Below are 70646 nucleotides of genomic sequence, written 5' to 3' on the forward strand. Positions count from 1 at the left end.
AGACCCATTTTTCAGACTAATAGAAATTTTTTCAAATTTTACTTCACCATGGACAGATACATCAAGTTCAACAAATAATTCTTTCTTGCCAGATATACCGTTACTGCAACCCGTATCCAAGTATCATTTATTTTTATTAACTAGATCAACAGCATTACAGGCTAATAATGAAGTCTCAAATTTTTTATTATTATTCTACATCTGATTGTCAACAACATTAGATTGAAAATTTCTATCTTTTTTTTTTTCAAATCTACATTCAATTTGTCTATGACCCAAGTTTTCATAATTATAGCATTGAATACTCTGTCCAAAATTATTCTAATTGAAATTATTTTCTCTGCCAAAATTACCATCTCTGTCTCTATCAAAATCACCTCTAAAATTAAAATTATTACCTCTACCACGTTTAAGATTTAATGTATCTTCTCGACCTCTATTATTGTTCCTATGACCACCTCTGTTATTGTGACCACCTCTATTATTATAACCATCCCTGTTCATCTGCTTGGATTCACTTTGCTCTCTAACATTATTATTGTCTTTCAAATTCAGTTACATATGCAATGCCTTCTCTACTGTATCCATCTCCGGGATATCCTCCAATTTCTTCTTAATTCTTTGTTCATGCAGAATTAATGATCCATCCAAATTTTCAATATTCAAATTCTTCAAATTTTTTATTTCCTAGATTATAGCTACCACATGATCCAATTTCGTGAGTAAGGCATTGAAAACTTTTTCAACAAATGTTCTATTTGGAAAGTTATACTAATTAAGTTTTATCTCGTTTTTAATATCTTACAAACGAAAAAAAATATAATTCAATAGATTCCGACTTCTCTATAGTCACACATTCGAATTTCCTGTTCAACATCATCAAATTATTTTGACGAATCCTGTCAATTCCTATGTATGTTTCTTTCAATATATCCCAAGTCTTCTTTGTGTATTAGCCGTAGCAATTTTTTCAAAAACTAACATGTCAATTGCCTGATGAATCTGTGACAAAGCCAAGTTATCTTTTGCCTTATCATTCTCGCTAGCATTTTGAGCAAGTGTAGATTCAATATATCGTAATTTACATGCCTTAAGATGAGTTATCATCTATTTCTACCAAAAATTGAACTTTGTTGACAAAACAGACAATATTGGGGTTTGGATTTGCCATACTTCAATCTATCATAATTCTGGTACCACTCTGATGGACCCAAATTGATAAAACCACAAAATCCACAAGAATAATTAAAAAAATGATATTGAGGCAAAGGGAATTTTCTATTAATCAAACAAGGCTCTGGCTACCCCATACAAAACACAACGAAGGCTACTACTTCTTCTTAAGGCTAAAAGACGGACGCAAAGGCTATATATCAAAGCCTCTTGGCGGCTAACTTCTATTACTAACTCTACTGATCATAAAAAATTGGGTAAAAAACAAAAAAGTCCCCTGTGGTAAGTTTAATACACAGAAAAGTCCCATATGGTTTCAAAATATAGAACACGACACCTCATGCTTTGAATTAAATTGTAAAGGTAACAGAATCTGTTAAATTTAACGGAAATGACTTATTGGAACTTTAAAAAAAAAATTATACCTAATTTTTATCAAATATACCTATTCTACCCCTTAACCCTCAATTCTCTCTATTTAGAGAATAAAACAAATGATTTTTTTGAGCTGTCTTTTGCTTAATTATATCAGGGCATTTTGGTCATTTTGTCCATTTCCTTTAAGTTTAACAGATTCTGTCACCGTTACAATTTAGTTCAAAACATGAAGGGTCGTGTTATATATTTTGAAACCATGGGAGACTTTTCTGTGTATTAGATTTACCAGAGGGGATTTTTTTGTTTTTTACCCTAAGAAATTCAATCCCATATGACCACCCTACCAACCAACAACACTGCTACCAAGCCACTAACGTCACACGAAAATATAAATAAATAATAAAGACTTGGTTTGTATTTCTATAAAAAGGACAAAATAAAAGTAATTTGAAAACTAATTTTAGAGAACGTTTTTAGTATAATATCAAGTGATATGTATGATTTACACCAAAGAAATTCTCCCATTATATATAGTATAAATAATTAGATGATTATGTGTTTTGATTTGGTTAAAGTCATGTTCGAAGCCAAGCACCACGCAAGAAAACTCGAATGGAATATACCACGCAAGTTCGAGATACATATATCATGGAAATCCTTGTGTACAAACATCTCATCTTGAGAATTTACAATTTGTAGCCATATATGGGCTAATTTCTCAGATTATTTGCATTTAAAAAAAACAACCGTCAAATACACCTTTGTCAGGGTCGTTTCTAATTGTATAGCAGCCGTGCTGATTGGGCACGGTCCCATGACAAAAAGTTTGACCGAATGTTCTCTGCAAAAAATTCAGTGGTGCACGGTAGGTGTCAGACAGGGATGTGCTGATTGGGCACGTCCCGAACTGACAGAAAACTGAGTCGGTCAAATTAGCTGTCAGATCGGGACGTGCTGACTGGGCACGTCCCGGCTGACTGAAACTGACCAAGTCTGGGCATTGTCCCCGGCTAACAGAAAACTGGTTCGTCTGGGCATGAGAAGATTCTTGGATATAAAGCCTCCTCCTAGCATGTCTTACAGAAATGTGCAAAAGCTTCTTGTTCTTATCCTCGAAGAGATTACAACCTGTATATAGTGATTTCATAGCAGATGAAACTCGTTGTCAATTAACTTTATCAAATGGTCCCTGAAATGATGTTTCGGGTCCATTATGGAAAAACTCTAAATGCAAAAGCAACATATCCCACTTAATAGAGAGTTTGGCTAAACTAAAAGACAGTCCTACAAGACAAATGCAAATTCTTAAAACATCACTTTTTTTTACTAACCTTTTATTCATAATCTACTCAAATTTAGGCTAATTAGACTACCAAAGTGATTAACAAATCTACAAACAAAAGATTATTCAGTCTAGTTTTTAAAGTTGTTAAATTAAAATTCTAAACTTAATAAATTTACTAAAACCCCTAATTATACCTGAAAAGTCAGAATTAATTCACAAAAATACGCATTATCATCATAAAGAAAGGCCAGAACTCTAAACATGAGAAATTTATCCATTTTTGGCACATGTTGAGACCCTAGCACAATTATGCAAAAGTTAGGGGACAAATTATAAATATAAATTATGGACTTAGATCAAAATAAGTGAACATAAGAACAATGTGTATAATTTTCAGAAAATTAAACAATGCCTAAAACATATAAAATATGTAAAGCTGCATATTAAAAACAAAACAAAGGAAAAATAAAAATAAAAGTTTGGTTTTTAAATGTTGGGTTAAAAACCAAGAAAAGAATGGAAACATAAAACTAGAGCTAAATGCCCAGACGAACCAGTTTTCTGTCAGCCGGGGACAATGCCCAGACTGGGTCAGTTTCAGTCAGCCGGGACGTGCCCAGTCAGCACGTCCCGGTCTGACAGCTAATTTGACCGACTCAGTTTTCTGTCAGTTCGGGACGTGCCCAGTCAGCACGTCCCTGTCTGACACCTACCGTGCATCACTAAATTTTTTGCAGAGAACATTCGGTCAAACTTTTAGTCATGGGGCTATACAATTAGAAACGACCCTGACAGAGGTGTATTTGGCGATTGTTTTTTTTAAATGCAAATAATCTGAGAAATTAGCCCGATATATGTACATTTTTATTTGCACATACTTGCTCAGTGACAATTGAATTGTACACATGAAGCTTGCAATGTCCATAAAAGCATACATATCCGTGCTTGTACCCCATTTTAATGAAAAAAATTCATGAAATTCAAGTCGCACTACCCTTTTTTCTAAATTTCATCATCGTTAATTTGATCAATCAAATATTTTGATTTCCCATCGACATTTTCCATTAACATTTAATTAAATACTAACATCAATTTACACAAAGAATTGTAATCCATGCTTGATAGTCCCAATAATTTATCCTCTCTAGTCATCAAGTTACAATTCCCGCAATCATAATAATAATCTTGGCTTGCGCGACAGTTGAACCGGTCAATATTTTGGCCAGACCGAATTGGCAGTTGGACTTAAAAATGAAGTAACTCGTTGACTAATTAATAATTCATCAGTTCAATTAGTAAAATTTAAAAATTTGATCGATCCAAACACGATCGATGTCCGATTGGGTTTAATAACTATACTTGCAATGATTAATAATTCAACGATTCAATTAGCAAAATTTAAAAATTTGATAGTTTCAAGCACAGGTTTATTAACTACGCTTGCAATGATTAATAATTCAACGGTTCAATTAGTAAAATTTAAAAACTTGATAGATTCAAACAATAGATGATGTCCGGTTGAATTTAATAACTACGCTTGCAATGATTTAACATGGCAGCAAATGTACTTTGTTTTGAATCAACTCAGCTACTCCATGATTGAAAAGATTTTTTTTTTTTTTTTACTAATTAGACTTGAACTCCAAGAAACATTTGTAGTAATTAAAAAAATGAAGGGTGAGTACCGAAATAAAGAAAACATGACACGAAAAAGTAAAAAGATAACTACCCATTACTCCTACAACACTCTCTATCGCACACAGTAATGGCTTCATCCTCGTCGAGCTCGTCTGCGATTTTCAGCTTCGTCTCCAACCCCACCGCCACTCGTAGTCTCCCTCGGCGTCACTTCACGCGGCAACATTTCGCTTCATCCCCAAATACCAGAAAGAAATTCCCCATTTTTACTCAGAAAACGGCTAGTAGACGAACCAATACAGCAATAACAGCAAAACTCGGACAGAAAAGCGCTCTGGAGTATAGGAAACTCGGAGATTCCGACCTTATTATTAGTGAAATCACGCTTGGCACCGTAATTATAAGCTTTCCACTCTTCTCGTCTGTTATTTGTTAGTTTTACTGTTTTATTGAGTTACCAAGGAAATGCAAGAAAAATCTTGAGTTTCTTGTAGCATATGTGGCGTTCATCTCTTGTTGGTTAGTCGAGAAATTGAATTTAGCTTGCACAATTGTTAAATTGGATGGAACCCAGTACAAAATACAAATAGGATAAGATTACAAGGGGTGGTTTGGTGCAAAATTTGATTCCCAACTCCCAAGTCCTAACTTAGTTAACCGAGATGAAGTGGGAATGGTGTCCATGCTTGATGGTTTACTCTTGATTGTGGAACTAATAGAACTATGATCAGGAATTAGGATTAAATGTGAGAAACAACTTCAAACGGGGGTATACAATGCGTGGTTATTTTGCATCTTGCTCTGCTGGGGCATGCATCTATTACCTTTGTACTCTTAATGTGTTTGGTAATAAATTTTACTCTTTAGTTTCAGAAGCCTCTGATTCCCTCAGTGGTAAAAGTACTAGAATATCCCCTTGGCCCATAAATGCTATACTGAAAGTTTTGAGCTTGAAACCAATGGCCAATTGAACAAACAGTCTCCTTATCAAGGCCTAAGTCCAGATTTTAGCTGTGTACTATGTTACTCTAAAGACTGAATTTTGACACAATCCTCAATCATCTGTATGTGCCTGGATGTCAAATTTGGTTTCTCCTTCACCGTCTCCCTACAGTTACCCCTTCCTTAATATAGGTGGAGACAGTGATAAGTGTTGTTGTGCTACAAGTCATTTTGGGGAGAGGGGTTCTTCCCTGATATACTGCAATGGTTTGCTAAAATTTCTTTCTTCTATATTTGTAATTTGGCAGGCAGTATTCATTCCGTGGTAAGAACACTAAATTACAATAGAATCACTAATAGAAGTAAAAGCTTTTGCTTTTCTGTGTTTAGATGATTTTGATCCTGACATCATTCATCCATGCAATATTTCAGATGACATTTGGACAGCAGAATACAGAGAAAGAGGCACATGATATGCTTAATTATGCGTTCGATAATGGGATAAATGTCTTAGATACTGCAGAGGCTGTAAGCTATTTGATACTTATGTCTTAAAGTATTTTCTTGCTACAAAAAACTGCATCTGGAAGAAATCATTAAGTCTCAGAATATACTTCACAATAAAACATTTTCCTGATCATTATGTTCGATGTCACTCTATGGAGCTTTGCCATTAAGGATCTGTGTCTGTACTTGTGTTGTGTTTCACATGAATTCACTCTCTTTTAGTGCATTGGAACTTTTCAGTTTTTGCCTATCTAGGAGCTCAACTTTGTTAACCAAAACCTTGAGGGTTGGCTTTTCCAAAGAAATTGAACTTGGCTAACCAAGTGGTAGACCTTTTTACCTTTGAGTTTGATTTCTCTTTAAGCAAAGTTTTCTGGATATAAGTGGTGGAGTGATGAGCCAATCTTCCAGTGAAATTTCTTTTGGATGGATCTTATGTTATAAGAAGCTTGTCACTAATAGTGATATTTTGTTCTTTGAAATTGTAAAATTCAATCAATAATTCCCCTTTATGTTCATTTACTCTACCATAGACACCAAGTTCCCATATATATCTTACTTGTGGTGTTATTCTTCCATCAATCTCCTAAGTACCCAATTCCAACAAGGAAGGAGACACAAGGGCTGACAGATCGCTATATTGGTAGCTGGCTGAAGTCTCAACCCCGTGACAAGGTACTATATTCATTTGTCCAGGAAATTTTTTTCTCTGCTTTTTTGATTTCCCAATCAGCAGTCATAATTTTGACTTTGTAGATGTGCCTTTGGTTTTTCAATATCATCACTTGGTAGCCTGTCTATTCGATAATGTGGTCCCTTGTCCAAATGCATGGCTATGCTTGCTTAGATCTTGTTTCGTGCAGGTCAAAATTCCAGCAATATCTTTTTGGTGGATTTGCTTAACATGAATGTTTTTTTGTTTGAATTTTCTCTGAAATTCTGCATTTTTCTGAGAATTTAAATAAAGAAAAATTATTAGTGTGTTCTGGTCCAAGCTAAATCATTATTGTTAACAGTTGCACCGATTGCTAAATCCTTATGATGCTACTCAGTCTGTAATTTGTAAGTGGGCCTTTTTGACAGTGGTTTTAGGCTTGTTTAGGTACCCATTTTTGAATATTCTAAGGAAGGCCTTTTGGTATTCAAAGAGATGTTTTTCCCTTGATCCATTTCCAGTTCATTTGACAAGGTTGCTTTTCTAGCTACAAGAAAATGATGTGACAGGATGGATTTGGATTCTTGCTATTGTTATTAGAGTCGAAATTTTTTGGGGGTAGTCTCTCCAAATTATTGCTTCCTGTTCTTAACCATGAACTTAAATAAACATCTGTTTTTTGCTCTTAATAAACTTCTGTTAAACCAATTATGTTTTCTTTTATCCAGTTTCATGTGATATTTTTGTCAGGACTAAACTGATTATGTTAAAGCTTTCTTTTTTATTTTATCTTTTCTGAAGTTTTTGTTTTCCTGAACCTTGATAACCTGCTGTTTTTTTTCCTACACAGACACTGAATGTTGAGATAGTCAATCACCATGTTTACTGTATTTAAATGCTACTCATCATTTTGAACTGTGGGCTGCCATAACTTGAAGTTACAGTGTCCTAATCAATGACTAGGTTATCGTGGCAACAAAAATATCTGGTTATTCGGAGCAGCGAAGCTTTTTAAGGGAGAATGCAAAAGTTTTGAGGGTTGATGCTGCTAATATAAAAGAAAGTGTAGAAAAAAGTCTTCAACGTCTTGGTACTGACTACATCGATTTACTCCAAATACATTGGTAAGCAATTATACTTACCAGCATTGCACGATCAATTTTTTCGAACTCTAATTTTGTTTGACACTACTCATTGGTTACCTTCTTCAGTGAAAATCTTTATACCTATCTTAACTCTTTAAGTGTGACATATTTCAGTTTATCTTTGGTAATTTTTTGACTTAAAACATACAAATGAACCTTAGAACCATAAAAGTGGCAATCACTGGATAAAGCTAAATCTGTCAATAAATGTGAAATGCTATGTCAACATCCTAACCCCCTAAACCCGCCTCGCCTGGCAGGGGTCCCCTGGCTGGGAGAAAATAAAGTAAAAGAAAAAGAGGGCAAGGTGCGATTATTTACTTTTAACTAATTCCAAGTCAACTCAAGAACCCAATCCACTTTGATTACAATTCAGGTCGTCTCTTCATTGTTTGCATGCAACTGCATTGACAGGCAAGTCAAATTTATTTTTACCATTGCTTGATTGGTAAATGGCTGTACTATTTTATGGTCAGGAGGGATATAGTTGTATCTGAAAGAGAGTTAGAATTTAGAAGAAAGTTTTAGCACATGCAAGGGATTTAACTGCAAAATGGAAGAAAGCAACTAGACGTTATTATAAGGGTTGGACGTAGACGAGGCTATATGGCCCTTAATTTTGTCCACACAAAAGTGCAAATGGCCGCCGGCTTTATAGATATCCTTGGGATTGTTTCCCAAGTGTATGTTGGCTAGAATTTTGAATTTTTCATAATCTGGGTCTGTGACAGAGTATTTATCCACTGGACTAATCAAGCCAAAGCGGTCTTCTTGGTCTGCATATCTCATAAAATATTTAGCAGATGCTTATTTATAGTCAGAAGGCCGTTTCATAAATGTGGCTCCTGAATTGTTATGCTGCTGTTGTATCCTGCATTCATAATACAGCACAAATGCTATGATCTACTGCTATTGGCAGGCCAGCCTATTATGATGGGGTATTTATTAGAATACTGATATTTCTATTGAAAATTGAAGAAGATTAAAGGTTTTACTGAGGTTCCCAAAATACTGAAAATAGAGAAACTGCTTGAAAAAGTGACATTGAGTAGATCTTATAGAACTCAGATATTGATGATGATGGTGGTGGTGGTTGTGGAGAGGGAATTATTGGGAGTGAAAGATGCTGGCGCAGCTTGTATGGTTTGCTTTGTGGTTGCTCTTCTACTTTATTCTTCTCTTATCATACGTCCATGAACAATGTTTCTAGAAGGGAAAGAGAAGAAGGAAAGGGAGGGGAAGGACCGGGAGGAGTTTAAGAAGCAAAAAGGTAGGATAAGGAGGGGGGGAAAAGCCTTGGAGTCTCCCCTTGAAGCAAAAAAGTAAAAAAAAAAAGATAGGACAAGAAGTGGAAGGAAATTAGAAAAAAGACAAAAGGAAGAAGAAGCCGATTTATGAGAAATCCATTTTGAAGTCAGCTTTTGAAAGATGATTTAAAGTTGGATTTTTTAGAAGTCTATTTTGCAATTTTGGGAAGCTGAATAAAACCAACAATAGTTCTTTAATTTCCAATAAAAAATCAATATTCTGGTAAACAACCCCACCTCATTATGACTTCTTTATATCTTCTCTACTTCTCTTCTTTGAAGCAGTGGAGCTCATTTTATAAGTTTAAAGGGATCACCTATTAGTCCTGCATAATGGAATATTGAGTCTACATTTAACCTATTTATTAAACCTGTTCATCTAAAACATCTTCCTGCACCATTCAGGGTTTACCTTCTTGTCAAATACACAAATTTCATGAATTCTTCTCCTATATGTCTGCAACAAAATGGCCCCCTCTCAGATTTGAGATAATAATTATACTTTTGTCTCAGGCCAGACCGTTATGTTCCCCTGTTTGGCGAGTATTTTTATGATCCTTCAAAATGGAGGCCAAGTGTTCCTTTTGTCGAACAACTGACAGCATTCAAAGAACTCATTGTCGAAGGGAAGGTACCAGAAAGCACAAGTTTCGTATTTAGTTTACTTAAACATTGTCTTTGCATCATAAATGAGTTAGCAATACCTGCTTTACACACTTGAATGTTTATCTCTAGAGCCCCAATCTTTGAATAAACTTGTCAAGCATTACTATAACTATGAATGGGATTCTCTGGGCTAATCTACTGGATGTAAAGAAGGAATTTCCAACAGCTTTATTTTTAGCATGCACAACTTCATTTTTGTCCCTTTTTTGCTTTGCTTCTTCTGCTTCAGTTTGTGTCTCTTTGGCAATAACAGAGAAACCTTTTCAGGTACGACATATTGGTGTTTCAAATGAAACTTCATATGGAGTAATGGGATTTGTTCATGCTGCTAAAGACAAAGGATTACCAAAGATAGTTAGTATTCAAAACAGCTACAGTCTGCTTGTAAGATGTAAATTTGAGAGTAAGTTATCTTCTGACTCTGTCTCATTTTCTATCATCGTTAATAACTAAAATACGTTATTTCTGACTGTCATAGCTTGGATCTTCTTTGTTTAAATGCTACTTTTAGAAATACATGTTCCTTCCATCAGAGCCTTGACTAACTAGTTGCTTTTCCTTTCTTCTGTAATCATTCAAAAGTTCTTCAATCCTGCCATAACACAGATTTATAATATTCTCAAACAGCAATAACTTTGAGGAGAATTGTATATTTGCGTGTGATACTTTTAGGTTTTACATTGTATTTGATTCTTCGCAGTTGATCTTGTTGAAGTATGCCATCCAAACAACTGCAACATCAGCTTACTTTCTTATTCTCCACTGGGTGGTGGTGCGCTGACTGGAAAATACTTGGATATCAATTCTGAAGCTGCAAAGAAAGGAAGACTCAACCTCTTCCCAGGGTATATGGAAAGATACAACAAATCCATTGCCAGGGTATGTGTTATTTGAGTTTGATAAAGCACGGAAAATAGCTTTTTACCTGTCTTTGCTTGTAAGGAGAATATCAGATTGAGATGCAAATTTATGCAGAAAATGCACATGGTATAATCATCTTCCTGCCCTCTTACATGCCTCAAAAACTTTTGACTAGCAATTCATAATTTGTAATCATTTCTATTGATTTTTTTTTTGGTCATGGCTTGTAGATGTGAAAAATAAATGTTAGTCACGAAATTATTCGTGCTTTTTCTCAGGCACATGTTGATGACTTTGGGTGAGAATTGAGATATAAAACTTATTCTCAATGTCAAATAAACAAGGCAAAATTTTCTTAATAGTATAATTTGCTGTAACTTCTAGATATGTTCCACTAGTTCAAATTTTTGTGCCGTGTTCTTCACTTACTTTTGCCATGATGAAAGTACGCAACCATTCATCTTTTTGACACTTGAGCAACAAAACTGCTTTTAGTATACTTCTATCCAGAATAGCCTTCAGTTCAGCCACAGCAGTTCTACATTTGTTTCCACAAAAGGCTACTTATTCTTCTGAAGAGATTACAATTCTATTCACAATGACAAATCCATGTATTTTTGATACCATTCTTTCTAGATCATGCACTAATTCTTTCCAAATATTTTATTCCTTTTTTCACGTTAAATGAGCATTTTCCATGTGAGTATCTAGCTCATGTTTGTATGTTGGAATTACAGGAAGCAACAGTACAGTATATGGAAGTGGCCAAGAAACATGGGCTTACGCCTGTAGAGTTATCTCTCGGTTTTGCACGAGACCGACCATTTATGACAAGCTCAATTGTAGGTGCGACTTCAGTGGATCAATTGAAAGAAGATATCGATGCATTTTTGACAGTTGAGCGGCCTTTGCCACCTGAAGTGATGGCTGACATTGAAAGCGTCTTCAATAGATACAAAGATCCTGCAATTCTTTAGATGAGGTGCTTCACATGAAAAGTTTCACTAAATCCTTCTCCTCTAAAACTAAGTTGCTGCTGAGGGGATGCATGACTTGCATATTCTGCCTTTTTTTCCTGAATGGTTCGGGCGGCTTCGAGCAAGCTCCAAACTCTCAAGCCCGACATGATTTTACTTCTTTGTCTTCTCAAGGCGAAGCTATTCTTTGGGGCTTCTTTGGTATTGCTACAGAGAGATACAGTTTGCTTCGTGTATTAATAGGACTTGTATTTTGATCTTTGGTCAATATAAGCGTACGCTATTCTTTTCACCCTGAGCTTTCTCGTTCTTGCATGGCAGTTCATTTTTCTCCTTTGGGTTTTCTCGTTCTTGCATGGCACTAAAGATCACATGCAAACATAAGAAATCACGTTTTGTACTTTTAGCTTTTAAAATTATTAGTGCCATTATTGTATATATTGAGGAAATTTCATTTATTAATAGTTAGTGATTGACTAATCTTTAATGTTGAACATATTTGGTTCCGAGAAAACAACATAATTACTTGTAAAGTGTAAACTATTGGCACCATAATTAGTAGAAGTAGTAGTAGTATAGAAATTATCAGGGTAAAAAACCAAAAAATTCCCTGTGATTTGACAAACATTTAATTTAACTTCTTCTGGTTTGAAAATCTACACTATAACTCCCTATGATTTTGATTAAATTGAAAATTGGACATAAAACATCAAATCTAACGGTTGTGTGTGAAATGTCAATATTGTCCCTACTATACGTGAGATGCTTTTCATTCAATTTTCAATTTAGTCGAAATTATAGGAAGTTATAGTATAATTTTTTAAATCACAGGGAGTTAAATTGAACATTCAACAAACCATAGGGAGTTCATTTACATAAGGGCAATATTGAAATTTCACATCTAACCGTTAGATTAGATGCTTTCCGTCCAATTTCAATTTAGTTGAAACTACAGGGAGTTATAATGTAGGTTTTCAAACTAGAAGGAGTTAAATTGAATATTTAGCAAATCACAAGGAATTTTTGGGTATTTTACCCTAATTATCATCCCAAAATCTATTTAAAAAAATCTACTAGCATGGCTATGAAAATATTTCCACGCGTCATATGAAAAAGGTGTCATTTAAGAGATTTTCGAAGGGCAGTTTTTATAAGGTGGTTAAGAGGACCAAATAAGCGCGCCAAAGTCGCTCCCCAGTCCATTGAGCTGCAAACGTTCTCCTAAACTTGTGTCACTTTCTCTTTCCTTACCTTCTCTCTCTTCAACTCCCTCTTCTTCTTTGCTATGTTTGATCTGTTCTGACAACGTAAATCTCGAAACCCTTTTCGTATTTCGAAGAATCCGACATGAAATCATTCGAATTCTTGAGGATTATGAGCGTGGATCACTAGTTTTCTTGAATATTCAATAAAGGTTAGTTGTTAGTGAAGAAAAGTGTCAAGGTGATATCTCGGATTTGACAAAAGATTAGCTGAATTTCGTAAGGTAAAACATTCTTGTTAAGATATTTGGGAAGTTAATGATAGGCCATAGCAGATTGGATTGGCATCTATGAAGACTATGCGGATGGTTGGGACAAAGAGGGTACAGTGGTGGCTGCCCAAGAATTATTTCAGATGGAATGGCAGATCCTGTTAGTTATGGCAATCCTGATCGTGACATTGAACAGGTATTTCCATTCTTTTTCTTTTCCTTTTGCGTTTCCTTAGTCGAATTTATTTTTCCCAAAGATGAAATTAGACACAAGAAAAGGATAGGTTTATCACTTAACATAGTATCGGTTCAAAATGAGAGAACATCCCTTATTTAATTAGTTTGTATAGTGTGTTTTGTTGGTTCATTTGGACGTTCTGATTGGCCTAAAAATGCCTATCATGCCTAGTGAACTGACTAAATGAGTTTCCTCAAGTAGAGTTGCTAGAATTTGGAACCTTGTGACTGGCTAGCTTGAGGTCTTCTAGGTTTGTCATAGTAGAGAGGATGACAAGTAGACGTGTTTAGCCAGAGCTTAGAAATCAGGAAGTAAACAGACAAGAAAAGTATATAGAAAACATTTTTAAGTTTATTTTTGTAAATTGACCAATAAGTTCTAATTGTACATGTTAGACACCATTAATGGATGAAAACAACACCTTCAGCTGCTGAAATAGCTTCATCTAGACTGTGAACTCAATTTTTGCTTGCATTAGCTGTCATTTGCCACGTTAATTTGCTTGCACTTGTGCCAAGGACAATGTTTTACCTCGGTTAGTCCATAAATGATAGATCTGCATTATTTGGTTATCTTTTTATCTGCTTTGCAGTCGTGAAGCCTTGTGGAAGATGACAGGTAGTAAATTCCTGGTTTAGCCAAGTTAGAAATTTGAGAAGTGTGAGAGTTCCATTAACCATCTTGTAGTAAGCTCCTTCCTCAAGTGCTAAGACTGCCAGTCTTGATTTGAGGATGCACCTGGAGTACATATCCGAGGCAAATGTAGTCTTCCACAACAGTATTCTTCACAGACCGACAAATCTTTCAGAAGTCTTTTTATTTGCAATTTGAGGAAAATGGGAATCTCAAACATGGAGTTGAATTTTATTTGCTTTCCTTTTGAAACTCCCACCAACCAAAGAATTTAAATAATGTCAAAAGTCATGCAGTTTGCTTCAGAAAGTGTTTTGATGTATTGCTAACTATTTCTCTCATATGATGCTTAGCTTTCTGAGAGTTCTTCGTCCCTATTTTCCATGTTCTTTTCCAGTTTCCTGACCTTTCTGTGGTATGTTTTATTGTCCCTTTCTCCTCTTGTTTTCTTCTAAAGGCACTGATTGCTTTGAAGAAAGGTACTCAGTTAATCAAGTACAGCAGGAAAGGAAAACCAAAGTTTTGCCCCTTCAGAGTTTCTCCAGTAAGTGATTAATTCTTCTAGTCTACGTAAAGATATTCTTTTTCTTTGCAGATAGTCATTGCCTCAACATTCCTAACTAAAATTCATTTTCTTTGAGTTGTGGACCCTGTAGACCACAGTATTTGGAATGATAAGCATGTTATAGTGGCATAGTTGCTTCTCTGTCCAATAGGACTTGGAGGAAACACTGATAATGTAGTCTTTGGTACTTTGTACTTGATTTGAACTAACTATAGATCGGATAACCGAGAAGATGCAGATTAATTGCAAGCAAAGATGCTAGCATAGGATATATTTCAATACGACTAAGTTGTAAGAGCATGATATTTGAAATATGAGTCAACCTGTCACTAGTTTATATGATTTGGGTTAAGCATTGCTCATATTTTCAGGATGAAACAACACTAATCTGGTACTCCCATGGGTCAGAAAGGATTCTGAAGCTATCTACTGTTCAACGGATTATTCCTGGGCAGAGAACCGTGAGTTAGCACATCTCTCTGCGATGGATTGATGATTAAATTTTTAGTCAAGTAACCTGCCATTTCTTATGATCACTCTAATAAAGTTTTTCCTTATGTAAATAAGATGAGATGACAATGTATTTTCCTTTCTGTCTACATGTTTCTACAGCCTGTCTTTAGAAGATTTTTGCGACCAGAAAAGGAGTATTTGTCATTTTCGCTTATATACAACAACGGTGAAAGATCTCTCGATCTGGTAAGTTGTACAAGCCATATAACAAGGACGAGACCTGGAGCGGTAGTGAGACCGTTCCACTGAAACCTGCAAGTTGTGGTTTCAGTAATGGAAACTGCCTCTCTGCTCTGGGTTTGCCCTGTTATGTTTCTTGATTAGTTCTTCAAAAAAATATGAACTCTGTTAAGGACACTAGTGGCATTGATCTTTCCTTACCAGATTTGCAAAGATAAAGCTGAAGCAGAGGTGTGGATTGCTGGCTTGAAGGCTTTAACTTCAACTAGCCACGCTCGTGGTAGACGAACCCGGAGTGATATTCCTGATGTAACTTTTTCTAACTTAGATCCTTCCAAGAAATGAATCAACTAGTTTTCTCTAAGTTAAGCTTGTGCAGTCCGGTCCAGATTGACTTGACAATGAATTATGTTTACTATTATCAGCTGTAATTGGGTAATCCTGTCTCATTTTTCTTCAATGGCATAAAATAATTCTTTCTGACAATGCAATGTAGACTTTCCTTCATTTAGCACACGTGACCTGCTGTTAGAATGAATTATCACAAAACCCAATGAAATTAAATAAAAGCTTTCCTTTTCAGCTAAAAGGTTTTATATACTGTATATATCATCTTGGAACTTTTTTTTTTATTAACAAATCCAAATCCACATAATGATTTCTGCCAAACATTGCTCCCTGTTGGAAGTTATAGATCAAATGGCTACATTTATTGGTTGGCAAGACTCGGTAACAAAAGTGTCAAATTCATCTTTTTTGCAATAGTAGCAAACGTAGTTCTCTGCTTAAATGGTTTGTCAAACATGTAATTGAGCCCCCACTTTTGCAGCTACATGAAGCTGGTAGTGATCCCATTCCAAACGGGCGTCCATTTGGCACAACATTAGAGTTCACAACAAGTATTCCTCGAGGCAGAGCTTCTGTTGATCTAGTTTCTCGTGAACCATCCTTGAATTTTCCAGGCTCAGATGTGGGCTCTGAAAGTGCAAATATGCAAGGAAGATCAAGCGGTGGAGATGGTTTCCGTATTAGTGTCTCAAGCACTCCTAGTTGTTCAAGTGGAGGCTCCGGGCAAGATGATATAGAATCACTGGGCGATGTTTATGTCTGGGGTGAGATTTGGTCTGATGGGGTATCAACTGATAGATATGGGAATCCCGTTCCTATTAAAAACGATGTATTGACTCCTAAATCCTTGGAGTCAAGTGTAGTTCTTGATGTTCAGCAGATTGCATGTGGCCATCGGCATGTGGCCCTGGTTACAAGGCAAGGTGAGGTCTTCACTTGGGGAGAGGAATCTGGGGGAAGACTTGGTCACGGAATTGAAAAGGACTTCAGTCGCCCTCGTCTTGTTGAATATTTAGCAGTTACAAATGTAGATTTCGTTGCGTGTGGTGAGCACCATACCTGTGCTGTTTCTACATCTGGTGATTTATACAGCTGGGGAGATGGTACTCATAATGCCGGACTTCTTGGTCATGGGAATGATATTAGCCACTGGATACCCACAAGGATATCTGGTCCACTGGAAGGCCTTCAAGTTTTATCAGTTGCATGTGGCATATGGCACTCAGCATTGGCTACTTCTAATGGTAAACTATTTACATTTGGTGATGGATCATTTGGTGTTCTAGGTCATGGTGATCGCAAAAGTGTCACATGTCCAAAGGAAGTCCAGTTATTGAGTGGACTGAAGACCATCAAAGTTGCATGTGGTGCATGGCACACAGCTGCTATTGTAGAGGTCACTAACCAGTCAGGTACAACTGTTTCCTCTAAGAAGTTGTTTACTTGGGGTGATGGTGACAAATACCGGTTGGGACATGGGAACAAGGAAACTTATCTGCTCCCAACCTGTGTCTCTGCACTTATTGACTACAACTTCCACCAGATAGCATGTGGGAATAATACAACTATTGCCCTTACAACATCAGGTCATGTCTTCACAATGGGAAGTAACGCATGTGGTCAGCTTGGGAATCCACAATCTGATGGAAAATCACCTTGTTTAGTACAAGATAGATTGGTTGGAGAATTTGTCGAAGAAATAGCCAGTGGTGCATTTCATGTTGCTGTCCTGACTTCAAGAAGTGAAGTATTTACCTGGGGAAAAGGAGCAAACGGAAGATTGGGACATGGAGACATAGAAGATCGTGACGTTCCAACATTTGTTGAAGCACTTAAAGACAGGCATGTGAAGAATATAGCATGTGGCTCAAATTATACTGCAAGCATTTGCATCCATAAATGGGTCTCTGGAGCAGATCAATCACTTTGTAGTGGTTGCCGCCAAGCATTTGGCTTTACTCGGAAGAGACATAACTGCTATAACTGTGGCCTTGTACATTGCCATGCTTGCAGTTCGAAAAAGGCAATGAAAGCAGCATTAGCTCCTACTCCAGGAAAACCACACAGAGTCTGTGATGCTTGCTATATGAAACTTAAAAAGGCTGCAGAGGCTAATAACTCCTCCACTTTCGGTAGAAATGCCACTGCTTCTCATCGTCCTGTGGAAAGTAGTGCAAGGCTGGACAGAAGAGAGCCTAGGACTTCAAGGATTCTGCTCTCCCCGACCATGGAACCGGTCAAGTATTTGGAGGTCAGGTCTGGAAAGCTTGGAACACAACCTGATTACTCTATAATCAGAGAATCCCAAGTTCCATCACTCTTACAACTGAAAGATATTGCATTTCCAAGTTCACTAAGTGCCCTTCAATATGCTCTTAAACCTGTTACGACAGCACCTCAGACACCACCACCATCTCAGCCTGCATCCAACTCAAGGCCTGCTTCCCCATATTCAAGGAGACCGAGTCCTCCACGCTCCGTTACCCCAGTATTTTCAAGGGGTGTAATTGATGGTCTAAAGAAGACAAACGAGTTTTTGAACCAAGAAGTATCCAAACTGCAAAAGCAAGTAGGTTTTCTTTAACAAGTTTGTATGCTACATCTTGATCTTTTAGATCGCTGTCAGAAAATTTTATTCTTTCAATGCTCATTAACTTCCTCCTGTAATATCTTCAGATTAAAAGTTTGAAGGAGGAAAGCCAATTACAAGAACAAGAAGTGCAGAAGCTAAAGAACAAAGCCCAAGAAGCAGCTTCATTGGCTGTAGAGAGATCCTCCAAGTGTACCGTGGCAGTGAAAACCATGAAACTGATTGCAAACCAAGTAATTTTGACATTTCATTTCCTGCTTTTCTGTTTGATTAGTGTTACTAATGATTTCGAAGGCATTCGGATTTACATACACCTAAGGGCTGCATATTCTGTTTATTGCAGCCTAGAAGTTGTTCATCCCGTATAATAGCCAGACCTGAATATAAGAGAAGAAATTTGAGAGCAAGTAGAATATTCAGATGTTTACGATTCTTTTGGACTAGAAATTTCAGGTTAGGCGATAGTCGAAGGGTCAAAGCTAAGGTTAACAATTTATTTTTTTATTTATTTTTCTGACTCTTGTCAAATTGAGAGCAACTAGAATATTCAGATGTTTACGATTCTTAAGGACTAGAAATTTCAGGTTAAGTGATAGTTGAACGGTCAAAGCTAAGGTTAGCAATTTATTTATTTTTTATTTATTTTTCTGATTCTTGTCAACTTTTGGTCATAAACATTTCATAATAAAGTAATTTCAACTGAGAAACCATAGGCAAAGACACGACAAAAGCAGGTAAGAATTTATTAAGAGGTTGAAATATGGGAACACTATAGGTAAACAGCAAACGTAATGCAAAGCTTATGGTCTAGGGAAGGCTTGAGGGTAGGCATCCTGCGGGCAGAGTTGTTTTCATGCATCAAAACTATACGATTCTCGAGGTGATAATAAAAAAAACTGTGCTGTTGCTAAACTTACCTTCATTCCATCCCATTTACCATTTTATTAACAAGCTTACCTTCATTTTCATACTCAATATGAACTGTTTTTCTCCTTTTTGGAACTGTTGAAAGTTTCATATATTACCGTTCTTTAAAACGCTTTACGGCTTTGTTTTATGCTATATAACTGAAGAAAGGTTTTAGTATGTTCTGACAAATGATTCACATTGCAATAATCAACAAATAACTTCATATTTGTTGGCGCTGCACAGTTGAAAGAAGTGACTGAGAGGTTACCTTCTGACATCTTGGAGATGGAAACCTTCACATCCATACATTCCCAGGTCGAATCTTTCCTGGAAATGATTGGACCTCATGAACCAGATGAGGAGTCTTCTTTGCAACCACATACAGTGCATGACCAACATAGCCAGCCTGATCAAACCTTATCAGCCAATGAATCTGCTGAGAGGCCAGACAGAAGTATGGAGGATAATGTACATTCTCCAGGACTCCAGGACATGCAGCAAAATGCAGAAGCAACTCCCAGGGAAAGAAGACCATCCATTTCTCATATAAGAGAAGGTTCAGTTCAAGCAAGCGCAGAAGGTGGATTAGGATCACCTAAAGCTGCACGGGAAGTTATTGAGCAATTTGAACCAGGTGTTTATGTAACACTAATCCAACTTAGTAATGGCACCAAGATTTTCAAGCGAGTAAAATTCAGGTAATCTGCACTTTTATCCTTCCCAATTTCAGCTCAATACGCTTGATGGTCCATGAAATTTGTGAGTTAATATATTTACATGCATCTGAGATGAAAATTTGAATAGAGTTTCAGATCAGTTCATCCAACAGTACTTTCATAAGAAAATTATCCTATTACTTATCAGATATACATGGAAACCACAAAATTAGTTTTTTCACTATTTGCAGAATTGTTTATAAACTGAATCTTGATCTTGTATTAGAAAATATTTGCGTATTTGATAGTAGATAACATAAACCTGTTACAAGACCAACTTATGGGCTGGACAAAGATCTAATTCGATCTTATAAAACAGTTAATGGCATCTATTAGTCACATATAATCAGTGCAACTGCAAAGTTACATTGACTAGGCTATGATTTGTTACAAATAACAGCTAGCCTTGTTTATTTCTTTTTTTTTTTCAACGGGTTCATGAAGCAAATTTCACAAATAGTTGCACTAGAAAGTAATGACAGCTTGCCTTGTAATATGTTGTTTACACCTATCCTTTCCGATGTTCTTTTATAGTAAAAGAAGGTTTATGGAGCAGCAGGCAGAAGAATGGTGGAAGACAAATAAAGATAGGCTTCTGAGAAAGTACAGCACGCCCAAGGTAAATAGCACGTCACCTGAATCATCAGGAACTCCAGAAGCATCTGAGGAAAAGAGTGAAGCAGCACAATCTTCATAGGAATAACCTTAGATTAGTTGCCTAGCAATCGATTGCAGGAAGGGGGTAGGTAGGAAGCTTAAATACTTGTTCTGTAGGATAACCAACTTAGCAGAGGCATCACAAGTGCATACTTGCTGTGGCAATGAACTTGACACTTTTTGAATAGAAATTGCATGTTAAGCATCCATTTTGTGCAGGAAGAAGAATACAGTAAAAGATGTCATCGGATTATGGTGCAATGAGATGAAGCTGGTTGACGAAAGGGTGGAAACATGTACCTGTAGCCTTTTTAAACTAATATTGTATGCTTTAGCAGTTAAAGCATGTTAGTGATCTTTGCATTGTATAGTAGATGACAGATTTGCTAGAACCTGCAGTATTTCTACTGTAACTTAGCTTTTCTCATCCTATAGAATTCAGACAAAGGAAGTATTACCATTCCTGTTAGATTAACATTATAGTAGATTCGATCAAATTACTTTGAATCATTTGCTCTATGCAGCTAGACCTGAAAGCTCGCAAGTATTGGAAACTAATTAATAATCGCTTTAAAGTGCTACTTGCCAGGCAAATATAACTGCAAACTAAAGAGTGATGCATGCATTTCTCCTATCTGAAGGCCTTAAAGTTAGTGACAATAAGCTTTTTTTTAATTAATTTTATTTTTTCCAAGGAAGGCTCCAACTCTTACAAGGGGGTGGGGAATTGAGAGGAATTTTAGGGTCGAACCTGATACCTCATGCCCTCAGCGATACATATGGGTTTTTTGCGCAAGGACCGTGCTTTAATTTTTGAGTAGATTAGTTTGTCCCAAATAGTCTCTTACTTTCCAAAACCTCAAGAGTTACACTTGGAATGTTATTTATAACTGAGAATTGGACTTGAATTGGTGATGAAAATCTGTTTTTCTTGTCTGGAGGAGAATTGGATCCTTGCCTTCTCATTCCCCATATACACTGTAATCAAAAGATTGGAGTACTATTGTAACCGTCTCACCTGACGGATCTCAGGACGAGCACTGGAAAATGGAAAATTATCTGCTTAAAATTCACACTGCTTGTTCTCTACCGTCTACCGGTGGTTTTCTATAGAGGCATCTCATGATGTCAGTCAAAGAAGCAGACACAGAAATCTTAAATTCTTACTGCCTTGATAATGCATTATGCGTTGCATACTTCTGCAAACCACATCTTCTCGAACAAATATGATACAAGTGAACGTCCAACAGCTTGTACAAAGAAGAAAAGGGGCTGGGAACCAACCCAATAAAAGGAAATCGAGCGATAATGGTTGGATTACTAGACTCACACTTCCTACAACATGAGCAAAGATAATTTCTTTCCTGCCATGTCTGGTTTAGATTTTAAGCAGCAGAATGAACGGAGAGCTTCTTGTCTTCCACTGTCTGTATACTTGGTGACAAGCCCTTTTAAAATGAATTTACAACATAAATATGAAAGCAGAAGCTAACAACTATATTTCTACCAGGCACTACGCTTAATATAACGTGGATTTTGAGTATCCAAACCAGAGCCAAAGTGAGACAACCTAAATGGAGGGCACCACTCAACAGCCAGCTGAGTTTTGCGACGAGTAAATCAGACTGCACCACAGGAAGGATGACCTCTTGGCAAATATTCCAGATAGGAATTACGGTCTCATATTCTCATTACCAAAAAGAAGCACATCCTAAGAATACAGGATGCCTTGCGTTACGAAAAATTGTCAAGTTAATCATCAACTATTCATCAGAATGCTGAAGTGGGTCCATTGTATCTTAACCAGAAGTTGGCTGATCATTGCTCTAAGCTTTTCAACCACTAGCTGCTTCCAGTAGCTTGACAAATGGCTGAAGTGCTAAACCTCCAAATAATCATCAAAAGTTGTGCCACTAGTGCATTCCATTAGAGCTTTTGCATTGAGTTCTCTACCAAATCTCCAGACATAGTTGAGACCAACAAGAAGCTCTGCAATTGTTGCTTCTGTCTTTTCCTGATTAGCGAAATAAAGGGTTTGTACGAGAACCACATTTGTTCTGGAAACTAAATTCTGGTGCTCAAAGCTTCGCTCAGTCTGCCATCTAATTGTGTTATGAGCAAGTGGAGCTAACCACTCTAAAATTCCGGTCATTGCCTCATTCCATTCTCCTGCAAGAACTGTATCATAAATGGATGAATTCAAGCTTTTGGAATATGGCTTTAGTTTTGACCTAAGGGCTGATCTGATGCTGGCAGGCAACATGTTGTACAGGTCATCTCTTGCATCATGACCAATCAGGTGAGGTGATACAACAAGCTTTTCAATCACAATGATAATATTTGCATAGTGCAATCCCAATGCTGCAGCACCAAGAGTTTCAGGAGGAGCAGTCAACAGCTTGTTTTTGGAACTGAAGATTGACGACTTACCAGGAACCAAGTTGTTCTGAGCATGTTGCGCAATATTTTCATCTGTGATTCCCTCTAGATTTGCATCCAAATGGCAATTTTTCACGGGAGAGGTATTACCTCCCATCATGCAGCCACCTAAGGGTCCCATGGTAATCAACTGATTGGGCTTTGAATTTGGGCTTTTACCCTGAGAATGTGATGATTGATTACGAAATTGAAAGAATTTGAGGACAGATTTGTTTGCTTTCTCAAGTGGGCCAGACTTTGTTGACGACCTCCCAAGAGGAGCTGAATGTGAGCTGATTGCATTATGTTTTGCAGAATCAGGGCTTGACGATGCAAGTGATTTTCCAAGAAGGCCAGATATGCTTACTTTATTTGTTCTCGACACTGGGCCAGGTTTCCTAGTTACCCTGTTCAACGGTCCAGAGGCAAACCTGTAAATGTTATTTTCCGATGGGTGCACTGATGACTGCATAAAAACTACTGAGCGGCTGCGATGAATATGATCAGAATCAAGGTTCTTGGACTGTTTGGCTGCCACATCCACCACATTACTAAGTCCAAACACATGCGCTATCCTGTTACATATTGTAAACACAGATCTTGCCAAAAGTAGAATTGTGTAATCATACGTCCTGTTCCAAACAGACAACTGCTTTAGATGCCTTACCTCCTGCTGCTTCCAAGCAACCCTTTTCTCATACTCAACCAAACTAATGCTATCCGCATCATCATTACTCTTCATTCTCCTCAAAGTCTGTTCAAGATCAGCAAGTGCTTCCATTTCTTGATATAAATTTGCATTAACCATAATGAATCGTTCCATCTTCCTCATTTTCCTATCCATCTTTTTCGAGGTGAGTAACCACCCATAAGAGTCAGAACCACAGTCGACCAGATCACTAAAGGCCTGCTCGAAACTTTTTAACAAAGGATCACTGCATTTCTTGGATAGCCGACCAACTGCTCTTGCCACATGTGCCAAATTCTCCATCATCTCTGTCCATACCAACCTCGCAATGTAATCGTCATCATCCGATACAAGCTTCCTGATACCCGTCGAATTCATAATTTCTTCCCTCAACTTAGCAACCTGCTTATCACTAAGAGACTGCCACAGATGAACAAGTTTAGACATCAAACTTGCAACTTCAAATGCCAACACTCCTATTATAGCCTTTTCTTGACCAACCCCGTGCTTTTTTGATGGTTTCCACAGACTCCGAAACCATGATTCAGAAACCATCTTCACTTCTACCAACAATCCACACAGACAGTCTCCAAGTCAAACAATCTCCTATCAAATTACCATCCTGAATTCAGACAAACTACAGATCAAATTATGAATAAAACACAACAAATTATCCGATGAAACAGCTGGCTTCCACAAATCATAAGTTGCAGCAACTTAGAGAAGACCAGCAACAGCAAGACTCGAGAAATTTTTTCATCAAATCAGTCTTTTTCCTTTCTCGGCCTTTATTAACTTCAGCTGGGGGAGGGGGAAGCCAATTCTGATACAGTATACTTTTCAGCAAAGGTATCTTCAAATCTAATCATGCATGACTTTTTTTTTTTTTCAATTCACTTCATAGCAGCCAAAGAAACAATTCTTCAAAAAAGACATCAAATTTAGCATAAAATTCTTCTAACCGGGGAAGATCCTAAAAGGGTCCAAAACCCACAAACCCAAAAAAAAAAAAAATTTCTCAGAAGCACAGAGAACTGAAATTCCAGCAAACTAAAATTAGTAGTTAAAAAAAAAAAAGAAATAAAATTAGTAATAAAACAAAACACCAACCAATAAAAGACTAAACACAACCCATGTTTTCAATAACCAGGAAAAAGTACATAACTTCCTTTTACTGGCATATTATCAAACAGATTAACAGCTAAAGAAAACAAAACTAAACAAAAAAGCAGCAAAATGAGCAGTGAAGCTGCTTAAAACTTACAAATTCGTTGGAAATGCTAAACCATAAAGGAATCAGAGTCAATAAACAGCACGAATCACGAGGAATGAATGGGAGTTTTTTCTATCTGGGCGTGAAGAAAGGGGAGGAAAAGAGATTTGGAAAGTTCAGGGGTGGGCAGGAGCACAGAGGCCACATGCAGCGGGGAAGGAAGACCTGAAGAAAGGAGCCGGGATTTTAGAAATTCGTCAAAGAAACGAGTGAAAAAATTAATTAAATTATAAGTAACAAAGGAGATACGTCGCAATCATTTTTGACGACCACGCGGAGAAAATTCATTTTACAAAATTGACCTTATCGTCAATGCATAATGGTAGTAGCAGTTGTGTCCTGACTCCTGACCCTTTCGGACTCCAACGTTGCGCTGGAAGCCAAGATTAGAAACTCTCCTCAATGTCGGCGGCTCATGTGCAGGTTCATTTCAAATTTTGTTGTAATTTGACTTCACTCCTTTCATTTGATTTGTTGATAGCTTTGTTTGATTTGTTCATAGGTTTTGATAAATCAGCTTCGCGTCGAGGTTGTTGAATTGGTTGTCTATTTTGTTGAGTTACATATCTAAGGAATTTTTTTTTGTCGAAATTGTTGAATTGATTATCGATCTTGTTGAATTATTTATCTGAGAATAATTTTTTTTTTAATAAAACGAGTCAAATCGATACGAGTATTTAGTCAAATTAATTGACGCTTACTACATTTTAGCTAAGCGAGTGAACATTAAATATTTACTAGATATTAACTCGTTAAAATTGATTCGACAAACATGGTACATCATGCATTGTTATAAAAATTTCAAATTATCGGGTTCTACTAGATTATTATTCATCAAAATTGAAGTGAATTTTTGTAACTTGTTCAGAAAATCAAATGAAGTGTGATCAATTTTCCTAATTGACTCGGTTTGATTTAGATTATGCTGCTAAGAGGTGACCTATACCATATATATGAATGCTTATTGCAATTTTACTCGTAAAGCAATGTTGATTTTAGTATACAAGTAAAACTTTTACTAAAATGCTACTTACTATGTTTGATAGAAGAATCAATTTAGTTCTTTCTATTTACTTGTACGGGGAAAAAATCCACTTGTATCTTAAGAAAGATTGTTGTTGTCCATTCCTAGAATTGAATAATAGAGTGGAGTAAAGCGTCTATTTACAATTGAATTATGAGCGCAAACACATCAAAACTTCTAATTCTTATATACAACGAATGAATAATTGATAATTATTGGCTCTGTTTGGATTGTAAATTATTTGAGATATTTTTACTGTAGCACTTTTTGTGATGTGATGTATGTGAGATAAAAAGGTAATTGGGAAGATAAAAAAGTGTATTGAAAATTGTAATGATGATGTAAACAAATAAATTTTGGCAAATAAGTCTCTATCCAAACAAACCCATGTTTTTTCAGTGGAGGTATCAATAGTTATTTAAATGTTAGAAGCAACATGATCAACTCCAACTCTTAAGTATCAGTGTATCACCAAACAAAGAACCAACAAAAAAGAGAGAGAGAGAGAGAGAAATGGATTTCTTTTTTTTTTTTTTTTTGTCGATACGATAGCTTCCTACACTATGGAAAGGAGAAGGGCCTGAAGAGGTCCTGATATAATCCGGAGGAGATTGAACTACACGAATCAGACGGGTGCACTACGCACCGATCTGAATTTTTTAACCAATATCACATTTAATTATGATAAATTGATGGGAAATAAGGATTCTCCCCACCAAGCCTTAATGCATTGGCGGTGGGCTTGTGGGCTAGTGGTTGAGAAATGGATTTCCATGACGAGTAAATGTGTTGATTGCACTTTCCGAAATGAGAAAAAAAAGAAAGTTGGTGAATCCTTGCCATTAAACGTTTGGCTTAGTGTTTGTGTTGGTAATGCTGTGGCACTAAGAATGGACATTTTTGTAAACTTGAACCAGAGTAAGACGTGCAAGTAATGATTAATTCACAGTTGTCACATTTGGTCAAAGTATTCCCATTACCTTTCTGACTGTAAGAAAATTGCCTTCCTTTTTGATTGGTCCCATTTCTAAGCTTGAAAACGTTTTATTGGTTTTTTTTTTTTCAAACTTGGGATAAAAATAAAAGCTCATAATGAGTAAAAGATAAACCAAAATGGTTGACAGTAGGATCATCAGTTAACATCTGTTTTAGGTAAACCAATTTTAAACCTTTTCAAGGTAGTTTAACTGGCAAGTTTGTCAACAAGTGTGAATCGCATTGAAGGGATAGAAGATGCAATGGCATGGCTTGTTAAGTTGTGCTTAGTCATTGCAATGATAATTACTGAATTTAGGCTCCGTTGGATAACCCAATTCAATATTTAAATTTAATGGATTCAGATATTCACATATTCATACGGGTTTGATAACTAAAAATTGAACGTTTGAATTAATTAAGGGGCACTGAATTTTTTAGACAAAACTTGTTTTCCAAAAGTAAATGATGAGTTATTCACTTATCACTTAATATGATATACACGCAAATGTATCATGTTTAGTACATAATAGTTTAATAAATTCAATTTTCAAATTTTAGATTTTAGTTTTCAAATTTTAATTTTATCGGATGCACCATTAATCTATAGTTATGAAGTGCTGGACATATTCGGATGAAACTATACGTGATTTCACAATCAAGAATCACAAATTCTAGATCTTTATTAGACGGCAAATGATACTAGCACTCTCAAAAAAATTCAAGCACTTTATCTCGTCTTTTGTTTTAAAAGGAAGGGTAGAGTACCCCCCAAAAAAAAAAATTTTTTTTTTTTCTGGAAGTATCAGTATTGAGAAAATCATCTTCCTTCTCACTCGGGTAATTGTGAAAATCCATCATGTCTGTACAAATCTACCTACTAAAATGGAGACCCTTTTCTCTTTGCATATCAGTCTCTGATATTTGATTCCGAATATTAGCACAAGTTTAAAGGCACCAATTATAATCATCATAACGATGCCTATCACAACGGCAGTGAAAAATTTTGTCATAATTCATAAAATAATAACTGCTTTGATTGTTCTCCTGAATCATGTTGCTCATTGCTTAGGTAATTTTGCTAAGGATGTTTCTGAGACATGGCCTTGTTTGGAATGCTATTTTTAGGAGTTTTTGTTCAAAAACGTACAATAATAATTTGATTTATGTGAGGTAAAGAGTTAATTAGGAAATGTGTTCGCGAAAAGCGTAAAAACACTTCAACAAAAAAAAAAAAAAAAATTTCTACAGAGAGATTGCAATCCAAACTGGGAATGGGATCATGTTAATTTGTATTGTATTTATTTTGTTTTAGGTAATGTTATTTACACTTCTATTGTATTATTTGCACTTTCACTGTTCCATTTTAATTTTGATGAGACCGTATTATCTCTATTCTAATTTCGTCTCATACCCTAATTGGATGACCAAACCTAGTATCGTTAATTTATGGGCAAGAAAAAGAAATTATATGATCTCAACGAAATGAAAATGGAATAGTAGAAATACAAATAATATAATAGAAGTGTAAATAATATCACCCTTTTGCCTTAAGCAAAGGTATTGCAAATTTGACGTAACGCAATGTAAGTACTTTTCTGTCAAAAATACAAAAAAAAAAAAAAAAGAATTTGTGTTGGAAATATCATAGGGTAATTTAATTGTTTAATGTTAGGCTCGAGCACATTAGTCCTTGCTACTTGCTACCACAGTTTACATTTAGTGAAATCAATTTCAAACTTTTTGGCTGGAGAAAAATGGTTTGAGGTATAATAAAAAATATATTCCCTTTCCGAAAGCAGTATCTTTTTTTTTTTTTTTTTTTTTTTGTGTTCATTAACAATCATTTACTTAAGAACATATGAACCATCCCACAATAATCATGCATTAAATTAGCTCAGATTTCACTCTTTAAGTAATTCTGAGTATTTATCTATGATTGGCGGCTCGAAGTTAAGATACCAATGAACGTGTTCGAATATAGTATTATTTGAAATATTATTTAAAATAATTACTGTAACAAATTTTTTAATATGATGTATGTAAAATAAAACAAGAATTCGAGAATATAAAAAAGTAGTTAGCAATAGTTTATTGCCAATGTAAGTAAACTCATATTTGAATCCAAACCAATAGTTGTTTTTTTTTTTTTTAATTTTTGCACACTTTTTCCCTTTTTTTTTTACCCTAAAATAGGTGTTTTCACGAACAAGAGAATGTTTATCAACTTCCACATAGAGGTTGGACTGCCAATTATTTTTATTTGTATGATAGATGGACTAGTCCCTTCGACCCAAATGGATCCGCAATCAAAATGTTTGGGCCTGTTCTGTACATTGCTTTGGGCCTTTTGCATTGAAATGGAAGTTTTCCAAGTCTTGCCGCGTCCACGTCACCTTCAGTTAGATAGGCGTTACGCGCTAATCCATTATTCCTTCTTTATTAAGCAACCACTTCAATTTCCATCTATTTATGCATTTGGCCCCACATCTGCGGAAAGTCTGTGACCTTTTCCCTCACTTCACCTTCCGCTGTCTCCTTCCCTCTCAATTTTTTCATTCATCCATTTATTTTCTCAAAAGATCCCCAGATTTCCTCTGGAAATTTGTGGGATTCTAATTTTCACTCATTTTCTAATCTTTCCTTAAATTCTAAAAAGAAAAAAGAAAAGAAAAGAAAGCTCAAAAGCAAGAAAAAGGAAAAAAAATATAATCTAATGGGGCAACAACAGTCAAAAGATGAATTACTGTATCAGCAAGTGAGTTATGGAAATACTGAAGGGATTAAAGCTCTTCGCAGGGATGGCGCTGGCCTTGAGGTAATCCTTAAAAGATGAAAATTTGTACTTAATTTTATCATCGACTTATATATATTTATGCAATTTGAATTGACATTTTTGTGTATTTGATCAAAGTTTTGATTTTTAGAAGTTCATATTGATAAAGGGTCTATGTGTCTAAAGGACTTAATTGCATGAGGGTTTTAGATTTTAGGCAAGTTTAATGCTATTGTATTCAGTTTCTGGGGGAAAAAGAAGAAGAAGAAGAATGATTCTGTTATGCGTTAATATGATTATTCAGAAAATTAAAATAGTAATGTTCAAAATGGGAGAAAAGGGTCTCCGGTGTGCTACATTTTAGTGCAGCAAGCCTATCAGTACGAAGACTTTAAGGTTTGACCCTATCCATGATGCTCTGACAATTTCGGGCACTTCTGTTGAAAATTAGGAGACATTGGGATAGATAGATGGTGGATGAGTATGGCTGCCTAATTTGACGTGGTGCGGCCACTAGGAATATTTTCTACTGGCAGGTTGTGTTTTACCGTATATTAGTGAATGTGTGATTGCCTCATGTACTAAAGTGGAATGTCTTTGTTTTTAAATGGATTTGAGTTTTATGAATGAATTTTTTGTGCTCTTATATGATAATGAGTTGGCTATACATGTGGATCTTTATGGTGTGGAATGGTAGGATGTATGAATATGAATTGGTTTTTGTGGCAGTGGCTTGATAAGGAAGGGAAGACTCCGTTAATTGCAGCTTGCATGAACCCGGAGCTTTATAATGTTGCAAAGACCTTGGTTGAGTTGGGTGCCAACGTCAATGCTTATCGCCCTGGTAATGCAAGTTATATATGTAGCTAATGCCATGTGATTTACTGTTGTCAAGTTGCTTTTATTCTTTCTAGCATGTGGAAAATTTTCTCATACCTAGATTAAGTACATATTGGAGTTCCAGCATGTATTTTTGTAAAATGATTGACTTGAAGAAAGCTTTCTTACTCAATGAGTTTGTTTAGGCCGTCATGCAGGAACTCCTTTACATCATGCTGCAAAAAGAGGACTTGAACAAGCTGTCAAATTACTTCTATCTGATGGAGGTGTGTTTTGTTAGCTGTTTTATTCATTTGGCAGTGGCATTCAAGATTTACGGTTCTGGAAGTGTTTGTCATACTTTATCTTCATTTAACTTGACTGATGAATTAATTATTGCATGTGTTTCAGCAAATGCACTAGTGATGAATGATGACTGTCAAACCCCACTTGATGTTGCTAGAAGCAAAGGGTTCAGCAATGTTGTCCGTGCAATAGAGGTATTTTAGCACATGCACAAGCATTTTCCTTTGTGTACATCTCATGAATATTACGATGTTGATTGTTGTTTTCTGATGCTGCTCAGAGCCATATCTGCTTGTTCTCTGGTTCCATGCGCGAGCTTTATGGTCCAGGATTTCTTGAACTACTTGCACCACAGTTACTGTCCAGAAAAGTGTGAGTTCAGTGTTCAGTTTGAGTAAATTATCTTGATTTTATAAGTATAATATTATCATTTTACATGAAAGAGGTACTTAGAGATCGGTTATTCAATGATTTTTCCATTTGATTTGCTGTGTACTGTGGAGTTTTTTATCGATGGTTTATCAGTTTACTTGAAATAGTTTATTAGTTTTAATTTTTGTATCTGGTGGGATGGGGGAGGCAATTACAGTTCACTACCTCATGGCGTAGATACAAACCTCTGGCTTCATACCTTTTGCAGACTTGCTCTTGCTCTGGTCTCATTGATGTTTAGGTTTAGGGTCAAGCACAGTTGTCAGATTGAAGTGTGGCACCTTTGATCTGAATTTACTACAGAATAATCACATTACACTCTGTGATTTCTCAAGATAAAGATGTGTTGTAGATGCGATCAAGAAGATCAAATGAGAGTGTTTATTGTATTATCGAGATCATCTGAGTTCTGTAAACTTGGTCTGTTGTTGTGGTGTGCGCTTTGGGTGTACCTTCATGAACTCCTTGGTTGAGTATGTGAAGTAGAAGTCTTCTAGAGATGGCTCGTGCTAGGAATGGTGGCATTGGGTGTTAACTATTGCATTTGGGTGTGCTTGTTCCTGCTTGTTGCATGTGGCAGTGAGAGTCTGACACAAGTGAGGGCCTAGTTGGTTTTAGATGCTTATTAAGTGGTGGTTCTGAGGTGTTAGTCTGTCAGAACTTATTGATCTTTGATAAGGTTGAAGTGGCAGTTAACTAGTGTTACTCTTGTAAAGAAATGGATGCAATGGCAAAGATGGTTGAGACTGTGGATTCACAGGTTAGGTGCTCTTGGGAGGTTGGTAAAGGTTGTACTTTGGCCCATGTTCCTTGGGTAATTAGTGTTTATCTGGTTGTTCTTTTCTTCTCTTTTGAGAATCAAGATCAATTTGTAATATTGATTTTTGAATAAAGCAGGGCATGTTGAGTCATCGACAGGATTAGTGAATATAATTGCCCTTTTTGCTCGGATTTAATGCGATTTGTGGATGAACAAGATATAGGGCGCCTTCTCCCTGACGTTAACTTTTCTAAAGATGCCTGAAGAAAAGATACTTTTCAAAAGAAAAAAAAATAGCCAACATTTGTAGCATATTTAATTTCAAAGGTTTAAAAGCCATAAAGCCGTTTAGGAAAGCTCCTTGCAGACTGCTGATAAGTATTAGCTTTTCACAGCTTGAAATTAAGCTAAAAGGAGAAATGAAAAGAACTTAAAACGACACTTATATTAATTTGTTTGCTTTTGGGGAATTGGAGTACGCGTGTTCTTCATTTGATGCAAGTGCCTCATCATGAGTGACATGCTTTGTTTTTTTTATCTGGATAATTCTCTCTATTCTTGCTATATCTTTGAATGCTATGCCTTTCTTGACTTTTACTCGGTCATCTTAGTTATTACCTATTGCTGGATTTAAGAATTTTCTGAGTCTTGCTGGCTTAATTAAGTTATTGTCTTATTTTGTTGATTTTATAGCTGGGTGGTTGTTCTACCATGTGGTTCCCGGAGTCTTAAGAAGCCTTTCAAGTTGGAGCTTGCCATATATTCAAATGCACAGGTACCCTCCAATCTAATCAGTCAACCTACTGTAGGCCTCTTATTCATTTATGTTTCATCATATTATCTAACTTTTCTCTTAGTTATTCCAGCTCCTGTGTATTCTTAAACTTTTTATAAGATGGTGGAAAGCAGTGTTTGCTAAATTCTACAATTCAAACATAGTTGAGAAAAAAGAGAACAGTTATTGATCCTCCAACTACATGTGATTGCACATTTCTCAACTTTATACTTTGTTGGTATCGTACAGATATATCTTCAGTTCTGATTTTGTTGCAAGTGCTCTTCTGCGGCTGTGCTGATTAAACTTTTGAGCTATTAATATGGGGAAAACTGAATTGTGTGAAATCTTCTGCTTGGTTGTAAGGGGCAACTCTAAATATGTTATTTGACCCCACTGGAATGATTTCCCTAAGAATCTGTACTGCCAACAATATGATTGAGGGGAAACACCTATGGCAGTTTTCCACTCATGTGAAAAGCTTTCTGATTATGGAAGTTTTATCAGTTGTGGTTAACCCAATGAGTGTCGGATTTGCTTGTTTTACTTCTGAATGATCAGATTGCGATATTTTGCATTAGCTTTGGGTTTTATGTGGTTTCTGGCTTAGTCAAATTTTTTCATCCTCCTTGATTTGTTTCTATCACCTGAAACCATTTTAGAAGTTTATTAGTTTCTTCTTTCCAATTTTCATGAAGCAAATACAATGATAAAGAGAACTTTCTTGTATTTTGTGTCATATTTGATATGATGAACTTTGGTATATGTTTCCCTGGAGAAGTTTGTCCTGATATATGAAGCATCCATTTCTTTTGCCAAGCAGACCACATTATTTCATGATATTTGTACAATGAGCTACAATTGCTATGTTTTAGAGGGACAATCACTACCTTGTTCTATGTGTTTCTGTAATTTTTGTGGGGATTAGCTCATTTTTGTTAAAAGGGATTCAACAAATTCTTATATAACAGTTATGCTGAATCTCTTTTCTTTTTGTCTGGTCAATTCATTCAATTTCCTTAATCCACAACCACATTAGAATTTAGGCCTTCACATCTTCATTCATTGCATTCTATCTACTCGAACGGTTATTGGTTTAGTTTTTTTGAATTATTGCTCCTCCCAAGAGGTGCATTGGCTGTTGCATTTTGGGTATGATCTCTTACTGATAGAAATTCTCTTTCCACGAGAAAAAACATGCATTAAATTCCTGCAATTAATATGTATCAGAATTTTGGTGTCCTAATCAACAGTAGTTCAAGGATTTCATTATGGAAACTTGCAAAAGGGAGTGAAAATCAAACCCCTTCCAGAGGCTGAGGCACTGAATTTGCTCATTTATGTTGCTTAAGACAGATATTCTGAACTGTGTTTCAAATCCTTAAGTATTATATTGTCATTGTGTTTCACTGACAATGCACTCTGATGCATGCATGATCAGGATGCTCAACCTCGGACAATTGTTGCTTTGTGGAAAGCCAATATGGAGGAACCTAACTTTAGCCAGTCTGATCCAACGGTCATCATAACTGACAATGGCACTAGTAAATTCTCAATCACTTGAGCTAGATGTATTTTCTAATTTCGTAGCAAGTCCATAGATAGATAATTTTGGTTTATCTTCTGCCTAGTCCCAAGACGCTGGAGGAGGCGGCGAGGTATTACATACTCCCAAGTGGCTAGGAGTAAGTACATCTAATTTTAGACTGGCATGAAAAGAATGGGCATTTAGGATTTTTAGGAGATTTTGAAGATTGTAAACAGAAGAGTTGGACCATATCTCTGAGAGCTTATTTCTTTTTTTCCCCCCTTATCTAGGAATCAAATGATATTAGAGGAATTATGTCTGAGATTGCTTTTTGCATAGCATTTTATTTTGTGGTATGACAAGAGCAAGCAGACTGGTCTATTCTAGCTGTAGGCAGCAGTTGTAACTGAATGCTTGGAATCAATTCTGACTTTTTAGCTTCCATAAAGTCTACTTCTGATCATGTTTTAAATTAGGCTCCAAATGATTGTGTACCCAGTGTTCCTGTATACCTCGAGTGACGGCTATCATAGTGGGCTTTGGTAGCCAGATGATAATTTTGAGCTAGTGGAAAATGGCTTATACTGGAATCTGACAAGTACTTTCCACCAAAGAAATGAAATTAACTAATATGTCTTCTACTGGAAAATGCTTCTATTTGGTTGAGCGAACGAAGTGCCAAAAGAATGGAACCTTAGTTTGTCAAGATGTTATGCTTACACTTCTAGGATGCTGAGCTTTCAGGTTTGCAAAACACTGAAAAATGCCAAAACAATTGAACCATAGTTTGTCTTTATGTTAATATGCCTACCCTTGAGTGTGATACTTAATCATACCTTTTGTATGATTGAAGGCATGGTGTTGTATACTTTGCTATAAGATTTGAGTGAAATTTTGCCATGAAAAGTACAGTAAATCTTTTTAGATCCTACAAGACTGAGTAACGATATTCTAGTTTCTTAAAGGCAACTGCTTGGGGGGTCTGGAGGAGAGTTGTGGTGCATATTTGGTTTTTGATAATTTTTCACAGTTATTGAATAATGAACCAACTAACAAATCTAATGATTACATCTTCTGTCCAATTACAGGGACACGCGTCAAACTTGCAGCTGCTAATGAAAGAGACAGGCAACAGTTGCAGTGGTTTTGCAACGCATGCAAAGGAATTCCGCAGGTCAGACAACTTCAATTGCTCATTCACTTAAACTAGAAAATTAATCTCCGTTCCTTATGAAAATGTCATGCTTTCCATTTTGGTCTGTCCCAAAATGTTTGTCATTGCCAAAAATGGTTGTGAACTTTATCAATAATTTCCAATGCTTACCCTGTCTCACCAAACTAAAAAGTACGTATTATTGGGCCCAAAAGGTCTTCCATCAAGCAACTTTGTTGTTTAGTTGATTGATATGCACACAGCAACCATTTTGAAATGTTGCCTTGCGTGTCTTCATGCTCTAATTCTAATTGGAGTAAGCCATATGCCAACCAATAAAAATGTGGACCCAGCTGTCATGTTTTGTCCATCCATTCTCCACCTTTTATATTCAAACAAAAGGCAAAATGGAAAGCAAAGATGAATTCTTCAAAAGTTGGGAACTTTTCATAATAAGTTAAGAGTCCCGAAAAGCGTCAAGCTTTTTGGGACGAAGGGAGTATCTTCTTTGCATTGTAGTTGTCCCTAAACCAGGATGTACTATGAACCAATCAACCTTTTAGGACTCAAAGTCATGGGTTTGGGTGTTGTTGCCTCTTGCTCCTCATCCCTCCTCCTCTGTCCCTTTGTTGCTCGTGAATTTTAATGCATATATGATATATATGCACAAAGGAAGCAGAGGTTCCTTTCAAATATATGTTTGACACTCCTTGAGAAGAGTATATTTGGCTAGTTAACTTTTTTTTTTGGTTAGAAAATATCGTACTAATTAGTGGATTGGAAATTGAAATTTCAGGTTGTTCATCCAGCATTTCCTTTCAATACTCAAGTTAATGTTGCTCCAGCAACTGCCCCTCCGGAAGATGTGGAATTAGCTATGGCAATTGATGCCTCCCTACAGTCTGCTATGCGTCCACATCTGGGTCCTCACCTGGTATCTGGAGCAGATGCATCCACAAGTAGGACTAATTCTGAATGCATCACGGCTAATTGCGGAAGCTCCATTTCTGGGACAGCTCCACTGCAGAAGGGAGAAAAGCTTGGATATAAAGACCAGGAAACCGGTGCAAGTGGAGTTGTGATTCATCACAGCCAGATACAGAGTGACTCCTTAGGTGTCCGATCAACAGTACAGAACTCTGTGCAAGCCTCCATTCCATCAGCTCCACCTGTTGCAGATTCAGCTGTAGATGATGGCCCAATTCACTACCCATCAATTGACGCTAGTCCTCTTGATTTCTCTTCACCTCCTGTGGAGAGGTTTGATGCTAAACCAGAGGAAAGAAAAGATACAGGTGCTTCTTCCTCTTGTGTGATATGCTTGGATGCGCCTATTGAAGGAGCATGTATACCTTGTGGTCATATGGCTGGCTGCATGTCTTGTCTAAGTGAAATTAAAGCAAAAAAATGGGGTTGCCCTGTTTGTCGTGCGAAGATAGATCAAGTTGTACGCCTATATGCTGTTTAACTGTTCAAGTGGGATATGTTCATGCTGTAAATGGTGAGTTCTATCTCAGAGCATAACTTCTGATTTAATTTTCGTTCATCCAAGTATCAGTTATATGTTTGTTCATTGCTTTCATGCTGTCTAGAGGATTAACGGGCTCTCTTGAAAGCCTTTTCTTATTTGTCAATAAATTTGTCAGTATCGCAATTTTCTTTGGTGGCTTCCTTGTATTGGATGCAACTGTTTATGAAGTTACAAAGAATTTCCAGACCCTTTTTAAGTACTAAGATAAGATATGGAGTAGACAATATCAAAATGTGTAATGGAACTACACTAGTATGGCCAGAAACTGATAATTTGGTGCTACCAACTGAATTACTGTAGTCTTTGGAATTTGCTACCAGCCCCTTAAGCTTGCAAGAAATAGATTTACTTAAATTGACTAGTAAATGCACCATCAGTGAGGTTATTCTAATTCTTTTCATGGTACTGCAGATGGAAAGTATGAGATTGTATGAGAGAGACTGTCAACTACTTTGATGGATCCTTGCCGTTAAATTCCTGCTTCCTGTTACAGGAGAAGCAAAATAAGAGACAAGTTATGGTATTAGAACTTCCAACGTTCTGATACATTTTTATGTAATATATTGGACTTAAAGCAGATTTTGCGTTTTGTATCTTACATTGGTTGATGTGGCAAAAGTCGGTGTAAATGTGTCTGTGTAGGAAGAGTTAATATGAAATACAAATGTACTGTTGATGTCCTTTTCTCTAATGTAAAGGTTCAGAACCAAAGTTGTTATATGTTACCCGAAGCTAAGTTTTTATATGTGTTTGAAGGCTGATGTGGCTTCCCAACTTGGCTTTGGCCCATCATCTCAGAAAAGTATGTATTATATTGTAAACATGATTGGTTAGCATGGAACTTGGAAAAATTAGAGCCAAGCTTTTGGTTCTTGTTGTATCTTTTGACTTACTTTAGTTTGTTGCGTTGGACAAACTTGAGTGACAAATGGATTCTTTGGTGCAGGTGCTCTACAAAGAGAGATCTTTGGCATTGTAATTTTGCATCTATTTTCTTTCTGTGCTGCTTTCTTTCTGGCACAGGTCTTTCTGAACTTATAAACTGACTTAGGTTCTCAACTCTCTGTTAAGCATAATGCATATTGCATAATGGCCCTCCGTATCACACCCTTCCTAGCAGTTGGCACAACGTTTCAGTAAATCAACCTTCTGTTCAAGGCTGTCTCATCTCTTTGAAATCGAACGAAAAAGAAAGCATGTTGAAGAATTGGCAATGAAAGAAACAGAAGAATGGTAACTTGTGGTTAACTTAATGGCATGGCATGTTACACAAGAAGTACTTGTAATGGCTGCGCAACTGCCCTAATGAACTGGAGATCTAAAGTATTTTTCCATTTGTAAAGTTGAAAGTCCTTTAAACTTTGTAACCAGAAAATTAGACAGCAGTAGGAATTCCTACGTCCTCTCTCTTCTTCTGGTTTTCGAAAAATCAGATTGACTTCTAGCTCTCTTGCCTCTTGCTGTTGGCGCCCGTACATTATGCTGTCTAATCTCCCAAAACTTTGCTGAAGCTGAGAAATAAAAAGTAACAACTATTACTATGAGCATGCTAGTGCTTAAGTAAAGCTCAGAGAGCAAGTGAGGATATATCCCTAGGGTACAAGACAAAGATGAAAAAATAGTCCTACCATATGAAGTCCAGGCAAATGCTGATATAGATCTAGTCATTTTAAGGCCCAGCATTACAAGCTTAATATACTTTTCTGCATACAAACAACTTTAAGGGACATAAAATAGTACTAGTTTACATGAGTTTGGTTGGTACCTCAATTTGCTCACTTCCATGATTTCCAGGTTACCTACATTAGTCAAAACAGTATTAGATTTAGTTGGAATTAGGGACCCCGCATAGTTTATTGACCTACTTAGGTAGAGACTATCAATATGACCAAAAAGAATAAACTTAGGATGAAACCCTGGTCTCCAATATGGGTCGAGGAAGTAGGACAAACCAAACTGAATGAAGGACCGTAGTGTCCGCAGCTAGTACATTTCTTGTCAGTGGCACGTAAATTTTCATCCGAGCTACAACTATATAAATAAATGTGCAAGCTGTTTTCACATGTTGTAGGTTAAAGAATTCATGTTTGGATTGCAATTTTCTGGAGTTTTTGTAAAAAATGTATTGTAGTGATTTGATATATGTGAGATAAAAAGGTGATTGAAAAATGTGTTTACAAAAAATATAGAGATTTTTTGGTAAAAAATCCCTTTTCAAACAAGGCATTTGTTTTTAATCCTTCCCCCGCTCCCCTCCCCTAATCCCTCCGATCCTCCAAACCTGACAGTCAGTTTCGAACCCTAATATACTAGGCGGAGCAAGAAGTTCCTAGCCAATAGCTCCAACGGCTTTTGGTTAGGTTAAAGAATTAGTTTGTACTCCTATTATGTAAATTTCCTAGTTCTCCACAAGAAAAGAAAAAGTGAGCATTAACATCTACATCAACAAATCTCTCCTTCCAAAATCTTTTCTTTTTTGTTGGATTTGTTCTTTCATTTATTTCATATCCTTCTCCACTGTCTGTTGAAGCCTTATTTTCCTTGTCTTTTCTTTCTTTTTTTAAAGTTCAGGGAGGAGGTGGTTGGTATTACCAATTTTAGAGGCTGTTGGCCCTTTGCCAACATCTTACAAGGTTGATGCCATACCGGGGCATTTGGTTTATTACTCGACTTTCTTGTAGGTTTGAGCTTATTTGCCCAATGCTAATAACTATTGTATTGCAATAGTTCCAAACACCAATGAAGATGTTCAAAGAACATACAATATTAAACACTAAATTAATCTTGTCATAGGCAGCATAATGTCAATGAGAAGTACGGTTGTTAATCCATGTCACTTTTCTTTTTTTTCGAAAATTCCCAACCCATATTTCATTTTCTCTTCTTTTTTTGGAAATTAACTTCTTTTGATGGACTGATTTGCTGAGGTCAAGATTCCATCAACTTGGTAATAAAATCTCGAGAATTTTTTCATCTTTTGATTCTAGGATACTCTTACTCTGAATTGGAATCGTTGATCATTCCACCAAGTGCCACGCGTTAGATTTGCACCTTGATTTCCTCCTACATAAGTAAACGGAAGATTAGCAGCATAAGCTCTTACTTTAGGTGATTAATATGACTTTAAAGTTCATTACAACTTTAATTAAAGTAATGATCTTTTGCTTGCTATCCATTATATTCGATTTGCTTGTGCAATGGAATAATTATTGCCTTTTAATTACACTTGGTACAAACACGTTCGGATTTTTCACGCGCTGGATTGGAATGACCAAAATCAATTGATTAACATGTCATATTTTCTTGAATATGATAGTTTAGGCTTTTTCTTTTTTAGGATACAATTACAAAATATAATGAATGACAAGTATAATTCAATTCCTATTACCTCATACAACGTAAATAACCTTTATGGTTCTCTCGAATCCATGAATCCAAGAAAGCTTCGTTCGATTTGAGAAATTTGACGAAAGATTTGAAATCCATTCAAATCGTTCTGGTTGATAAGATTGTTTGAGAAGTATTAGAATTCATAATTCAACAATTATCAGAATCCATTTTTAATACTACACAACAATTCTTGATTTACAAATTTAAATACCTCCTAAATAATCTAAACAATTAGAGGGATTTGAGAGAATTTTAAATCGTTCGTCAAATCACTCAATTTAAACGCAGAAAAGTTATTAGTGATTAGAAAATTTTGAAGTAAGATATCAAATGTTGCTGAAAAACCTGTCTCTTGCCTTGTACGCTTTATTGGATGCATGCCATGGAGAAGGCACACATAAAAGTATATGCCTGTAAATGAATAACCCTCATGGTAAAAGCAAAACAAAAAATGTTTTCGTACCTTAAAGTCTTTATCTAGCATTTGCTTTTGCTTTACATTTTTCAAGAGATGCATGCATTGAGGATAGCGTAAATGAATTTGCACATGGAAAATCCCAAATTTTAGAAACATCCGTCCAACTCTACATCCAAAAGATTTGACAAACAATGACAAGTACCAAGGCAAGACAGCCCCTTGACCTAAATTACCATTTGGTCCTTGTAGAATGTTTTTTCTTTTACCAGGGTTTTTCTTCTTTTTTTTTTTTTTTTTTGAGCTAGCTCACATGTTAATCTCATGTTAACATTACCTATCCGACGTGTTTTTGCTCTTTTTTCTTTTTTCAATGATGCGCTTTTCTATGGATTAGCTTTGTTAAAATCATTAGGGGTAAAAAATTTAGGAAGAAGTGAAACACAACACTGTAGTTTTGGGGACTAAAAGATGGAAAATGGAAGTTTAAGGAACGGTTTCGTTACATTTTTCGTGAACACGTTTTTTAATTATTTTTTTATTTCAAATATATCAAATCGTTACAGTACATTTTTTTTTTTTACAAAAACTCATAAAAATAGCAATTCCAACGGGAGGTTAATTGATGGTTTTTACCTCTTTATTCTCAATTTTACACAGTTACCATATCAATAACTTAATGGAAATGTTATAAAGTCATTAATTTATTATAGGATAGGTTTGTACATGACTGTCATAGGAACATATGCAACCTGCTTTTTGATGCGATTATTTTTTCCTTAGATAGGGAAGACAATATGCCATGATACCCTCTCCTCCTAGGAAGGCAATAATATATCGTTCCACAAAGTAGCGTGCTAGAGCTCAACAACTAGGCTTGAATCTATTAGCAAATTATTTTCTCCCAAAAAGAAAAGCATGTCTCACTCATAATTAGAAACTTCAACTTTTGTAATTACACATACGAGTCGTACAAGGCAAAAAAAGGTGATTGTATTGGTCAAGATTTCTCTAGCAGGTTAGCTTTTTCTTTTGTTCAAATACTAGTATGCTAAACTTTCTTGGAGTTACGTAATTGGTATCATGATGAAGTTCATATAAAAGCTTTACCTATAACTGTTGTGTTTACTTACAGCATGTAGAAGAATCCCCTGAGCAATTATGTATGGCTATTAACAATTTCTAGTTCATTAATTCCATTTTTAGATTTAATGAACTTCCTCGTTGCTAATGGCAAATTTGTTGCAGTTATTTACTGCAAAATTAGGCAGCATGGTAAGTTCAAAACCTGCAGTTGCATGCATGAACTACCTCGGAGGCCAAACCGCCAAGTACTTCACAGAGACTGTGAATACTAGACTGGAAAAAAAAAATATTTATCTTCTCGAGCCAATAACAAATGTACTATCAAACCTTTTTAAGTACTTTCAATTCCCAACAAATCCCACCGTAAAATTGACCACTGAAATTTCACTGTTGGATTACTCCAAACTTCCATTTGTAATTTATTTGTTTTTTCGGCAATCTTAATCAAAATTATACGTTCCTATTTGTAGTATATATATTACCATATCTATTACATAAAAGTATTTGATGTGCAAAGAATATATATATATGTGTGTATATATATGTATGTATATGTATGTATGAACTTTACTGCAAGCACTAACAACTTTGAGTTAAATCCGAAAGTCATTTTCGTGAGCGAAGACTATCTAGCTCAGCCACTCACCTGTGAAAGCAACAAGACGAGAATGATATAGATAGAGAACTTATCAACAAGGCATTCTATTTCAGCTTTCATATCAGAAGACAAGATTGGTTAATTAGGACCATTTTCAAGTAAAATACGCCATTGCCAGTAAGCAGCCCATGTGTAATGTGTAAACAAGACGAAAGAGAATTTGATGGTCAATTTCAACTTCTATATGCAGTAAAAAGAACTTCCAGATGCGGTAGTAATTTGAGTACATATTTTGATAAAGAAGCCAAAAGTAGCTAGGATTCAATTTTGATCGTCAACACTCACCAATCAAGATGTTAGGACATGTTTTGGCTCAAAAAAAAAAAAAAAAAGGGGTTCACAAACAAGTAAAAATATTAAAAACACATTTAATCTACCTAAAAGCTTAAGACCCTGTTTGGATTGGTATTTTATGAGAAATTTCATGTTTGCTATGACTATTCCTTTTATATATTTTTCAATCATTTTTATTTTATTTTATATATATCACATCTTCAAAAAAAAGTACTATTGTTTTTTTTCTCCCCAAAATCTCGTCAAAAAATGCAATCCGAGCAACCTCTTCGTTTTTTCGATGATGATGACATAAAAAAATTCACTAACAACTAAGAAGCTAATTATAGTGCAAATGTACTTGGATTAACAAAATTATTACTTGGTTTAAAGATAGCACTTATACAATTTTGTCTTTTTTTTTTTAACAGAGGAGGATGGGATTTAAAAAGGAGGAAGGAAGGATTTTAATTGAGAATTTCTAATTCCTAGAGCCTCAATCTTATAGAGACTAGTACTTATACTTCAATTTTTCTAAAATTTAATTAAAGAACCTCCAACCTTGAATATCTTTTTGTTCATGAATATTCTAGGGCCGTGATAACATTGGTCCTCTTTGGATAGAAGATTATTTAGAATAAATTACGGTAATTCTTTTTGCAATGTGATGTGTAAGAAATAAAGAGATGATTGAAAAGATTAAAAAAAATATTAAAAAAGTATTTATGATACAAACAAATAATATTTTTTGATAAATAATTCCTATCCAAACACACCTGATCCTCAAGAACATGGTCCTCCGCATTCCATGGAAAAAGATAGATAGATGGTGATGATCTACATTGAAATGCATTTATCAGCACATATTATAGTTCTTTGACATTTTTGCTGTTTTGATGTATGTACATGGAAGTAACTAACCATTCCTCAAAAAAAACAAAAACAAAAACAAAATAGGAACTAACCACTCGAAGGACATGTTCGTTATTTATGCATGGACTGAGCAACTCTTTGGACGAGCAGTTTAAATTGTTGTAGTACAACCCTTTTATAGGCTTTCCAATGTAGAATTTGACTGACTGTTTTTGAATTGCAGCAGAAACCAACCAAAGTTCATGCGAAGGGCATAAAATTTTCCCTCTGTACAAGACCAATCCCAGTACAACTTTTCCAGTAGTAAAATTTTCCTGAAAATTCATAAAAGAAAGTGTAACATACTTGCAAGAAAAAGTTTGCTTGCAATTATGGACCATTTGAAAACTAGTGTGGTTACATGGCTATAAAATTAGTGACTACACTAGAAACCTCAAACAGAAGTTCAAGGATAGGATAGGATATCTTCCGATTGTGTTTTCTAAAGATTGAAGGTTCCTTCTTTAGTATGAAATTTCATTTAAATCAAGAAAGTTTTAAAGGCCCATTTGGACTACTATTTTTAGGTGCAGTAACGATTTAATGTATGTAAGATAAAAAAGTGAATGATAAATGTTTTTGTGAAAAATGTAAAAAATTTTCGACAGAAAATCACAATCCAAACAGATAAGGTACTCTAGCTAGTTCGATAAACAAGATTTTCTCAATTCAATAAACACGATTGCACTCTATTTTGAAGGAGTTTTTAGTAGCCCAAATTTTTACTAATTAGTAAGCGTTCTTTGCAGCTTCTTAATCTTTTCTTCTTCTTTTTGATTTTTTTCTTTTGTTTTTGACAAAATATTGAAAATGAAAAAAAGGATAGAAAAGAGAAACCATGAAGGGCAAAATTTAAACCCTTGTCTAATACTAGAACAAACGCCACTTAACTGCTTACTCTTTAAGATTGTATAAACCAGAAAAGCAAATCAGAGCAGTAGTGTAAATGTTAAATAATTGAGGACATTTTGGTCATTTTAGTAAAGGAATTGTCAATCAATGCAAAAGGTTGATTGGCGAAGAAACAAAATCATGTTATTCCCTCAAATTTTTAACTCTATATCTTTTTCCTGTCTCAATCTATCACTTCCACCTTACTGTCAACCTCTTTCTATTTCCACAAAAGCCCTAACCTGGTCCCTTCAGACTTACCATTTACCATTATTCACTACACTTTCTTTCTTCTCTCTCAGTACTGTCTCTCTTTCTCTCTCTGTCTGAGCACATCCACAGACACAGATGAAGAGAACTACAGTTGCTCCCCCTTTTCTAGGAAAAATATCAGCCAATCTCTTCCAACGTTTTCAGAAAACAAAGCCATAAAAGCCAACCAAGCATCATAAAAACCTTTCAAGTTTTCTAGGATTGATCAAACAAAGCTTCAAAAGAAGCAAATCTAAAAAGAAAGATTTGCCCCTCCCTACTAAGTAAGTGTCTTTCTTCCCTTCTCTCTCTCTCCATCGCTCAAATTTCATCATCCCACTATCATCAAATCACCTTCTTCGACTTCTGTACTCCCTTCTGTCCAAGCCCTTCATGGCTAACATGGAAATCAAGTAGAATTCATTCATGATCAGAAAACCCTTTACTCATCTCAGCTCAGATTAACTTTTTTTTTTCACTCAAATCTGAACTATACCTTTCCTTGATACCCTAAAACATGGATTCAACTCAAGAAGTGGATTCAATACATGGAGCTGCAGACAGCACAAGCCTGACTAGTATGACAATAAGCAGCCCCTCCGCCAATAACACCAGCACTATGATGATGATAGCTTCACCAACACCAGCATCATCTTCAGCTGCATCTCCAACAACTCTAAGCCGATACGAGAACCAAAAGCGTCGAGATTGGAACACTTTTGGCCAGTATCTCAAGAATCACAGGCCTCCCCTCTCCCTCTCTCGCTGCAGTGGCGCTCATGTTCTTGAGTTCCTCAGATACCTGGACCAATTTGGGAAAACCAAAGTTCACACTCAACTTTGCCCGTTTTTCGGGCATCCAAACCCCCCATCTCCATGCCCTTGTCCTCTAAGGCAAGCTTGGGGAAGCCTTGATGCTCTCATTGGACGTCTGCGAGCTGCTTATGAGGAGAATGGAGGCAAGCCTGAGACGAACCCTTTTGGGGCTCGAGCTGTTAGGCTATATTTACGTGAAGTTCGTGATTCGCAGGCGAAAGCGAGGGGGATCAGCTACGAGAAGAAGAAGAGAAAGCGTCCGCAGCAGCAACAGCAGCAAGCATTGCCACCACCAAGCTCAAGCTGATAGAGAATGGCTTGCCAGCTAGCTAGCTGGCTTGCAGTCTTTGCAAGATGTTCAAAACATGCACGAGATTTTGATGATCAAAAATCTCAACTTCAAGTAATTCTTAGTACTATTATTATTGTCAAGTTCCTAAGTACTTCTGCTACTTAAATGCTCCCTCTTTCCGTATCTGAGTCCCCCAGCCCCACCAACTGGTTTCAATCTGCAGAAACAATGCTTTAGTATTGGCAAAAGTTGGAGTCTGTGCTGCTGGATACTGCTTATTTATGATTCAGACTACTGCACAGTGATACTTTTAGTGGTAACTGAAATGGTCTATTATGGTTAAGATCGTTATCATGCATCGATCAATGGAGTGGATCAGTTAAAGCAGCTGTGAGTAGAACTGATAGAATATATGCTAGCTACTTGCAGTTTCTTGTATTGTTAGATCTACTACAAGAGTTTGATTGTGCAAAAAATATGGTGGTTGGTATTTGTCTGAAGAACCATTTATTGCAAGTGCTGTATTTGCATATCCGGTTCAATGTCTTTTTTACAGATATGTTATGCTTTTGTTTCTTTGGCGTATGGGAATTGGCAAATCAACCAGATACTATAGGGAAAGGATGTAGGACTTTGCAAAGATCACATGTCAGCTTTGTCTAGCACTAGTCTGTCTTTGGTAGCACAAATAGGAGTGGGCTTTTTTATCTCATTTTTCCTCTTTTGCATACTTGTGCTTTGCTTTGCTGTGTAGACTCTCTGGAAATTAAACAGAAAACTCAGATGTGGTCTGATTTTCAATATTTTTGAGCAATGCAAATACTCAACTACTGAAAATTTTTCGGCCCATATTATAACAATTTGCCTGAGGTTGACAAAATATATTATATTGTTGCTTGTTGTATAGCACTAGAAATTGCAAATTGAACATTTGGTTTTATTAGGGATAATGAGATGCTAGGAGCATTTTCCTCTTTGACCATTTTGATCTATGCACACAATTTTTCCTTCGACATCCTCAAGGACTAAGGAAACTTGGTGTGTGGCCTAATTAAATAGGTGGAAATCCATCACACATCTCACTGTTTGTGTCATGTCAGTCTGAAATGTTCCCCAAATGGGAGATAACATTAAATTAGTCAAGTACATCACATGAACTCTTGTAACAGTGAATTTTAGTTGGGTTTTTTTTATAGATAGTGGGTTCTTGTATTCAACTTCAGCCAATTTTAGAAATAAGACAAAATGTAAATCTAGGCCACAGTGATCATGCTGTGCTGACATGCAAGAAATCAAATGTTGCCAATAGCTCAAAACTAGTGAAATTCTCCTTTGGAAGGCATTATAGTAGGCATGGTCAGAGAGTTTCCTTGATTGGTTTGATGCATTGCTACCTGCATAATTCCTTTTGGATCACCTTTTGTTTCTTTTTCCCTGTTTCATTCTGGTGAATTCCTCCACACACAATATGAAATATGCATCTCAAATTTGTTTTCCATTAGTTGTTATTAATCATTGTTTGTGGTTGTGGCTTGGATTGAAATATAAGTCATAGATCCTATTGCTCTACAATATTTTATAGGTGCTACTAGATGCCAAAGGAAAAATCGATTGCCACTAACAAAAATTTTTAGATTGATATTGTAGGGTAACATGAAAATCTTTTTTTATAAATGAAGGGACCCATAAACTGGAAGCAAGAAGATAGAAGGTCTGACTAAATGACATTTTTCTGTTGACACCATGAATTTTTAAACCAATTATTAGCAGTGGGCTTACTGTACCTGTCAATAAGATTTCCCTTTCGACTAAAAATATAATATTTCATTCGAGTTGGTTATCATGGTGCATCATGCAATTTACATTTGTCGGCTATTGTTGCATCTGAAGCTTGAATCTCTTGATCCCTAGCTACTAGGCATCCCTACAACTTTTAAACGTCGCTAGAAAAAGTTTAATATTCTTAAGCTCACCCAAAGGCACCAAGGTTCTAGGCTTTTAGTTGTATATAGCAAGGAACATGGCGTTTCTTGGTTCTGTAGTGGTCAATTAACCTTGTAGAAGAGTTTTGATGAGCTAGCATGAATACATTGGGGAAATCATATGTTTTGGTTCTGAAGATTATAGCAAGAATGCGCAAGAGGTCTTGCACCCTAATAACCATATGCCTGCTCTAAATATGAGGAGGAGGTCAACGTTCCAAAGATGAATAATACATCTTTAGACCGTAATTAATTAGATCTTTATTAACTTAATGCACAGTCACGTTACAATTCAGATACGATCTGCATGAAAAGTAATAAAATACCATATGGAGAATGTATCTCTTCCCTTTCCTCCCCCTAATCCAATTTCGGTGCAGGTTTAGAACATATAGTTGAGCGAGCGCTCTAAACATATGTTCTTGGATCGCTTTTAGATAACTTTATGTTTTCCAATTGTGGTTTTCATACGTGGGAGTGGAATATTTATATTTTAGAGAATCCTTTTTGTTTCTTCTCTGGCGGCTGTTGAGACAGGCATGCAAGTTGATTAGAATCGCAGATTACGGCCTTTTATATTGGTTCATAGGCGTCTAATTACTGCTATGTATTCATTTTTAGATGTTATGCATGTGCTTGCTGTAGGATTTTTTTGTAGATAGAAGACTCTAAAGAAGCGATGCTCGAGGTGCTATTGTATAATCTAATGAATAGTTTACTGGTTCAGACAATGATTGTTTGAGAAGATCTACCATATCATTAGGAGTTAATCAAGATTATCCTTCTGGAATATGGCATTGATTATTGGATAACTACAAATGTAATCCTCCAATTAGCTTGGTGAAGTCTGGCTAATCATTTGTTTGTGGCTGAAGAAGGGGGGAAAAATCAAGGTGGACTGTTTCTTTTTCTTATCAGTAGATTGAACGCAATATTAGGCTGGGACTAGCCATTCCTATCCCGCTCTTTCTTACATTTGGATATTTGTGCTTGTCCATTTGTCCATTTATTCCTTCTTTGGCTATGTCTGCTATGTTGCTAGGTACCATACTGGTATCTGAATTTCTTTATACATACCTGCATGTGCCAAAAAATATATGCCCTAATTCCCATTTCATTGACCATTTCTGCTCCCTATCTAGGTTCATTTTGTCTTCAGTACTAAATATTACACGACCTAAGACCTACTTGGGAACATTGGATACATTTATTGCATTATGTTATTTAGACGTGAATATGAATGGTGGGTGGTGTTCTCCACTCTCTCATCACTATGGCTTTAATTGCATTGAGCAGAAATTTTTTAAAGGAAAATTTGTCAAATTGGTCCCTAATATTTTCAAAAAAAAAACTTTTTTAGTCATTAATATTTAAAATCAGCCAGAATAGTCCCTAATATATAAATAATGCTCGTATTTGCTTATTTCTCTGACTAAAGATATCACATCTCTCTCACATGGGCATAATTTTAAGGAAAAAATTGAAAAACATTCGTTAATCCATGGTTTTACAAGTAAAAACAATAATATGTTCTTAGAGGCAAAGGCAATGATTCCACCAAACCCATTGGGTTCATATTACTTTTCTCCCTTTCCCTCTACACCATTTTGCAAACCTGCAGGAAACCATCAACAAAAAATAAGCAAACCCTCTTGATTTGCATGTCCCCATATCAAACCCCCAAGGCCCTTCTTCAATTTCACCATATTTCTAAAAATAACTCAACAAACTACCAAAACTCGTCTCAGTTGATTGGCACATTCTCCACCAATTTTATTGCTGACAAATCTATCAATTTTATTATTGGGATTTTCTAGGACAAGCAAGAAAGACTCGACATTCTTAAAAGTTAAAAACCCATAGCCCTTATTATTTCTAGTGGCCCTATCAAAGGTGACTTACCTTCTTCAACTTCTCTGTAATTTGAGAAGAAGTTGTGGAGATTTTCAGAGGTAGTTTTTGGGCCAAGACTTTCGAGAAAGATCATGCGGTAGGATGGATTGTCATCAACGATGGAAAGAACGGTACGGAGAATGACTTAAGTTTTATGGTTTTCAACATTCAATGAAACTTCAAGTTTTCTGGTTCTCTTGAGATCATCAGGCATTGGGTTAGTGGTGATGGTGGAATGCATCTGATGGAGTAGGCTCAGGGAAAATGACTCAAGATTGACTCTAGGAGAAGTGAGTGGAATTATGGAAGAGTAGCCATTAGAGAGCTTGAGTTTTGAAGAGAAAATTTTCTTTCTTTCAGAGTTCAGAGCCATGAATTAACGAATATTTTTCGATTTTGTCCTTAAAATTATGCCCATGTGAGAGAGGTGTGCTATTTTAAGTCAGAGAAATGAGTGAATACGAGCATTAGAATCAAATTGGTTCATAATTTATATGTTATGGACTATTCTGACTGATTTTAAATATTATGGACTAAAAATTTTTTTTAAACTGTTAAGGATAATTTGGCAAATTTCCCTTTTTTAAACTTAACATGGACTCTTTAGGGTTTTCCCTTTGCCAACCCAAGAAAAGGTTACCATTTCAGAAATTTTTTGCCATGGAGGCATGAAGAGAAATTTTTTTTTTTTTTTTAAAAAAAACCCCCTTTTTTAGTCTTGGTCGATTAGGAAGGAGTAATAATAAATAGCTTTGCACATTTAAGCCCCTGTGCTTGAGCTCTGCATTGCATTATATGGTAGCTAATTAGTGATTTGGTTGAAATTGGCAGCCATTATACTAAATAGCTTTGTACAAGAGACGGTAAATTTTTTTTCTACAAAAACTTCCAGCAACTCTACAAAAATGCAATCTAAACGAGTTGTCAATCAATGGGCAATTTACCCACCTCCTTTTTGTCCTAACCAAAAAAAAAAAAAAAAAAAAAAAAAAAAAAAAAAAAAGAGCAAGGGAGAATAGCAGTAAAATTCTTGTACAAAAGTCTTACCGTAATATTTGACTAATGGAGTCCTCGAGTTTTGTCCTCTATGTTCCACCAGACATAGTATACAAACGGGAAAAAATGGCAGTTGGATTTCATATCCCTCTTATTGTCCTTGCTACCTGGCTTCTCGACTAGACCTCATCAGTTGATTTGACAGGGCCCATGTATTAATAAATAAATTTGCAACTCAGTGGTTGAGTGGCTTTTGTTCAATTAAATTTTTTTGGGAGATAGAAATTTATGTCTGTCATTATTGAATTCCATGTCGGAGGGTAGTCTGCAGAAATACATTGGCCCTCTGCCTGTCTGCCTTTTCTAAAAAGAGAATCTGCAAATTTTTGTTATTTTCTGGTGTATGGGTTGTCCTTTTAAGATTTAATTGATTCGGCTTTGTCTCGATATCAATTTTTTAAAATAATATTTCACTTGTATCATAATCACATTTTTCAATTCATCTTTTTATATTTCCAATCAACTTTTTATATTACATACATTACATCATAAAAAAATATTATAATGATTATTTCAAATAATACTTTATTCAAACAAATTTCAAAACAAGGAAGAAAATACTAGTGTAGAAAAAAAATTCTACTTATAGGAAAGGAGTGAGACTTAAGAAGCAGGAAGGAGAAGGAGGATTTGAAAACAAAATACTAGTGCCGTGATATATAAGAGGAAAATAGAAAGTGCGTTTGAATAGGAGATTATTTAAAATAATTTTTGTGATGTAATGTATGTAAAATAAGAAAGTTGTTGAAAATATAAAAACTTGATTGGGAATTATTATTGCAATGCAAGTAAAATTTTGAGAAAAAAGGTTACCACGCAAACGCATAATCATTGCAGTCAAAATTAGATATTTTACCTAGAAAATTAAAGACTCTATATTTCCTCCTTAATGTTCTCGCCACATTAGTAATATCCGTAAAAATACGAGCCATTTTTTTATATCTCACTCAGGCCATAATGTGGTGATTCCTTTTCTAAACCCAATTTTCTGATTTTGAGGGTAAATATGAGCCAAATCTAGGTAGAGATCAAGTTCTTCAAGTTAATTTTTTAACGACCTTGTGTTGGAGTACTTCATTTCATTGGTAACATGCTTTGAGAAATTGGATAGTCTACGGTCAACAATTATAGAGTAATGGAAAGGTACAGCGAAACTATATAAGCACGGTTAAGGAGACTAATAAGTAACTAAAAGCATTCTTCCCGCAGGCGGAACTCGATTTCTTGATATTTATTTTAAAAAATCAGCACATTGGAATTGTCTTTTAGTACTTTAACATATCGTATTCATATCATTTTATTAAGTTTCTAAAACAAAGAGAGAAATGCATATGCTTTTAATACACTGTTCTCAGGAAAACAATAATGGAAAACAATAATGGCTTTGTTTGGATATCAAAATTTTTTTAAATAATAAACACATTTTTTAACTCATCTTTTTATATTTCTAATCACTGTTTTATCTCACATACATCACATTACAAGAAGTTATTTCAAATAATACTCTGTTCAAATAATATGGCTTTGTTTGGATGTAATTTATGCAATATTATAACAAATCATATCATAAATAATATCCTCCAAAGAGCTTCTCCAATCAGATGAAGGTGGTGTTAGTGTTACTTTCAAAGCTAGAAATGATGTTGGCTTCAAAGGTTTTTGTTTTGTTGTGCTAGTTTTCTTGGGCAAAAAGAGTATTTTATTGATTTTTCATGAAGTGGTGAAATGAGAATTCTTTAATGTTGTTTACATTTCTATTATTATAAAGGAAAATGATTAAATTACAGCCCATAGCTTCCTTCAAGTTACTGACAACTCTTGACCATTGATTGCATTTAGTCGGACAGGGGCATAAAATAAAAGGCTACTAGTTTGTCCAGTTAAAATGTGGAACAAACAGTCTTACATTTGTGCCCTTCCTCAACTTCGAAATTCTCAACATGCCTCTTTTCCAAACCTCTCAATTAGCCACTTCTATGTTGCATGAGCCGGCCAAATTTCATGAACTTTTTTGTTTTCCTTTAAGGTCCAAATTCCATGACAATAGAACATGGGGGATTTGATCTTGGAGGAGAGTAGGAAAAGATTGGTACGAGAAAACTGAAAAGTGGCAGACGCAAGAAAAATGGTATCACTTGGGGTTGCGGGAAGGAGAGAACTTGTGAAGTTAAAAGAATTGATCCTGTTTCATATCTCATGAGAAGGTACTGATTGTTGCTTTCTACCAACTCCTATCCCAAAAGAAAATTTTGGACATATACAATCAGAACATAAGGTAATTAGGACCAGGCAGGAGGCACTTCAACTTATAATTTCAATTCTCGAAAGATGTCATGATATTTTACCCATCTTTTTGTGTAAGAAGCTGACTGAGGAAAGACATCAAGGGTGGGTGAATAACAAAAAAGTTTTGCCTCCCTCCACCTAATAGGATATTTAAAGATCAAATGATAGAACACCCCAGATTCCTGGACTTAAAAAGTCATTCTTTTGGATATCATCATGAAGCATTATGGCTTGTCTACTACAAAAATGGTCCTAGGGGCTAAAACACTTCCTACAGATGATTTATGCGTAAAGTTTCATGCTAATAACACCAGCTCTTTCCTTTGAGAAGACTGGCTTGTTTCTCTACTTAATAAAGAAGATGATATGATGAAATGACTTGTTTCTTCTTGACGAAATAGTTTCCTTTTGGTATATTTTTGGTTCTTTTTAGCACATCTTGCATGCAATGGCGACAAGATAATGATGCTTGATTTCAAACATAAACTCATTTCCAAACACACTCATGACAAGTTTTATATCATCAAACATAAATCATAATGACCACTCATGACAGGATAACGATGGTTGATTTCAAGGCATGTTTGCCGTGATGGTTGATTTCAAGGAATCTCTGGTACAATGAGCATATGAATTTGAACAACTCATGTGTTGTACTTCGTATATTTTTCCTGCTACATTTTGATAGGCATCACTTTGTAACACAATTTATCGTGCAAATCTAGGTGCACTTTCTCTAACACTAAGCTACAAGTTGCATTTTTCTGATGGCCAAAAAAACAAAAAAATCATACTTTACTCCCAATTCTGCTGTTTCCAAAGGCGTTCATTTGGAACCTCATGGATAATAGTCATAGCAGCATCCTTGATCAACTCCCTTCAATAATAGAGTGACTCCATTTTTCACAGGCTCGTATTCATCTGGTTATTGACAATGGCCTCAATCAACATTATTTAACTAAAAAATTGTTTCAACCTATATAAGCATAATTGACTTCTTAGGAAGAGATTAACTCAAAGCAGATCACTTGCTGATTACTACAGGTAAAATCACCCATGTTAGACAAAAAAGAAAAAAGAAAAAAATCATCCACGTACAGACAGTGCGTTGAGTGCGTAAAGCACAAAAGTGAAGCAGAGACAGCAGTAGTAGTAGTACTTCAAATGGAAGGCAAAATAGGTGAACGTGTAAACTAAGGCAACTAGTCAGTTCAATTGCTTTATGAATTATTTTTAGAAAGACGAGATTAGCTTTGAGTATGAAAAGGTATTTGGTTCATGTCCAACAGAATACCAATATATCAGTTGTAATTTGCTTTTCTTAAGATTCTTCTAATTATGTTATAAAAATATCTCGAAGATTCGCTTTTTTTCCATAAATTGTACGAGGGTCTTCTGGTGAACAGACTTTGTACTGATACAAAACTGCTATGTCAAAGACACACATTTTGACATAGTGAGAGTTTTCTCCTAAATTCAAAACTATGAATTTTGTTTGTTTTGTAATAAAGTTTCTCCTAAGTTTTCTTAATGATAGTTCTCTATTCCTCCTAAAAATTCCTAGTGTGAATTTTCTGTTCTTTTAGAGATTCCTATGGAGATTTTATATTTGTTTTCTTATTTTATTGTTAGATCTAAATTTCTTTCAGATCTGGTTGTCAGCTCTGAAATTTTTTTAGATCTTGAATCCATTTTAACAGATCTCATCATCGTTATTGGAGTTTAAAACCGTTAATTAGCAGATATGACGACTACAATATATACAGAAGGGAGTTGTAGTGATTCATCCATTAGAAGACAATTATAAAATTTCTTGTGCTTTTCAGATCTATTGATAATTTTTCAAATCTATTGTGTTTGTTAAATTGTAGATTTATAATTTTGATAGCATGTTTAACCTACCATCAAGGTAGTACTGTAAATTAAATCATGCAGGACGATTTCCAACAATCTGTTAATGAAATTTGCTTTTATGAAAAAAAAATTGTCAAGAGCATTGCTCCGGTAATGCATTTCTCTTTGAACCCAAAAACTCTACGTCCTTAGACCTCAATTTTAGCTATTAGATTAATGCATCATCTGCAGCAAACTAATTATTAAGTTTCCAAATAAATAAATAAAAGATTAATTTTTTATGCACTGATAATATATTGATTTTTTTTTACACTAGCAATTTGTATGTATGCTATGTGTATGATTTGAATTTAAATTTGAATTCATGTTATATGGCATAATTTAAATCTGTTAATGTTAAAAAAAAAATATACACTGACAGTGTAAAAAAAAATAATACATAAATAAAACAACATTATTGTTATTCCATACTTGATCATATCAAATATTTAGTCTTCTTAAGATAATAATGGCTAAACGGAACCTGATGAGTTCAGGAACCAATTGAACCAGATGAATTCAGGAATAAGTAAACCTACTCGAGGAGCAAATCAAAACGACCTGAACTAGTAAAAGCCCTGAAATACTACTAACTAATTGTATAAAAATTCATTAACTTATTGAGATCCTTTATGTTACCAAAGTATGATAAAACTAGTTGATGTCCTCTCAATTTCAATATAAGATTTTGAATTTGTTAGAATTAGAAATAGTCACCAGGCCAAGGAATTTCCAACTCATATGTAAAAACGCCAAGAACAATTCATGGAAAAGTACTTTAGGCTGCAAAATATCATAGGAATAAGTTTCATTTGGATTGCGAGTTTTCTTGAAAAATTCTTGAAATATTCTCTTGACAAATTTATTAATTACCTTTCTAACTCACATGCGATGCATCGTTATAGTAATTTTTTTTTTTATATAAATTGCTAAACATTTTAATCCAAACAGATACTTGTCTGGATCTATTTTTAGGAGTTTTTATAGAAAAATATACTATAACAATTTGACGTATGTAAAATAAAAAAAGTAATTAAAAATATGTTCACGAAAAATGTAACAATTTTTTTTTACAAAACTACAATCCAGACCCTTATATGAATTAGCTATTTTTTAAAAATTTTATTATAACAGAGTTTTTAGAATATATTTTTAGAAAATATTTTAAAATATTTAAGAGTAGTAGAATTTTTAAAAAATATTTTGGGATATTTTTTAAATATTAAAAAATTTTAAATTACCTTTTAAAATATTTTTTAAAAATTTTTATAATATTTAAAAAATTAATTTTAAAAAAACAGAAGGATCCAAATAGAGTTGGTTGGAGGTTACTTGATGTTGTATTTCGGTGCAGTAGTACTAATAATAATCTAATAGTATACACACAAGCAAGTAGTAGTGTTAATGGTTACAAACAGTAGAATCAGTCATTGTCATCAACTTTTTCTCAGCCATAAGCACAAAAAGAATCTGAAATCCAAAAATTTTTTTGTCAAAAAAGAAAAGGGTACGAGAATCCTTCTGCAATCACTCAACCAGTCAATAAAATTAAATATGCTTGCTGTACTAGTCCAGTTAGAGTCGAACAATTGGGAGTTGCTGACCCTCTCGATTTGACATAAAGTCACTTTTGGGCCCACTCCCCCTGCCCACACGCACGTGGTTGTCTGTCTCTCTTGTCGGCCCATTTGGATTTCGCAATATCCCCCACCCGCCCCCCATCCTCTCCCAAAAACCCCTCTTTTCGTCTTTTTCCCCGTCATGGTAGTTTCCCTTTTGGCCATTCAGTGGCTCTCTATTAACCGGGTAAGTACTCACATTAACTAATGATTAATTTTTTACCACACCTGTAAAATATTTTTGTGCTCACTTCATCCAAACTTGGAATTTTCTTTTTGTATATATATGCCATACTATGATGCCTTGCTCTTAAAAGTTTGAGGTGCATAATTTATTCAAATACTAACAGGACTGAATGCGGTGTGGGCTTAATGCTAGTCCCTCCATTCCAATTTATTTATTGTGTTTCAAGAATTCAAATTTTTAATAAAATAACATGTGTTTGGGTAGAAGTTACTTGCCTAAAAATTATTTACTTGAATCACAAACACATTTTTAATACATTTTTTCATCTTTTCAACCACTTTTTTTGTCTCACATACAACCATATTGCAAAAAAAAAATGTTATAATAATTATTCCAAATAATATTTCAAATAATATTTTGGTTGTCATGTTTATACTTCTCTTTTTAATTTTATCTTCAAAGATTCAAATTATGAATTTGGCTTGGCATGCATATAGTTATTTGCAACAACGTGCGTATAATTAAACGAATGAACAATATTGGAAAAAAAAGACTAGAATGAGTTTGAATTTTCTTAACACGGCAAATATCTTAAAATAAAAAGTACGGTACTTTCACTGAGATGATGAGAATATCACATGAAATCTCAACCAAATTGTTTATGTTTTTACCATTATATGTGGCTAGGATCGCAAATGAGCCAAATTAAATTGAAATTTGACCTAGTCGAATTGAGTGTCAACTTAATTTTATCAAGTTTGAACTCGACGAACTTTCAATATAAAATTCAAACTTGAGTTCAACCTCAAATTCAAGCCTAGTCGAGTTCGAACTCAAATTTAAAAAGTAAAAAATAATTATTTTACTTTTAGAAAAATAAATAATATATTTAATTTTTCTTAATAAATAATAAAAAAATTAGAAACATATATATAATTTTACTATTAAAATAATACATATACATGTGTGTATATATATATTAAATCGATTCACAACGAGTTAAGTTCCTTTATGCTTGATTTGAGTTCAAGAGCTCGACTTAATCGAGTTTTGTTAAGTTAATTTGAGTCGAGTTTTGATCGAATAGACTCGCGAGCACTCGCGAACAGTTTGATTCGTTTGTAATTGTATGTGTGCCTGAACAAAGGAATTTTTGGGGTGCATTTTTTAATGGGGATGGGGGTAATGGTAGCAATTATTTGAATAGATAGATTTCTGCTAGAATAATGTGGGATAAAAATCGGAAAACGCCGGTCTGTCCGGTCTAAAGGGTGAGCTAAATGCCATGCGGTCAGATCTTGACTAAGAGTTTGTGTTGTCAGCCTTCAGCCCTTGATGTGGACCACACAAAAGGCCCTGTCTTGTCTGTGTCAATCATCAATCATCTCCCTCCGTTTTTCTTTTTCTTTTTTTTTCCCACTTTTACTGCCTCCCTACACAAACTGCTGCTGCTGTTATTCTCTTGCCAGCAGAATCCTATATTGTGCTTCTCATTCCCAAGCCTTCAGGCCTTCAAGCATTCCCCCCCACACAATCTCTCGTTTTTCACCAGGGCTGAAATTCATCTGAGCAAATTGAATTCTTTTGGCACATTGGTCCAATTGATGTTGAAATTAATAAAATGTATGACCTTGAAGTTGCTATGGACTTGGAACTGTTTCCAAACCGTGATATTGGATTGTCACATAAATTTTTTTTTCTTGTTAAATGAGATGTTTTGAATTCAGAACTTCCTAATTATAATTTCTTTCACTTTATCATCCAATTCAGCCCTCTCATGAATTATTGCATAATTTGAGTATCGTTAGATTGAATTAACTTCCTATGAAACATTTCTAGTAAAAATATCTCAAATGAATTATGTTACAGCAATGCATCATGGAAAAATAAATTCATGGATCATTGTCAACTTATCTTATTGGATAGACAATCGCACTCCTCTAATGAAACTTTTAGGCATGATTTAAGGGGTAGTACGAAATTACTAATTCAAAATTTATGAGCCAAATTACCCCTTTGCAATTTCTTTGACAACGCAAATCATCTTCCTGATTGAATTGAAAACACAAACAAAAAAGGGGTCTTCTTAGATTTCAATTTTGTCAAAAATCCACATCATTGACCCACATCTAAATCATCCGTGTTTTCTGCCCAAATTTGTCGGCCAGTGTAGTCTTTGGGTAGCTCAGAGGCCCAAAGGGCCAGAAGCTTGGGACGTCGAATCTAGCCAAATTCTAGAGGTAGTGATCCACGACGGCTAGATTACCTTGTTACAGTCCAAGTCAGCGAAAAATATTGGCATTTCTTTGATCCACTATCCTTTTCAGGCTCATCTATAAGCCCAATTACCAAACCAGCTTCTTGAAACTACAGTTTATCTATCACATCGAGTTAGCCCAAGTTTTTTATATTGGGCATAAAAGCCGGAAGTCCACAGAAGCTTGCCGTCAAGAAGTCACCGACAACTCTTAAAGTACCCCCACCCAATTATTAGCTAATACCGCGTGATTCCTTGGCTTTTTTTTTTTTTAAATCTTATATATACTGATAGTGTGTATACTATTGAATTGTTTGCATAACACATATATAAAATTTGGATTTTAAATTCAAAATTTAAATTATGTGTCATATATTCAATTGTAAAAATATATATACTGACATATTAAAATTATGTGTCATACATCAAATTGTGAAAATGTATAAATTGTTCATATATCAAAAATTAATCCCTTCTTTTTTCATTGCAATTTATCTATTTCACATTTAACACTGCCAAAATGTGGTATAAGGCATGGGGAGGGGAGAGATATAGTATAGTTTTATAAGTGAAAATTTTTCATAAAAAAAAGGTTAAATTTATTGAGTTTGATTGACAAAAACTAGTACCCTTTTTTCCCAATAAATGAAGGATAACCTTTCTATACACTCAGTATATAATTTTTTTTATACAAGCAAATTTAGATCATGCTACGTAAGATTTGAAATTCAAATGACACACATGTGTCATACATCCAAAGCTGATAATAGAAAAACATTACTACGTTGTCAATGCATAAAATGTTAATTCATAGATAAGGGGCAAAAAATCTCAATTAAAAACTTTGAAATAGTTGAATTATACCAAATCCTATTGCCATTGTTAAATGTGAACGAGCTGGCATGCAAAAAACACTCTGTTTGGATTGTAAATTATTTGAGATATTTTTACTGTAGCATTTTTTGTGATGTAATGTATGCGAGATAAAAAGGTAATTGAAAAAATAAAAAGACGTGTTAAAATTTGAAATAATGATATAAGCAAATAAAATTTGACAAATAATTCTCTATCCAAACAAATCTTTGAAATTTGTAATTACATTATGGTAATTGTCATTCTCATGGATGAATGTGCAACGGTTAAGCAAACGACACCCTCACATTACATGACAACGACTCCTTCCAAGTTTATAAATGAACTCTTGATTTGATAGACATTTGGACTTTGGCGATAGAGGTTGACGTCCAATGGGGATATAGAGTTATGGTTGAAAATGGCAGTAATTACCATCTCTTGTAACCCTTTAATGATAGAGGGACTCTAGGGATGGTCATTACTTTGTTGATTCAAAAAATAAATAATAGCATCTAATTATGACCAAATTTGACTTAACAACTTACATATCCTAATCCTTGTTACTCATTATCGAAAAACAACCCAAATAATCTCCTATCCCAACTGAGTGTGTTTGGATGGCCAAATAATAGCAAAAAATTATTTGCTTGTATTACAAACACAATTTTCAACACATCTTTTTATCTTTTTAATCAACTTTTTTATTCCACATGTATCACATTACAAAAAGTATTATAGTAATTATTTCAAATAATATCTTAAATAATACTTTTCTAAGGTACTGCTGGGATTGAGGAAATGGGAGGAAAAGGAAAGGAAGAAATTTGAGGAATTTGATTTTTGAAGAGAAAAAATGAAAGGATAGGGAGGGAAAGGAAAGAAGAGGGTGTTGTTGTTTTATTGAGTTATGAATTCCACCCAAAAGTGAGCAAAAAATGGAGGAAAATGAAATTAAATTTATCAAAATACTTTAATTTAAAAACAAAATTTTCCTATTTAAATTTACACTTTATCTTTTCCTTCCTTTCTTCTCCTTCATGAATCCAAATAAATATTCATTATTTCTTTTCTTTTTTCTTCCATACTTAATCCAAATAAGATGAATGAAAATCACTTTCATCTATTCGAATTTTCTTCAATTCTTTTACATTGGTGTTCTCTACTTTCCTTACCCTTGTTACACAATTTGTAAACTTCACTATTTTTTACCCAAAGAAATAATGGAAACTAATTAATGATCCCAACTATTGATCTTGGCTTCATTTAGTACACTAAAGTTTTATCCCGAAGGAATCCAAGAAAAAAAAAAAGGGAAATAAAAGAGAGGACAACAAAAAATGTACTACACAAATATTAGCAAAAGTTAATGAAAAGCCCCAAGGATACACGATACCTAGACTGTTTTTTACTTTTCACCATGTGGTCCACGCCATCTCCAAAAATGGCCAAAAACACAGAAACAAGTGAAAATGTGAGTTTAATCTCAGAACCTGAGATCTAGCCCCTTTTCTTTTCAGCTATCCTCCCCTCCCGGGCTGCTGGGGCCCCCAGCTTATTTTATTCTCTTTTTTCTTCTTCTGAATCATCGGGTACCTACGCAATCAATCCCATTACACGTACCCTCAAAACACTCACTCAGAGGCAAAACCATATCTGGGCTTTTTATTTATTCATCCCAATTGTGTTGATTTCTGATACCTTTACTTCTTGAAGATATCCAATCTCAGATCTAATACTTCAACTAAAGTAAGCATCTTTTGCTTTCTATACGTCTCTCTTTTACAGTTCAATCTTTTTTTTTGGATCTGATTGAAAAATCTATGACCCTTTGATGACTTGATACAGAAAGTTGTTGATTTTGAATTCAATATATTGCTTTTTTGTTGGTTTTGCACTGCATTATTGGCGTTTAAGGTTTAGACGAAAAGTTGTTTAGATCTTTGTAGAATTGATTAGTTTAAGGATTTATGAAGCTGACCTTTTCTGTTTTTCTTGTTTTTGTTATTCGTTTTCGTAAAGGTTGGATTTTTATGTTGATTTTGGCAAAGGGTTGTTGAATTTACGGAGATTTCTAATCTGGATCATGACTTGGGGGTGCATAAATTTTTATGTTATTTGATTTTTAGTAATTTCTGATTTCTTAAATGTTTCGATTATTTAAATGCTCGGCATTCAGTGAATGTTCGATAGACCTAGTTAGTTGGTCGCTGACTTTTGATTTGGTTAGGCTCATGCATCCTGTGCGAATTGGATTTGATTGTGTAATAACATCTTTACATCCTCTTTTCATCATAAATTGTTAATATTTAATGTAACACTATCTTCAAGATTTGGGGTAACTCTAGTGGTTTTTCTAGTTTAGAATAAAATGAAACAGCTAATTCAGTGCCAATTTAAGTATCTTTCCCTGAATTACATTTACCAGATTAGATTCCTGTTATAAATTGTCTGTGATCCTGAAAAGGGAACTGAGATGCTGATGTTTGTTGAATAATCTTGGAAAGTATTTATAACTTTTTGAGTTTTAAATAGTAAACTTCTTAACAGATTCTCATATGTAGGCTGGCATATGTGCAGAGATTTCTCTATTCCAACAGAAATGTTTTGCATTTTTGATGTATTTAGTTCATAGATTAATACAATTATGTTAACTTTGACTTGAACTTTGTCATAAAGGTTTTCAAGCATTAAGGTTCTCTTATGCTCTGGAGACTGTTTTCTTCTCTATTCATTCTCTTCTACAGCTTATACAAAGTAATGTTATCTAGCTATGGTCTCCCCTGCTTGCTGAGTTGGTCTGACCAGTTTACTTTTGTCTTGAACAGGTTTTTCCGAAGTATAGTTTTCTTTCTGAGTTACTTTGTTTAGCTTCCTTTGTCAGTCAAAATTGTGGAACTGCATCATCAATGGCCCGGTTATGAGATCGTGTTCATGATTTAAGAAGATCTGTCGTGGAAGGGCAAACTGAAAGTTATCTTGGGAGGGTACTCAAGCTACATAAATGATGAGGGGTAGAGCAGATGGAGCACCGAGGAAGCGCTTATTAACTTCCGTCAGTATTGTGGCAGTTCTTTTGGTTTTCCTGTATGTATATTTTGGCTCTAAGAGTGGCGGTGAGTCTGCCCTGGAGTATGGAAGCAGGTCCTTGAGGAAACTTGGTTCTTCTTATTTGGGAGGAGATGAAGATGGTGATCTTGGAACCAAGCAGGATGATTCTGCCAAGTTTTCTCTGGAAGATGGAGAGGATGGATTTGTTGCAAAGAGTTTCCCGGTAGGTATTTACAATGCTGAGCAAATGAATGACTAACTCCCTTTTTCATCTTTAGGTGCCGTCTTAGAAGTGTTTGACTTATTAGTTATTTTATTGTCTGTCTGCATGATATTATTGAAATCTTTCAATTTTTACACTTGCCTTTGAAGGTTTGTGATGACCGTCATTCAGAATTAATCCCCTGCCTGGACAGACATCTCATATACCAGATGAGATTAAAATTGGATTTATCCTTAATGGAGCATTATGAAAGACACTGCCCTTTGCCTGAAAGGCGGTATAATTGTTTGATTCCTCCTCCTTCAGGTTACAGGGTGAGAAATATGCCTAATATTTAATCTTCAATTTGTATATATGGCTATGATATAATAGTTTGCTGCATGTTCATATGACAGGTTCCTATTAAGTGGCCAAAAAGTAGAGATGAAGTTTGGAAAGCAAACATACCACACACACATCTTGCACATGAAAAATCTGACCAGAACTGGATGGTTGAGAAAGGTGAAAAAATTGTGTTTCCAGGAGGAGGCACACATTTTCACACCGGAGCAGACAAGTACATAGCATCAATTGCAAATGTAGGTTTCTTTGGATTTTAAAAATTTTATTTCTTTAACTAGTTTATACAATCCATGTCTGGGATTTATATAAGATCCTTTCTACTATGCAGTTTTGAAGGAAATTTATTGATGTTTTTTTTCATACACATTGACTGGCAGATGCTGAACTTTTCCAACAATAACTTGAATAATGAAGGAAATATACGCACAGTTCTTGACGTTGGCTGTGGTGTTGCGAGTTTCGGAGGCTATCTTCTTTCATCCAATATAATTGCCATGTCATTAGCACCTAATGATGTACATCAAAATCAGATACAGTTTGCCTTAGAAAGAGGAATTCCTGCTTATCTTGGTGTTCTTGGGACGAAGAGGCTTCCTTATCCAAGCAGATCATTTGAATTTGCTCACTGTTCTCGTTGTAGGATTGATTGGCTGCAGAGGGATGGAATCCTTCTTCTTGAGTTGGACAGGCTACTCAAACCTGGAGGCTATTTTGCTTATTCATCTCCTGAAGCATATGCACAAGACGATGAGGATTTGAGAATCTGGAGAGAGATGAGTGCACTTGTGGAACGTATGTGTTGGAGAATAGCTGAAAAAAGGAATCAAACTGTCATTTGGGTCAAGCCTTTGACAAATGACTGTTATATGGAACGACCACCTGGTACTCAACCCCCTCTTTGCCAGTCTGATGATGATCCTGATGCAGTGTGGGGAGTCAAAATGGAAGCTTGCATTTCACGTTACTCAGACCGTAAGTTTCTGATTTGCACCAAACTTATTTTATTTTATTTTTTCTTTACCTTTTTGTAGCCCTAAATGTGAAACATACTCAATAAAGTTAGGAGATGATAATTACTCTGCACTTAGAAACAGTGCTTGAAGATCAGGGCTGGTGAATACGATCCAATATCCTGAATTTTAGAAAGCTTGAGTGCTTAAAGCCTTAAATGGGGCAGATTTTACCTGAATAATAACTTGCTATTAGCTAAAGAAGCAGCAGGTTGTTTATTTGCTCTTCACTTAAGATTTTTTTTATTTGTAGTCACTTGCTGTATTCAGAAGTGATAACTACCTCCTTAGTTTGTGTTTTAAGTGCTTTTCACATTGGGTTACAGCCTGTGAATGGATAAAAAGTTCTTGGCTTTAGGGCACAAATTGAATGGTTTGGCACTTGTACTAACAATTGTAGTTTGAAGTTAAAAGAGTTTTGGTGCTTCAGGGTTATGCCGAGGACAATCACAATAGTAATGGAAAAAACAGGTTTTATGATCTAAATGGTAATTTACTCTGTTCTTTTTCTTTCAGATGATCATAGGTCTAGGGGTAGTGGTTTGGCCCCTTGGCCTGCTCGACTGACTGCTCCACCTCCACGCCTTGCTGATTTTGGTTACTCAAGTGAAATGTGGGAAAAAGACATGGTAATTTTGAGGCCTAATATCTCTCTCTCTCTCTCTCTCTATGTGCTCTTTAGTTGTATATCTCAAAGGCCTTTGTACTTCTGTGGTATATGCACAGCAACTTTGGCAGCGGAGGGTTGAGAATTACTGGAATCTTTTAAGTCCAAAGATTTCATCAGACACTCTGAGAAATGTGATGGACATGAAAGCGAATATGGGCTCATTTGGAGCTGCTTTGAAGGACAAAAACGTTTGGGTGATGAATGTTGTGCCTGAAGATGGTCCTAACACGCTTAAGCTTGTGTACGATAGAGGGCTTATTGGCACAATCCATAACTGGTATGCTACTGAATTGTTTTGTAGTTTTCATAAATTTTAAGTTTGGTTACTAAATTTTCATCTTCTGGTACAAGTGAATAATTCAAGGGTTGGAAGAGTTAATTTAGTGGCTGAAGAAAATTTAGATTATTGGAACATATTATAACATTTATCTTGGTATGTTGAGGGTCTATTCTTCTTTTCTTGAGCTTCTTAAATTTGATTATGGAAAAATAATTGCTGCTCAAAAAATTTGAAAACATGTTTTGGTTGTTTAGGGTTTTTGAAAGCCAAAAACTGTTTTCAGAGTCACCTCCAGGCTGCTGCCAGCAGTCAGTTTATTCAAGCATAATTAAAGCTTAAAAAGAAGGTCAACTGCAAGTGAGACTACCTAGAAAAGAGATTTTAGCTAAAGAATGTATGTACTCAGCTGATTTTAAGCAACTTAGGACAGGCACCAATGGCCGAGAGTTTTCCTAGCTTTCTTAGAAAAGTGACAAACATTGCAGATGCTCTATAACCCTTTATTCAGCATGCCTCACTTCAAATTTGTTGGAAACAGGTGTGAAGCCTTCTCAACATACCCTAGGACTTATGATTTGCTCCATGCTTGGTCTGTGTTCTCTGATATTGAGAAGAAGGGTTGTAGCGGTGAGGATCTGCTGCTTGAAATGGATCGGATACTAAGGCCTACTGGATTTGTAATCATCAGGGACAAACAACCGGTTATTGAGTTTGTAAAGAAGTACTTGGGTGCGATGCACTGGGAAGCAGTTGGAACAGCTGATTCCACTTCTGATCCAGACCAGGAAGGAGATGAACTCGTGTTTGTCATCCAAAAGAAGCTGTGGTTGACTAGTGAAAGTTTGAGGGATACAGAATAGGCAAACAGTGTGGTACGCGCTCCCATCTCTTTGGATTCAAGAAGGACGTCCTGAGAGCATGGAAATCGGTTTTTTACTCTGTAGCATTATGTGATGATGATTTTTCTAAATTTTCTCTTCAGCTTTGATTTTGATTTAGTTGACAAGGCATAGACTTCTGCACCTATAGGCAATTCTTCATTGTTTTGATATCAATAGATTTGAGTTATTTTGAAGCCACTTTGCCAATGACCAATAATCTCAACTGCTATACATGCTAAAAGTGGCTTCAATTTAGTTGATTAAGGGTATTTGCTCACTGATTCATTACAACTATGCTATTTAGCTGTTTCAAGTGGATCCAGCACTAATACAGCAATCAATATTTATCCCAAGTGTTTATATTTCCAAGGTGCACATGCTTTGAACTCGCAGCTTCTTCTTAGAACAGGTAGCTTTGATATATGAATTTAGTAGTAAGCTGTAGCTAGAAATATTTGAGTTTTCTTGAATATTAAAATGTTCTTAACCATTTGATTCATATGTTAGTTTTTCTAGCTTCGTGATGATATGTCAGGCCTCAATTTTGCCATCATTTACAAGTCTACTACTTATTAGTTTGTGTGTGTTTTTTCAACCAATTTGAGGTTTATAGATAATCTTAAAATGGTTCTGAGCCTTTTTGAAAAAAAACACATTCCTAATTAGCTAAACCGGGAAAATCTTTAATGTACATTTTTTTACAGTGGTGGGCACAAAAACTAAGAAGTTAATTTTCTGGCATATTGTTCGTTTTCTTCACTTTTTCCTGTTCTGCTATTCTTCATGTTCAAGAACCATGGCACCATAAAAAAGAAAGTAGAATTAACAAGATGGATCATGGAAGTGCGAAAGAAGAAAAGTCATTGCCAAGATGGTCAAATTTTGAGTCTGAAAAACATATCACTATTCTAATCCACTGGGCTGACCAAATACCAATACTTCCATTTCTGTCATCCTTTGGCATTCCTATTTTAGCAGAAAGCTGATTGTTTCCCTGTGACAGTTCCCTGTTTGATTACTAGTTTCCGCTGCATATTACAGAGTTAGTTCATGCATGGGTCACATCCTTTTTTGGCATCTTTGCTATCTGTGTTGACTTTCCCGTCTCCATGGCAGAATATCTCAACAAAAACCAATCAAAATTTAGATCTACCTGTTGAAGAGGCACTGCAGTCTGAGTGGCAGGGTATTGTTTCTCTTCTATTTGTGAGTCAGGGTGCTAATCTAGTAAACAGTTGAATCCTGATTTACATATTTAAATTTCATCCAACTTATCATATATATATATATATATATATATATATATACTAACAATTAGAAGTATTATATTTTTTTATATTTATATACTTTTTCTAATTAATTTAATATTTTCAAAATTTAACACTTGAAATATATCTTGAATACTCGTTAGACAGACCCTTACGTCAATGATGCCAAAATTTCAGTTGACAACTACTAAAAATTCAATCAAAATAGGGGGTGACTCAAGAAGAATGAAAACACAAATTAATGAAAATCTTCAAAGAAAATGATACCATCCAAAATGGCAAAAAAAAAAAAATTTTTAAAAAGGAATTATCAACTAAAAAAAAAATATTAACACCTCTATCCGAAGTATTTGGACCAATCTCTATCTTATAGACCCTTAAACAGCAGAAAACATTGGTAGATTTTCAGGCACAGGATTTCTTTTTTCTTTTTTTTGTCCAGAAACGGTAGATAATTCAGGCACAAGATTTCAACAAGGCCCTCGTATGATCTAACGTATCCCTCAACCTCATAGGAGAGCCCATTAAACCTTGGGCTATATGCAAAACAGCTTGAAGCTTAATACAACGTGCTCAGAGGCAGATGTGGTGTTATTTGATGAAATTGACTAACAATTGGTCTTCGAAAAGGCAAGGCAAGTTCTGCTCCTATACTTCCAGCACCACAAATCACTTATAAGAATATTTATAGATTATTCATTATTACAAAACTTATTGAACTAAAGCAATCCGTTCATACGAACTGAATGAGTATGCTTGGACGACAAAGTACTAACAAGAGAAACTAGCAATAGAGATTTTGCTCCAGTGGTAAAGCAATTCATTTTTTGAAACTTTATGCTCGAATTTGAAGTTCATTGCCTCGTTTCCTTTCCGCCTCCAATGAAAAGAAATAAGAACGAATAATTCTTAAGCAAAACTGAGGGGCCATACCACCACCTGATTTAACATCTTTGTCTATGTTGGTCAACCTGCCATGTTGGGCAAGTATAGCTGCTATAGTACCATGCCATGCATGGATGTCGCATAACATGTAAAGGATCTGAATCCAAACATGTATTGAGATTCGAAATAAGGCACATGCAGTGTCTATGGGGCCTTTCCAATTAAATCAAGCGGGCACTTGTTTCCTATCATCAGTAACTTGCTTAGACATCTTGTGGAAGAGCATATGGATTGAGTACGTAAATCCTCATAGGTAGATAATGGTTTTGTTATTCTTGTTCCCATCCATTTCTCTAACTAGGAAACTCGTTGATAACATTGGCTAGAATGTTCCCATCACTAACAACGTATGCAACTACCTGTTTGATATCCCTTCATTCCTCTTCCTCCCAAATATGTCTGCTTAATTTGGCCATTCTCTGGCATAAGACGTTTTGTTCTATTAGTAATATTCATGTCAACGTCTCTTCTAGGTTTTGTTCTGAGGTTCTTCTGTCCTTGGGGCACAGAATAAGAAGAAGTGCGGGTCAATTACTTTTCATCTGCAAAAGTTAGAACTTCTTATGCAAATGCGTACGCAGAATAGAACGTGGGGGATCGGATAACTTTATAATTTTATAGTGGATCCATCCTCTACGTTAGTGCGTTTAGTGTACTTATCATAATACCCTAACGTATAGAATAGAAAAGGCCTTGTTTTATCAATATCTTTTCTTTTTCGAGAAAACGGTAAGAATTTTTATTCATGAGTCAAAACTGTACAGTATCTGAGCAACGGCTCAAATATCTTTACATAAATGTATCATGGCACTTAAGAAAAGATATAATTAAATTCTCTCCTCATCCATTATTAATGAATATGCAGTAGGAGTATTAGTGAATATGTAGTAGGCATACTAATGGATGAGGGGAGAATCTATTTGTATCTCTTCTTCTCAAGTGTCATGGATGAGCAATGACTCAAACCTTGTTTTATCAGTATCTTCTTTTGTTTTTCAACTCATTTACTTTAACTGTAGTAAATTATAAATTTTAGATGCGCAAGGTTCAAAACCTCTCAAGCCTATTGACTCTTTAGAACCCCACACTAACTCCATCAATATGGCACAGTGAATATTGATAATGGCCGGTATGGTGCTAGCAATGATAGCTTGTTTAATAGTAGTTAATCAAGGGAAAAGTTGAATGTACATTCTCTTTATAAAGGTTTGTTTAATGTTGAAGAGTTGTGAGGAACAATGATCTTGCAGGATATATAATTTGGAAAGCTAAATTTCAAACTCAACCTTTTCCGTTGTTGTCGAACCGAACCAAACCAAATGCTTTGACAATGGTCCCCGAATGATATCCATATTCCCTTAATTTTGGGGCATCCCCACCTTACTCAAACTCAGCTTGCCTGTCTTGCGGGTTCTCCATCCAATTCTCCTCTCTTTTTTAAAGCTTACTGCTTGAAAAGTCAAATTGCCATTTATGCAAACATTTCACATTGGTCCATATTCACAGCAGTAGAGCATCCGATTTGCTGCTGAAAACAATTAAAAAAAATAGTAATAGGGATCCCAAAAATGTACAAAAATCATTCACACGAATTGTGATTATTTATGATTTGGACTATTAGTTACAAAGCGCATACGGGTTTTTCTTGGGTTCCTCCACTTAAGTTCAAAAAACCGGCTGACTCAACTCCTCCAAGAAGTAATCAATTTGCTAGTGACCTTCTCAAAATAGAAGGAGAAATAATTGTGGATGATAAATTATTACCTGACCTTTATTTTTCTCTTCTAAGACATACTCATGTTGTTGTTTCTTTTTCCTTCTTTTTTTCCTTGACGCAGATGATTTCAGATAGATAGCTTGACAAATCACAATTGCAAGGTCTAATGTCTAGATAAAAGCCAAGCCAATGATATGTAATAATACACCTATTTGGTCCCATCTTTTGCTGTTAATGTGGTCAGTGATCTTACACCTGAGTTACTTTTTTATTGAGTAGTAAAGTAGGAGGACGGCTTTAGGATAGTGGAAGGAGGGCTTACCAATGGCTTTCACAAACTCAACTTTAAAAATATGATCATGCAGCTCTCTTTAAAGGTGTTAGTTTTCCTACCCTTATCGTTTTCTTTCTGAGAAGATCAAATTCATGTAGAT

The 70646-nt window shown here is 35.3% G+C and overlaps 6 protein-coding genes across 12 annotated transcripts; 5 read left to right on the forward strand and 1 right to left on the reverse strand.

Moving 5' to 3' along the window:
• Window positions 1–4561: 4561 nt before the first annotated feature.
• On the forward strand, window positions 4562–11826 carry LOC140037584 (uncharacterized). The gene is made up of 8 exons (XM_072081986.1): window positions 4562–4868; window positions 5849–5944; window positions 6515–6598; window positions 7542–7702; window positions 9544–9661; window positions 9964–10099; window positions 10397–10575; window positions 11295–11826. The coding sequence occupies exons 1-8, from the start codon at window positions 4602–4604 to the stop codon at window positions 11532–11534; spliced, it is 1281 nt and encodes a 426-aa protein (XP_071938087.1). The 5' UTR covers window positions 4562–4601; the 3' UTR covers window positions 11535–11826.
• Window positions 11827–12701: 875 nt separating this feature from the next.
• On the forward strand, window positions 12702–20864 carry LOC140037585 (PH, RCC1 and FYVE domains-containing protein 1-like). Of its 3 annotated transcripts, none has more exons than XM_072081990.1 (10): window positions 12702–13204; window positions 14337–14423; window positions 14816–14905; window positions 15057–15143; window positions 15342–15446; window positions 15967–18054; window positions 18162–18308; window positions 19228–19682; window positions 20235–20319; window positions 20577–20864. In XM_072081990.1, the coding sequence occupies exons 1-10, from the start codon at window positions 13157–13159 to the stop codon at window positions 20619–20621; spliced, it is 3237 nt and encodes a 1078-aa protein (XP_071938091.1). In that variant the 5' UTR covers window positions 12702–13156; the 3' UTR covers window positions 20622–20864. The 3 variants fall into 3 exon arrangements, with proteins under 3 accessions (XP_071938091.1, XP_071938090.1, XP_071938089.1); XM_072081989.1 differs by having other exon boundaries at window positions 12702–12948; window positions 13072–13204; window positions 20235–20864; XM_072081988.1 differs by having other exon boundaries at window positions 20235–20864.
• Window positions 20865–21506: 642 nt separating this feature from the next.
• LOC113734295 (protein PSK SIMULATOR 1) lies at window positions 21507–24955 on the reverse strand. 2 transcript variants are annotated; one of them, XM_072081991.1, is made up of 2 exons: window positions 24728–24955; window positions 21507–24069 (listed from the first exon to the last, which is right to left on the reverse strand). In XM_072081991.1, the coding sequence occupies exon 2, from the start codon at window positions 24016–24018 to the stop codon at window positions 22237–22239; it is 1782 nt and encodes a 593-aa protein (XP_071938092.1). In that variant the 5' UTR covers window positions 24019–24069; window positions 24728–24955; the 3' UTR covers window positions 21507–22236. The 2 variants fall into 2 exon arrangements, with proteins under 2 accessions (XP_071938092.1, XP_027116581.2); XM_027260780.2 differs by having other exon boundaries at window positions 21507–24085; window positions 24728–24954.
• A 4235-nt stretch (window positions 24956–29190) lies between these two features.
• On the forward strand, window positions 29191–37695 carry LOC113734298 (putative E3 ubiquitin-protein ligase XBAT35). 3 transcript variants are annotated; one of them, XM_027260783.2, is made up of 11 exons: window positions 29191–29553; window positions 30241–30355; window positions 30537–30617; window positions 30742–30830; window positions 30917–31008; window positions 32522–32603; window positions 34045–34147; window positions 34235–34288; window positions 35220–35305; window positions 36081–36785; window positions 37227–37560. In XM_027260783.2, exons 1-10 carry the CDS (start codon window positions 29452–29454, stop codon window positions 36750–36752), a joined length of 1476 nt encoding a protein of 491 aa, XP_027116584.2. In that variant the 5' UTR covers window positions 29191–29451; the 3' UTR covers window positions 36753–36785; window positions 37227–37560. The 3 variants fall into 3 exon arrangements, with proteins under 3 accessions (XP_027116584.2, XP_027116586.2, XP_027116585.2); XM_027260784.2 differs by having other exon boundaries at window positions 29318–29553; window positions 30549–30617; XM_027260785.2 differs by lacking the exon at window positions 34235–34288 and having other exon boundaries at window positions 37227–37695.
• Window positions 37696–45075: 7380 nt separating this feature from the next.
• Window positions 45076–46332, forward strand: LOC113734299 (protein LIGHT-DEPENDENT SHORT HYPOCOTYLS 4). Its single transcript, XM_072081994.1, has 2 exons — window positions 45076–45911; window positions 46024–46332. The coding sequence occupies exon 1, from the start codon at window positions 45210–45212 to the stop codon at window positions 45813–45815; it is 606 nt and encodes a 201-aa protein (XP_071938095.1). The 5' UTR covers window positions 45076–45209; the 3' UTR covers window positions 45816–45911; window positions 46024–46332.
• Window positions 46333–61293: 14961 nt separating this feature from the next.
• Window positions 61294–66635, forward strand: LOC113734297 (probable methyltransferase PMT3). 2 transcript variants are annotated; one of them, XM_027260782.2, is made up of 8 exons: window positions 61294–61574; window positions 62654–63099; window positions 63249–63413; window positions 63495–63677; window positions 63819–64413; window positions 64968–65080; window positions 65178–65398; window positions 65940–66635. In XM_027260782.2, the coding sequence occupies exons 2-8, from the start codon at window positions 62830–62832 to the stop codon at window positions 66259–66261; spliced, it is 1869 nt and encodes a 622-aa protein (XP_027116583.2). In that variant the 5' UTR covers window positions 61294–61574; window positions 62654–62829; the 3' UTR covers window positions 66262–66635. The 2 variants fall into 2 exon arrangements, with proteins under 2 accessions (XP_027116583.2, XP_071938093.1); XM_072081992.1 differs by lacking the exon at window positions 63249–63413 and having other exon boundaries at window positions 61366–61574; window positions 65940–66476.
• Window positions 66636–70646: the final 4011 nt, after the last annotated feature.

Source organism: Coffea arabica, chromosome 3c (genome assembly GCF_036785885.1).
Source record: "Coffea arabica cultivar ET-39 chromosome 3c, Coffea Arabica ET-39 HiFi, whole genome shotgun sequence".
NCBI classification, from domain to species: domain Eukaryota; kingdom Viridiplantae; phylum Streptophyta; class Magnoliopsida; order Gentianales; family Rubiaceae; genus Coffea; species Coffea arabica.

Bases quoted from the DNA above. Each gene is read 5' to 3' on its own strand.
- LOC140037585 (XM_072081988.1), top strand. From the start codon at position 13,157: ATGGCAGATCCTGTTAGTTATGGCAATCCTGATCGTGACATTGAACAG. The intron at 14,906-15,056 runs GTGAGTTAGCAC...ATGTTTCTACAG, and splicing joins TTATTCCTGGGCAGAGAACC to CCTGTCTTTAGAAGATTTTT. The intron at 15,144-15,341 runs GTAAGTTGTACA...TTTCCTTACCAG, and splicing joins GTGAAAGATCTCTCGATCTG to ATTTGCAAAGATAAAGCTGA.
- LOC140037584 (XM_072081986.1), top strand. From the start codon at position 4,602: ATGGCTTCATCCTCGTCGAGCTCGTCTGCGATTTTCAGCTTCGTCTCC. The intron at 5,945-6,514 runs GTAAGCTATTTG...CAATCTCCTAAG, and splicing joins TCTTAGATACTGCAGAGGCT to TACCCAATTCCAACAAGGAA. The intron at 10,100-10,396 runs GTAAGTTATCTT...GATTCTTCGCAG, and splicing joins TGTAAGATGTAAATTTGAGA to TTGATCTTGTTGAAGTATGC.
- LOC113734299 (XM_072081994.1), top strand. From the start codon at position 45,210: ATGGATTCAACTCAAGAAGTGGATTCAATACATGGAGCTGCAGACAGC.
- LOC113734295 (XM_072081991.1), bottom strand. From the start codon at position 24,018: ATGGTTTCTGAATCATGGTTTCGGAGTCTGTGGAAACCATCAAAAAAG.
- LOC113734297 (XM_027260782.2), top strand. From the start codon at position 62,830: ATGATGAGGGGTAGAGCAGATGGAGCACCGAGGAAGCGCTTATTAACT. The intron at 63,100-63,248 runs GTAGGTATTTAC...TTGCCTTTGAAG, and splicing joins TTGTTGCAAAGAGTTTCCCG to GTTTGTGATGACCGTCATTC. The intron at 65,081-65,177 runs GTAATTTTGAGG...GTATATGCACAG, and splicing joins AAATGTGGGAAAAAGACATG to CAACTTTGGCAGCGGAGGGT.
- LOC113734298 (XM_027260783.2), top strand. From the start codon at position 29,452: ATGGGGCAACAACAGTCAAAAGATGAATTACTGTATCAGCAAGTGAGT. The intron at 30,618-30,741 runs GTGTGTTTTGTT...CATGTGTTTCAG, and splicing joins ATTACTTCTATCTGATGGAG to CAAATGCACTAGTGATGAAT. The intron at 35,306-36,080 runs GTCAGACAACTT...TTGAAATTTCAG, and splicing joins CATGCAAAGGAATTCCGCAG to GTTGTTCATCCAGCATTTCC.